Raw genomic sequence first — 72,089 nt, forward strand, 5'->3', positions numbered from 1 at the left:
AGTATATCTGTTTCCTCATTTTGCATATCAATAATTGCATCATTTATAACCGGAAAACTGTATTTCATATTTTAATTTGGAAGTCAATATATAACGCTCAGATAGATGAAGCTGATTGTAGCTTTTGTTGTTTTTTGTTTGTACTCAGTGACAAACATGACCACGCTGTTATCTTTTTATTTCATAAAGCCCATTGAGACAGGCATTGTCACACTGGTCTCCTTTAACCGACCTTAGTTCACCAGTGATTTGTCCTCTCTGTGTTAATGAATATGAGCCCAGATGTAAAACATCTGCTTGGATTCCTATGTTAGTGGTCACATTCAGTCCCACTACAATATCTGACTGGCTGTATTTGATGTCTTAAAGGGTCATTCCAGTTTCTTTCAGCCTGGCCTCTGTCCCATAAAAGTTGGTTTTGTGGCTTGTGCTAACTTTTCCCTTGCCGCCTCCACTGTTGAGATTCATTGAAATGAGGTTTTTGGTTTTTACATGAATATTTTCAGACACTTTTCTCTGAGTCTGACGGAAAGTAAACACAGAAAGAACTTGTTTAGACGTGTGAGGCTGTCAATAGCTTTCCGTTTAGCGTGTGTTCGTGCGAGACAAGTAGTAGCAAATGACTGCCTGCAAGTTTCCGAATGGCAAGAATAGAATGAGAGAACACACCATGCAGCTTTCATTGACAAATCCTGTGGCATGATAGCGACTCCAGTTGTGGCTACTTTTCCGTTAAGTTAATCCAAATACTATTCAGAGACATCACATTCTTTTTATTTTGCTTTTGGATCAGAGTGGCCTGAGATACGAGTGTTTACTGCTGGTGAGTCACACTTACTGTAATCTCTCACATGGCATTTTATGTCTAGTAAAGGCTTTTTCTTACCGTATTTAGCGCTGACTGTTTGGTCCGGCCTCTGTCTTTCCTTTCCGTTGATTTTGGGAAGATGAAGCAAAGTGTGCAGGGTGAAAATGTTGATAAGCACTGAGAATTTATGTTTCGTACTTACACAGCTGGGATCGCTCCCATCCGTGGACGCATCTATTTTCCAAGTCTGGCATCAACAGGTCCAACTCTTTGCAGCAGAGGTTTTCCTTCTGTTGCCTTCTCACCCTCTACCTAAATTCTTTGCGTCTCTGTTCAAAAAATACAAAGTGAAAGGATTCACAATCGACCTGCCATTGCATTGCATTGCAGTGAAAGTTGGCCTCACAAGTGTAAATGCATGTGCAGAATATACAGGGTCTAACAGCAAGTTGCCCCTGTTATTGACCCCTATACATTAAGCCATAATGGCTGTTCCAGGCAGCTAGTTTCAATGAAAAGATGAATGTAAAAAACATGTTTATTTGGAAAGCTGTCAGAGACTTGTGCAGCTTGCCCTTATATGCACTGTTTTGTGCTGCTCATCATTTCCCTGAATCTCTACAACGGAGGCAGCAAGTGCAAAGTTAACACAAATCATAATAACCACAATTATGGGAAATACATACACCAGATTGAAATAAACCAGAATTTTTCTTTAAGATGTATGTCTCTGTAGTGATCAGCAGAGAATTCAACAGAAATCTGTCTGTCCACCCGATAATTCTGTTGAACAAGACGCAGACAACCTCTAACCTGACCATATACAGTACATGAAATCAGTCTCTGAACATTTCTCCGGGACTTCTGCCAGATTGCAATCACACTGACTGCCAATCACACCAAAGACCCCTGGGGTCTGCCCTTTCAAAGGAGTGTTTGTTAGCGATGTTTGTGTTATCTTCAAATACATTTTCTTCGGACACACTGACACAGAACAGCTTACTTTATCAGTTTGAAGTTTTACAATAGCCAAAATCCTTGTAATATGTTTATGTAGCTCATACAACGGCCTATTGGAAGCACTACAGCCACAGTTATCTTTTGTCCCACACAGGGGTATAATTTTCTTACCTCATTCTCCTGAATCCCAGCAGTGAACTGAAGGATAATGAAAATCACAATCGGCATCCCCACTGGCTTATTAAGACATGCACGCAAGAATGTTTATGTTGTAGCCACATTAAATAGGTTTGGGGTGTTGTAAAAGTTTAGAGGGACCTAAGGGCCCATGTCTAGGGGCTCAGCCTTCACAAGCAACCATTAAAGATTGAAATAAAATTATCTTTGTCATCCTCTACAGGTACAATAAAGACATTAATGGTATTGTTAAAGACATGTACTGAGAGTGAGAGCTGTGTGGAGTTCCCCACAGAGGGCCTGTGTTGGTGTGTGATCTTGACAACCTAGCAGGGGATCCTGGTGGATCTGCTGCAAGCAGTGTACGCCTCTGTGGACATGGGGCCCTGCTGGAAATTAAATTACCTCTTTTTCATAGGAGCATGGTGGTCACATTTGAAAAAAACGCACAGAATAATATTACTTTTTAGATAGCTAAAGATAATGTTGATGAATAGAGACATGCTCCCTTTGGCTGTGGCAAACACTAGTTGCATTACATGCTCACTTAAACAAAACTGAAGGGATATTTTGTCTGTTATGATACAGAACAGAGCACATGTTTTTCACAGATGTTAGTCTAACTTCATGCCTATTGCACAGCGGCGACTGCGTGACCCCGTAAATTGAAGAACTCCGCTCTTTTCCCAAGTATCATAGATATGCAGTCATGCGTCAAGTTTGTATTCTGGAGCTTAATTTGCATTGTCAAAACAGATTTCAGATTTCTTTTTTTAAATCTTAAATTGGTGGTTTGTTGTGATGGAAAATCTTTAGTGTCAGTTTTCATATTTTTATCCACACGAGCAGCGTGGCTCCGGGGATGGAAATGTCGGTCAGTCTGTTGGTACACCACTTTGGTCCAGACTAAAATGCGTCAACAACTATCAGATAGCTTTTCATGACATTTCATACAGATATTTATGGGGCCCAGATGGTGAATTGTACTGACTTGGGTGATTTTTCCTAGTGCCACCATGACGTTGATTTTCATGGTTTAGAGTGCAACATCTCAATAACTACTTGACTGGTTGATGGGAAATCCCCTGACTTCTCTTTGCACCAGTGTTTGGTTTCATGTGTGATAATCTTGACAACTGTTAACTGCCAAAGAGCCTACAGAGATGGTGAGTCTGGTAAATATTTACCTGCTAAACATCAGCATGTTGGCAGTATCACTGCAAGCATGTTAGCATGCCAATGTTAGCCTTTAGCTCAAAGCAATGCTGTGTTTGAGTACAGCCTCATAGAACTGCTAGCATCGCTGGGTAATCTTAGTCTTCTTTCCAAGCAGTTGGCACCAAAAATCAACCTTTTCATTTGAGGATTCCTATTCAGTACCAATGCGCCATTTTGTTGCACGTTATTTAGTCTGACATTTTTATCATATTCACAATCATATTCATGTTTTTTGCCTTTTGTAGGCTATGTCAGTTTTCTGTAACTGCATTTCTGAAAGATGATGCTCTCCCCTCTCTTAATCTTGCTAACAAAGCTAGAAACAAAACTAATTGGCGGTTGGTCCAGAGAAACAGCAGCCTATAAGCACCACAACTGACCTATTTGAATCACTGAAGAAACTGGAGCTCGGAGCAGCAATTTAGAGGTCTGGAACCAGGCTAGCCTTCGGATAAACACTGTAAAATCTTCAATCAAAACAACAGTGCAGTCCCTTTCTTTAGAAATCCAACCACCTCCTAGAAAATTGCCTTGTAAAACAAACATTGGAGGCAGAAGATTCTAGTTCAATATATATTTGATCCAACACAACTAAGTTGCATTTGTCTTAAACTGACTCATACCTTGTCTTAACTTAAAAGCATTTTCTCTGAAATCCATTTATTTTGATTTACTCTTCACACACAGCTCTTGGAAGGTCTCTGCTGTCTGTGCTTTCAGTAGTCAGGAAGTATTACAAATGGAATGAGCGATATCCTGATCTCCTGGCCAGGAAGCATTAGTACAGTCATTTGCTTTCATTATTGCGGAGTCATTCGGGGATGTCGAAACCACATCAAGGCAGCTCATGTAGTTACCCTGAAGCTACAAGGAGATTTCAATTTTTATGTCCAGACATTCAAGCCAGTTAAATTGTGAACACAACCGGATAATGTTTGACTTGCCCTGTTTGGAGCTAATTTACCATTTTTCTGTGAGTTTTGGTACGTTTTCCTGCCTCTCCATTAACCTTACTAATTGTTCCGCTGGGAAGTGCCGGAAAGCAAGTCGACGCTGTGTGTGAAAAAGAAGCCGCAAACTGAACAGGATGCCACATAAGTCACGTCTTGAGCAGAATGAGAAAAATGTCCTTTCATGTTGTTCCTTGACTGCGTCAGAAGCACTGCCGTGGAGTTTTTCATCTGTTTGTTTGTGTTGCTTAGGGGTCCCGAGTCCACTTTGGCTGAAGACTTTTGACAATGACATATATGAAGAGGATTCTTCAAAGTCGCCCCTCTCTTCTGACTTTGTGCTCTCCATGCCTTTCATTCTTTTCCTCTCAAATATCCTTGTACAAATGACAGAGAGGATGGATGACCCTTAACCAGTGGAGCTACTGAGGTATCCAGTTGTTCTCCTGCTCTGTCTGTTTATCAACACATCACAACGAATCCAGACACAACATGATGGAATATAATCCACATCCCCAAATTCTTTGCCAAAATAATGAATAAAATGAGGAAACCTAAGGGAACATCTCAAATGACAGTATTTTTTTGACCAAGAAATAAATGATTTACCTTCAGTCTGAGCTGCAGAGGTCATGAATTCTCTGGCGCAGCACACTATGAAAAGTTTTCTTAACCCATATACTACACAGCATATTGTAGTTTTCAACAATGTCTGGCTGGCTGCCTCTCGGCGATTCTGCCCACACTGTATTTATTTCCTGTCAGATGCTCGTCCTAATAATTCTGTCATTCCCTGTGGTCCCACCACCCAGACAGCAGAGACCCCCATCTCTCTTACCTCTGGCCCCCTGCCTCACCCCTGAAGGCAGTGACAGCCTCTTTCCCCTCCTTATTCACCCCACTATCCATCCCCCACTGCTCCACTCTTTCTTTATTTTCTAGACTATTTTTCCCAGCTCGTTGCTGCACCTACTTCATCCACACCCTCTTCTCTCTGCTGATTCGCACATCTGGGAAAGGTTAAAAGTGTACAGATGCTGGCTTTGTGGTCATTTAGGTTGAGATGCTTCATAAAGTGACTTCAAGAACTCTATTTTCATGCTTGCTCTTAATATGCAGGAAGATGCGTTAACCTGGAAAATATTACCTCTCGGAAAATGTCTCTTCAAGCTCAGGAGTAGCCACAACTTCACTGTTGATCACATTTCAGGAATTTTTCACTGGAGTCTGGTCAATTTGTCAAATATTCCCCACCATTAAACTTCTTATATAAATAACTGTATTTGTCAGTTTTTCTGTGCTCTATGACGTGTAACCACCAGGTTACACTGTAAAACGTCATAGAGGAATTTAGTGTACTCACTGAATCATTTCTCATTAGCTTACAGACAACTTTTCCACCCCCCTACTGTTTCCAGGTAGTATAACTGTTGGAACTGCTGTTGCAAAGCTGCTGTTCCTCAGAGCCTAACTACCAATTTTTTTTATTATTATTATTTTTAAATAGCCATGAAAAAATGATCAGCATCACTTTGGAAATCAAAGAAAAGAAAGAAGCGTGTTCGCTGAAGAGATAAAGTGGAATGGTCATAATTTCTACCAATCTAAACATCAGTGGTGTCATTATTCAGTAGCCATTATATTGTTCAATCAACATTTACTTCATAATGATACGTTAAAGCAAAATGCTTGTCTATTGCTCATTTCACATAAATATATAAATTTATATATTAGTATTTTCACATATAATGATGAGTTGAATTGATGAGAGTTCACTCAAATCATTAAGTTTCTAAAGAAACTTGGTCAGCTTATTAGACTTCCCAGCATGCTTTGTTTGAGAGGTAAAATTCTTCAGAGACCCTTCTTTTTTGTTGTTTGAAGACAACATATTTGCCAGAAACCTGCTGTATGACTTGAACCCTTGTTGAATATAAGTTAAGATTGTTTCTCTTCATAAGGTGGAGTAAAGGTGGGGCAAAACCCATCACCCCATCTGCTTTACGCTGCCTCCTCCATCTCTTCTCCAAGATTTCTACATCAATCTTCAATAGACATTTTGGGTAATTTGCTTATTTGCTTTCTTGCCAAGAGTTTGATATCAGTTTTACAGCTGTGGAAACCAGGAAGTCGGTGCACTCAGCCAAGAATTAATACAGCGTATAATCCCTTGTAAAAACCAAACCTGGTTTCTTTCACACCTTGTTTTCTTTACAGATTAATGAAATGAGGTATACATGCTAATTAATGGGCATTAGAGGTATGCAGATAATGTTATGTTTGCACAGAGCCAGTCCAGCTCTGCTTTACCCCTAGTCTTTTCAGGTCTTCATGCTAAGATAACCTGTCTGTCTCCCAGCTACATATTTAACATACAACTATGAGTGCTAACAAACATAGTTCCCAAAGTGTTGAAATGTTCCTTTAATACAAGTTGTTTCAGGTGGAATAGAAATACTGGGCTGCTGCAATTAAACTGCAATACTGATAGTGTAAGCTGGGGACTTGAAGCAGTTGTTTTAAGTTATAAAGAAGGCTTTAAGGTGTTTGGATTGGAAGATTACCAGCACATTGTGAGCTGTTGGGTTGAGTTTTAAGGTTTGAGTTTTCAGGGAGGATGAGCTGTGGAGATAAGAGATTGTAGAGGATCAGATGGAGCGTGAAGCTATGCTACCATAAGTAAATGAAAGTGGAAAAAAATGGAAATGGAAAGTTATGGTTAATGAAGAGGCGTGACAAGAACCTCCAGGTGAGCCTTACCTGGTCGAAAAAGGAGGACCACCTTAGACGAAATGAAGACAAAGTGTTACTTAGCAGTCTGTCCCGAGGCTGCTGAGCACATCTGGCCAAAGGAACCTGTTAAATCCATTATCATCGCAGAGTAGCTTAAGTTACAGCCAGAGAACAAGAAAAAGCAGCTGTGAGAGTGATAACCTGTGAGAAAACTCCCACTAACACACACCGACACAGACCGGCAGGTTTACAGGGTGAGAGATTGACTACCAGTTGTAAAATAAAATCAGGGAGAGTGTGTTGTGATGTCGGTCAGAGTGTAATGCAATCCTAATGTCACAAGACATGAGGGGGGAAGTGGGCGTTGTCCTTCTGCAGGCACCTTTCGAAGAAGAACTTTGCGCTAATGAAAGCAAAATCAGCAGAGTGTGTTTGGGTTTACTTCTGGATGCAAGGCTGCTTACAGAAAACGTGAAGAGAAGAAAATCTCTGAGCTTGCACTGAGTAAAGTTTCCCTCCTTGGGGACGTGCTTTCCAGTTGGCCTCATGACTGGAGGCCAGCGCTGAGACTATGCTCTTAAGGGGGCCCTTTGGTATTTGAAGGATGGAGTGATGACAGTGGGACGTTGTTTGTGTATAAAAAGGAAACAAAGTGAAACAGCTCTGAACATGTCAGTCCCTCCGCTTGTCACTTCAGAAAGAAATGTGTGTTGACCCGGCACAGCCACAAGCCTGGTAACCCCCAAACAACACTGCTGTAGTGTGCTGAGGTTTGTGTGTGCACGCACAGCTAATTAGCTGCCTTCAGTCTGGGTTTTTCTTGCTTGGGGTTGTTTATTTTCATTTTGCATTGTTAGATTCAACACAGACAGGATTTAAATTACAATTATACGCCTATATGAGCTATAAAGGATCATCTTAATGTGGCTATACTGTTCTAAGTGCTTTGTTTTATTACCACCTTGATAAAAGTTGGGACTCTGCGTAAAACATGAATAAAAACAGAATACAATCATTTGCAAATGAACTCTGTATACTGTAAACGGTTTTACAACGTGCCTGAGCCCATGTAATAATATCCTTTTTTTACAATCATGTGTTCACAAAGTGGTGAACCCCTCTCCATCCCTGCTTCTGAATGACTGAGCCTTTCTAGGATGATCCTTTCATACCAATCCTGATACTATCAGCTGTTACCAATGAAACTGTTTACCTGTGGAATGTTCCAAACAGGTGTTTTTGGATCGATCCATAACTTTCCCTGTCTGTTGTTTAGAATTTCCTATTTATAACAATACAACAGGAAAAAAATCTGAGCATTTATGATGTACAAATACAGTTTAGGAAGTCAGTGTGTATGCTTCTGTGTGTTTAAAAGACAATGTGACACATTTGGAGTAACATTGCCATTCATGTTGATAAAATCAAATGTCCCACTGTGGTCATGAAGTATGTATGCATCATGTCCTGCACTGGGTTATACCACGCACCGTAGCAGGAATCTTCTGTCCCAGCACCCTCATGGTGCCATAAATGCATAAACATTCACCCTGCAGTGTCCGTGCAGTGGTCCCATGACTCATCTTTTGACCACACATCCACAGTGTTTATTATGATGACCGTGTGACGGCATGCTTGTCATTTGTCTCAGAAGGTTAGGACAGTGTGACCATGCAGGTTTTGGCAGATACACCGTGTCGAGAGGCACGGAAATGTCACAACACTTGAACAGCACTATTAATGAAAACTACTTGTGGCCTCCATCAGCCATTCGTGCCCCTCATGCCTGACGGGTACACACCGTGCACGGACACACACATGCACACACTCAAAGAAATACTGTACAGAAGCCAATCTCAGTTACAGTGTGAGTTCTGGTGTTGATGGCAGTCACCTGTGTGGTGAGGGTGCTGGCCAGGTGGGGCAGACAGCTGCACGACTCTATTTTAGTTTGATGTCAAGTAGGATCACCTAATATAGGCAGGAAGGCAAGGTTTGCCACTGCTGCTGAATGTGTTTCTCATATCGAAGTAGTTGCTGATTGTTATTAATCGACTGGAGGTCACAGAACAACACATATTTCTCACCACTGGTCAAAAAAAGGAGGTCAAGTGTTGATAAATTCAAATGAACTTCTGACTGAAGCACACATTCAGATCACACACACACACACACACACACACACACACACACACACACACACACACACACATTACAGAGCATGGTCACCGTGTACTTGTTCAACTCTCTAGTGTTTCATCTCGTACCTGCTGGCTTATCTGCCTGACAGACTGGAGTTGAGCTTGACTGAGCAAGGGCTTCCCCCAACATACTCACCCACCACAGCATCAAAAGGATGTCTGTGTGGGGGGGGGTATCATGAACTTACATGCAGAGCTTTCCAAAATACTTTACCCGCTATTTTTCCAAATGAAGTGTCATTTAACCTCCTTATGCTTGTAATGTACCCACCTTCGCTGGCATGGGAACATGCCCCTCCTCCTCCCTCCAGAGTTGGAGCTGCATTTGTTTCGTACTAATCCTCCTTACGAGAGGGACGGCTCTTATAGCAGGAGCCAGCTTTGATCCTCAACAGAAGAAGAAAAAACACTTAAGCTACATTGACAGCTCCCTTTTCTTTCACTTCCTTCTTCGTCTCTTGGCTCATCTCTCGCCTCGCTGCCCCAAAGATGTGTAATGTCAGAGGATGAGGTCAATGAGGTTGTGCACGGCAGCAGGCTGCAGATGTGAAAATCTGATTTAGCACGCTTGTGCTCTAAATTAGGGTGCAGCTTTTTTTTTTTTAAATCTTACTTGTTAATTCACTGTGTGTTAAGATGCACATGATTCTTATATACAAAACACAGACATATACAGAACATGTCAGACCTCTTGCAGTAGTCGGACACTTGATGTGTTTGTGTCTTTCGTGTACCAAATGAAGCTTAAAGCTAAATAAAAAACAGCTGTGTTGAAACTAGTGTCAACACACATCTGCGTGTCGGGTTCAATGTGTGAGGTCAGGCGACTTGTTTCTTTCAGACCTTGTTTGCTGTTATAAATATCAGAAAACACAGTTCGAATCCAAGTATGCAATTATTGTGTATTCTTGTATGAATTTGCGTAACCACACGGGTTGGGCGGACTCTGTGTAATCCTTAAGGAAGTTTATACGTTCTATGTGTCGCAGCATGCAGTAATGATAATGAACCCAGTCATGTGACCAGCGCCAGAACCTGCTGATGAGAAAATGATCGCGCATGTGTGTGTCTGTTGATGTGTTTGTTTTCCAACTGCGATGACATGAAGGACCTTTGCAGCGACCCTTGAACTGAAAAGTATACGGATGCAGACATCCTAAACACTGTTCAAGCTCCAGGTGTCCAACACACACACACACACACGCACACACACAAAGAGAGATAAATTTTGCAGTCAACCAGGCAATATACATCCACCGAGGTCTGGAAATACATGCCCATGCCCATTCATTTCTTAACCATTTTTTACTCACACAACAATTTCTCATTTTTCCTATTTGCAGTCTCACGTTCTCTCACAAACACCAACACACACATACACACACGCACACTGTTTGAAGGTTAAGGAGTACAGCTGCCGCCAGACGCCCCTCCTCTGTCACTCTCAGTAATCAATCTGTCAGTATGGTAATTAACCTACAGAGTAAAGTAAGCATAACTACTGAACTGCTCTACTCCATCCAACATTCCTCTCCTCCTCCCTCTGTCTCTCGCTCCTACTCCCACTCATTTGGTGGCAGGCGGAGGTCGCTCATTTGCTGATTGGGAGGGTCTGTGATGTCTTTAAGGGTAAGTGTAAAATGAGGTTTCTTGTTTAACACAGATGCACAGAGCTCTATTGAGTTCTGGTCACCAGTTACTTCCCATCTAACTTTCTATAGAATAATTCCAGCTCGTCACAGCTTGTATATTATTTTTGGGACATAGTTCTGCCAAAATACTTCTGCCAAAACAGAGCTAAGAAGAAACATGAATTACTGCAAATGTTGGTTGCTTATACAGGGATAATTGGCAACTGTTCGCTAACATGCTCATCATATCAGCTTCATAAGGTGATACTATATACATGTACAGTGTCTGAGATGTGACATCAACCGATACTATGACAAAGAACAGATGGTCCAAAGATGTTTCACTTCTTGACCAGGGAATGAGTTGAAAGACTTTAATTCTGAAAGACAGGTTACGAAAAACGAGGGATCAAAGCTTGAAGGTTGCAGGCTTCTGACAGGATTTATTTCAAATCTCCAGACAAGGTTGGCAGTTCTGGTCAGGGAGCATTTAATAAGAACCACTCTTTCTCAAAAACAGCTGTTGAGTTGTCCTTGAACAAGGAGTTAGATCTAGCACAGCTGTCCTCTCAAAGCTGCTGCCTGCTAAAGATGAGTACCACACATGTAGATTTGTGGATTGAAATGTACTACCCAGAACCAAACCAGTCTATTACTGGAAAGCTGGGACCCAGACCCACGCAGAACCGAGAAACGTCCGACCCAAACCATCAGCACAGATTTCACAGCTGATGACTTTTAACAAGTACAAGTTTACAAGACAAACGTTGTGTCTTGCCTAATGTAATGTTAGTAGCCTCCTCTCCTGTGCCTGGCCATGACATATAGTCCATCCTCCTTGCCAAAAAAGCTGGTAAATACATCCAGGTTTTGTGTTATTCCACTCTTGCTGATTGAAACAGCAAGGCTAATCCATTCCTTATTTCGGCTTTAAAGCCCATTTGCTGTCACAGTGATGGATGATAAACACGGTTTGTTTAGAATCAGCTTTGCAGTTCTGTTGCATCAAGCACAATAAAGGTAACTTCAGCTGTTTGCCATTTTGAGTGTGAAACGATGGCTCGTTCACTGCTAACGTTAGCATTGCTAATTAGCTATCATCTTTGTTTTCTGAGATGAGTCTGTTGAGTCTTTCACCTTGTTTGCCGCCCTGTACTTTCTCATACTACTGTTACACACACACACAAACAGCTGTCTGATCATGGCTGGTTCCTCTTGGATCCACTTGGGTATTACACATAATGTTAAACACACCCAGGACGTGCGGCAATAGAACGGGACCTGATCCAGACCTGATTGATTGTATAAAACGTGGATCCGAACACGCACAGGTCTCAGGTCCTTAGGTTCAAATCTCCCCGTGAAGATCTCCAGTGTGCATTCTGTTTGATTCATGTCACAGGTCTTTCCAGGCCAGCCAGACTGGATGATTGCATTAGTGTACTAGAAATACCATATAAATGTAGAAATTATGTGTCTTTGGCTGATACAAAAGCCCATAACCCTGAATTTGATTGCATTAGAACGCTCCAAAACTCCCTTCTGTCTTCTTGTGCTTGACTTCAATCCAAGAGGCAGTGGTGGCTCCTTGCCAGTGCCACACGGGTACTCGACAAGAGTGATGACAGCTAATTGGAAAATGGCTTTTGCTGGTGTTTCCTGAGGACCCGTCAGTAACCGCAGCTTGTGGAGTATCTCCCTCTGTGGGGATCCTGTTTGTGAGTTAACCATGGAAACTGATCAAATATTTCTAATCTGATGCCTTCCCTTGTTTGATTTTGGCTTTTGGTAATGCTGCTGCCTCACACAGATGGTGGCGATGTGGAGAGGAGCAGGAAGTCCACATGCAGATTTGAGAGGAGGATTGATGAGGCCGATTCTTTAATAAACAGTCGCATTCATTCATTTGTGCGCGCGAGCATCCATGTGCAGCCTTGAACTTGTGCTGTGTTTAGGTTCATTGGCTGCTCAGAATAAACCCCCACTACTGTTTATAAACCATTATCTGTCCTGCCTCCTGCAGACTATTAGAGCAGGGGGGTGTCTTTGAACCGTCCTTCGTGATCCCTACTGACCTGAGTTTCACAAGTTACACTCTTCAGATCCTCAGCCAGGCTCAAACAGGCAAGCAGATTATCCATAAACTCCCACTACACAGTGGTGGAAAAAGCTTCCAGATGCCATAAAAGTAAACCTTTATGAGATACCAGTGAAGGAAAACTTATATTTCTTATCAGATTTTTAATGGAAGAAAGTATTAAGGCCATACTTGGAGGAAAGATTTTGTTGGAGTGAAAGCTGATTTTTTGCCTGTGTTTAGACCAACATTAGCATCCTATGTCAGCTGAACCTCCTCATTACATCCTCCTCATTACTACACATGAGTGTGCCACCACCCATGAACAAACCACATGCACATCCTGTCCATATCTATCCCTTTACTCATGCTTCTCACAGCAGAGTGGATGGTGACGGCATGCCCCTCTATTGAATCATACAGAGCTTGCATCACACTCAATGAGGACTCTCCTTCAAATCCAGTGAAAGTAAGCAATTTCTTTATTTCCAGTTGTTCCATTGTTGGATCCTGCAGATTTTCACATTCATCCACCACTTCCTCTTGACGGGAGCAGCACAGCTGTGTTGGTTCACTGTTACAGTGGACTGGCCTTGTTGTAGGCTACACTGATGCAAGCCAGAATCAAAATAGTGTGCAAGTAGAACAAGCAAGCAAAGTCCATGTCTACGCAGGTACAGTGATAAAGTGTTGCTACTTTATTTGCTTCCTAACACTCCTTCCTGCTGCCTTCTGGAAGCGTCACATTCTCACATGTGTTTGTTGATACTGTAGAATACACACAGATACATCCTCACACTCCCACGCAAACCAGACTGCACCTGCGATGCTTCTGTAAAGCCACCTGGAGATGAGTTCACATACGAACAGCCTTCTGATGTGACTTTGAGTCTAGACTGGTGACTTATGAGCGTTCTTCATCTGTAAAATAACAGCAGTGTCTGAAAACGTTTCTTTTTGTGTGTGTTCAGATCACACAGCTTTACAGTGGTGTAGCTAATGTATGACTTGAACCTGAACCAGCTGCTGAGCGATGTCATAATCCATTTTGTGAGTTTAATTTGCAGATTGACTCCAGTGAGGGACATTTAATTAGCAGTTATGCAAGTATTTATTTCTAGCAGTGCAGCAGTCAGCTCACTGACAGAAGGAGAAACATCTGTATACAGAGAGATTCAGACACAGACAAAGTCTATTTGGACTTAAAACGATTTAACTTTGAGAAATTTACATTAAAAGCTATAAAAAAAAACAAAAAACCCAAAAACTAAGTGTATTTAAGTTGTTTGTAATTAGTTTTTATTGCATAAAAATGTATACTTAAAATGTGTTTTGACATAAAACTAAATGCACTAAATCATTTCTTCCTGGGAGCAACTTCAACACGTCAGAAGGTGAAAAATCTGCGTATTCGTTTGCCGTCTGAAAGCTGTTTCTGACGCATCTTGCAATACATCTACGGTACTGTTTTTTTGACTGTCATTTGCTTCATTTGGTAACAACCAGTTGCTCCTTCTCAAAATTTCCATCTGGTCTCCTCTCGTTCAACAAACATCCTTCCAGCGGGCCCTGGTCCAGTCAGCCCTCTGATATCCATTTGTCTTTCTTGCAAAAAGCACCCAAAGCTTTTAAACAAATCCTCCAAGGCAGAGGCAAAAGAAATATTTCATTAGCTTTGAACATTTTCTGTGAAAAAAAAAAAAAAGGACTGAAGGAAGAGACCACTGAAGTCTGGGAGTCTGTGAAACACTGTTTTCAGCCTGTTCTGCACTGCAAACCTCCAGAGAAAATAAAAAAAAAACCCTGTTAACACACAAGGTGAGTGACCGCATCATTCACGTATGACATCATTATTGCTCCACCCCCACTGCATGTTGACTTCTACTTCTGTGTGTGTGTGTGTGTATGTGCCTGATACAGTGTATGAGGTTACAGGGGACAAGTTGCCAAATCATAGATGAATATTTATGGGTTGCGACACTCACCTCGTGTCTCTGAGTGTTTAATAGCTGCAACAGGTGCTGGTTGTCAATATTGATGTCAGGCAAAGGTGTCAGAGACGTGCAAGCAATATGCAAGTCAATGGACTGTATGTAACATATGCATAACTGCAACATTTACTGCTGGATAACATTTCAGGAAACACGAGGCAAATGACTCAACTGTCTCCTGGAATGAAACTTTCAGATTTATTTGCTGTTCGGTGATGTTCGTTTGCTTCTTATAAAGGAAAATGGAGGGAAATTATGATGGAATTTACACAAGGCTGAGTTCCTCTGTAGGCCTGTTGTAACTACGAAAGCAAGAGCTAGAATTACAAGTCTCTTCTAATTCATTTTACTGTATACTACCCTTACAGTAATGGAGTTATTTTTGGAAGAGTTTCTCACTTGCAAGTTGGCCTCCTTTCAGACGACTCCCACTTTCCACTCACCCGGAGTGAACGGAAGACGAGGGCGTCCAAGACAACCTCACGGTTTTGCTACTGTTCCTTAAAACATAGCAAACAGAGCGAGGAGACATATGGGAGTAATGGTGGTTCTCTGTTTGTGTTACCAGGCCACCGTCCCCCTCGAACTGTTTTTGTAGGTGACTTGGTCATTTTAATTGTTCCATATTCAAAACTTCACACAACACAAACAGGGAGCATGAATTGTTGTGGTCCCTCTAAGCAAACATTGCTAAATGCGAAGGGTTGAAGTGTGGGCATGAATGTGACTTTCCCACAAGGGAAAGTGCTGACAGTTAGGAGTAATTCGTCTCTGCACTAAATGGTTAGGGAGGAAAATATGCCTTATTCATTATTTTTATCTCTAAAAGCATAAGGTTGACGGCGTGGGAGGCCTCATCGCCAGTGTGGCCGACCACATCTGCAAACTGTCACTGACGATAATTCTTAACTAATCTTCAAAGTCTTAAGGCACTAACTTGACTCAAAAGGCAATATTACAAAAAGAGACACAAAAATGCAAAGCCAGGGGAACAAGTTTGCAATAGCTGTGATCACATACGTGCACAAATGCAGCGCTCATGCATTCACACACACACACACAACCTCACAAACGCTTGACCTCCATGGCAAATTTCAGCCTTATACAGCAGTTGCTATAGGGTGGGCACAGCCTTGTGGATCCATGAACAGATGTATTTTATTCAATTCACTGAGTCCAATGACACTGTGTGACATGCAGTTTATGAGATATGAAAGGGGCATGGCCAAAGTGTGGTGGGCCGGGGCTAACACACCAATGAAAACGGCTGCTTATTCCAGCGACTGAGTTATGCAAGAGTAAGTGTCAAAATGGTGTGTGTGTGCATCTGTATGTCTGTATTTGTCTGTGTGTGTACGCGTGACTTTCTACAAAGTTTGGTCATGTCACATGAATCCTTTTTGGAAATTATACAGATTTTTGTTATAGGCCACACCCAATGCCAAACCAGCTTTTAGCCAACTGGCAAGAACACAAACACGCCTTCATACACACACGCACACACACTTGACCTATATGTTAATTTTCAGCTTCCTGGGGCGAAAACTGTGGCCCCTAAAGGGTGACGAGTTTTATGTGGACAGACCGACCGACCGACCGACAGAGAGAGCTGCTGTACTGAGCTGCTGGTCGAAGCTAAAAAGCATGTCAGGTGCAGACACATGTGGATGAGAGCAACAGAGACAGAGAGAGAAAGAGAGAGCTTCATCCACTTCACCCAGCTTTGATCTCCTTAATGGGGTGCTGGCCTCGCTCCAGGTGGGATGTGTCGCCAGGGGCAACAGGACAAGAGGAGGCTGATGAGGAAGGCCAGCTCCCGGCTTTGGGGGCCGCTCAGACAAAACACACTCCACACTGGCCTCCTTTTACTGTACAGGGCTCACCGCACTTAAGAAATGATGGCGAGAAAGGTTGAGTGCAAAGACTGAAATAATTCCAGGTGTTTATTTGGAACACTAGGACGATAAATGTACGTGTGATGCTGGCATGCGTGCATTAAAATGACCTTTAAGACTATAAGAAGCCCTCTGTGAATCTGAAAGGTCTTACAGAGCTTTGACTGATGTCGGAGATCCAGCGAGTGATGGCTAACCTGTGATTGGCCAATGGGCAAGTAGCAGATTACAAAGGGTTTTATTCTCTTAATTTTACACTTGAACTCTCTTAACTTTCTCCCAGACCCTCCTTTTCTTTTTCTCCATCTCCTCTTTGAACTCCCCTGCCTATTTCCTGACCTCTCTCCCTCATCTGTCTGTCTCTCTTCCGCGGTCACTCCCTCAGGCTCTCCCAGGAGTGCGGACTCTCTTTGATATTCTGCAGGATTAGCTCAGAGCTGTCTGTCTGGGTGTCTGGGTGTGTCTGATATAAGGCCTTTTGCATTGAATCTAACCACTGCCTGTTCACACAGAGACATACTCATAGACACACACTGTTAAGACCTCACTGGATTCGTCATTTATGCTTTGGGGAAGATATTCCGACTTCCTGCTGGAGGGGGGAGTCATGTCTTCCCATCAGTTACGAGACTATTAATATTTCAGGAATGTTTAATTATGAGGTTGCGTGTCAGCGGAATGTGGTTCTGGGATATTAAATGTCGGATTTGTGACAATCCACCTGGCAAAACTGTTATTTACTCTGTATCTTATTAAATAGTTAATCCAAAATCTTTACTCAAACATGACACCACAGAAACAAAATCCAAAGAGGATAAACATGTGCATTCATACATTTTGATGACAGAAGATAATCCCAGGTTCACAGATTTGACTTGTCACAGCAGACAAAGCACAGGTGTTAGTAATAACATTAAGATGGCTCTGTTGTGTTCAAGTGTTCCTGTAAGCCATGACAGTGAGCCAGCATGCACAATACCAGGACCCTAAAACTGACACAGCTAAATGGAATTCAGCCATCATTCATTTTATTATTCGCACCTGTGCTTTTCCTAATGTGACATGTCAAAATGGGTCCTGTGAAAAAGGCAGAAGCTTTGTCTGAAATCACCCCATTAGCAGCATTAGCTTCAGCGCTGCATAGCATGCATAAAAGCAAAGACATTACGCAGCCTGTGTATTGATTACAATAGAAGCACGTCTTCGGCAGGGACAGACGACACAGTTGAAACACCTCATGTGCAGGCACACTGTAAGAAATAACGTATTGCATTGTAGGATTGTTAAAAATAAGTAGTGTACATGGCAATCACACTACTTTCTTTGTTCCCTTTAGAGATTTTTGGAGGACACCAGTGCATAAATTTGACACTCACAAATGACAAGGTGGAGGGTAAATATATTGTACTAAATTGTAAATAGACATGGGATGTGAGACACAGGTCACTTCAGTGTTTACTCTGGCTTTAACGTTTATCACTGACAACCTGTTAAAAAGTAACAAGAAAAAGAGTCTACAAACCAAATTGTGAAATGGGTAAGTTGAGGCCCAAAGGCTGTTTTTTAACCTTGCCAGTCAGAGTAAAAGTAAAAATGATAGTGTTCCTCATGTTAACATGCTCAAAATGTTGTTCTAGCCAGGAATGATAGAGTGTTGGCATGCAAACATTTGCTGACATTCAAAATAGAATTAAACACAAAATATAGATGAGGCTGATGGGAACAACGTCATGTATTATTAGGTATTTGGCCATAAATCAAAGTAGTAAACACATGTTGACACCAGATGAAAAGTCACTGGATCACCAAGGTCAAAGGTAAATTATTTCCTGGAAATCCATTAAAATGAGCCAAAGGACTTTTGTTAATATTGGGTGATTCTACACCTCAAGATTTATATCCAGTGCTGACATTCAGTGCCACAGCAGGAAGTTATTGTCCTTTTAGCTCTAGGCAGTGGAGGTGATGGACAGTCGTCTTGTGTGTAAGACTTAAATGCATTTCATCATGCATCTTTTTACAAACTAGCCAGGATGTCTCTAATCCTAGTTTAAGTTGCCTGACACTAACTATAACTTACCATGCTTTATTTGCCCTGACAATGACATTTTCTTAACATTGATACCATTGATCGTTATCAGGACTTTTGCAGAATTGTCCAATATTGACGTTTGTGTTTGGTGATAGACCATCGACCATCATCCTCCTCCCCGCAGCCACCACTTCCTGTTCTATTGTTCCATCTTAATCACCCTCGCCTACCCGAAAATGTTATTCTGTCATCTGCTAAATATTATTTTGTTTTCCATGAAGATTCCACAGAACACAGAATAATAACAGCGCAGGACATTACAGAGAAGGGTTAATGGGCCGCATGTTAAAGCTCATGGGAAACGCGTCGCCGGCACGCCGGGAGGCTTTCCTCACATTGATGGAGAGGGGGGATGAGAAGAGGAGGTGCGGGGGGTAGAGCAAGGTTCACTGGTTCCCAAACTCCTGCAGAGCTTCAGTGGTCTTCACTGCCACCCTGAAACTCCTCTCACCCCTCCTGTCTCCCCTCTTTCTTCCCCTTCACTGCCCTCCAGCACCGCTCTCAAGCTTTTGCCTTTCTTTTGTCTGTCCCCCCGCTAAACGCTCTCACCTACTGGCCTTTAACACCTCCTCCAGGCCTCTCGGCTGTGTTGTCATCCTCCTCCCAACCCTCTTCTTCTTCTCATCTGCCTTCCTCCTCCCTCCCCTCACATCTTTTCCATTACACAGCTTTTGTCGTAACACATCCAAGAAGCAAAATAATCTTCCACACATCTTCATGTGTCTGTTTGTGTGCGTGGCGGCTGTCTCCCTTACATCTCTGGGTTTTACTGCATGCTGTAAAATACATTAGATCTGAGACCCTGCTTTATGGCTGAAGGTCAATATTGACTTTCTGCAAAACCAGCAAGGTGGAAGAGAGACAGAAAGAGGCAGAGAGAGAGATGTCAATATGTTCTTTGAGGCTTTCTGCTCGACTTTTTGTTTGCGTGCCCCACGCCTTTACATTATTGAAACTGGCATTTGCTCAAAGTCAACATCATTAGAGATTTTCCTCCCTTCAGAAGAAGGTTTTTGCTGCCATCTGGTTATGCACAGACCAAAAAAGAATTGAAAAGTGCCCCAGCTACAGTAGATCATCCATTACAGAAAACATGAAGCCTAAATAGAGCCCTCCAGTTGGTCCACAGTCTATGTGAGGGTGGATGAATAAGGCTGCAGGTACTTTGCTCATCATTCAGCATATTATCTCACTGCCTTCTTATCTGGATCATCTCTGTTCCCGAGAGCCACAATTCATTTTCAGATAAGTTTTTCTTTCAAAATTAGGAAAAATGAGTTAGTGTTGACATATCCGGTGCTGATTATAAGCTGATGAATTGCAAACATAAACCAGAAACAAGACAGTCACAAATGGACTGTACTTCTACATGTATTCTGCTTTAAGCTGCTGGAGGAGGGGAGCTCCGGCCTGAGAAAGAAAACTAATCAAATGGAGAAATCTGTCTCTTGAGGCCCACTTCGCACTGTCCACGCACAAATCGCGCACATGAAAAACACACGAACAGACACGTGCGCGCACACACACTCCAGCCATATGCTCTCGATGTTGTCAGGCCTGTCGTTTGTCGAGATCACGTACGAGTTTTGGCATGCAGCCTTCCTGCGGGTGACAAAAAGCGCAGTCTTCTGTGTGTCGACAACTATTCGTCATATCCCTACCTGGCCCCAGCAGGCCTGTTTAGAAGTGCAGGCAAGCAAAACCACACACACACACACACACACACACACACACACACACACACACGCACACGCACGCACACACACAAACACCCCTGGAAGCGTTCCCCTGCCAATGTTTTCTCTTGCAGTTCCTCCTCTCCTCGCTCACATTGTGTAAATCGATTCTTCTCTCTTGTCCACTGACATATTTCTGTTTCTGACATTTCTGTCAGAAGTTGCTAAAGTCTCCCTTTTGTTTGACCTGCAAAGTCCCTAAGAGACTAAAGTAACCTAATGGTAATTTCTAAAAGCCCCGACCACCGTGAGGGGCACTAATTTACATAGTCGGACTGCTTTGTTAACCTTATTTTCCAGTTAACAGACTTTGCAACTTTTATTTTTGCAGTTTCTTGTAATTCACTTCAATAATACCATCACACATTTTGTCAATCACCCTTTTATCCCTTAAATCATATTAAAATTGTCAATTTCTAAACTTTCAGAGGAAGACTGTGATTTTGAAAAAAATAAATTGTGGCGCTGTTTAACGTCTTTATCATTGTCCCTCAGTGTTTGGCTCAAGTCATCTGCTTCTCTAGATATAGAAATAGCATCTCAAAAACTGCCAGAGCCAAATTTTCTCATATTAAAAATACACTCTGCAGGGACTGTCGGTCACTGTTTGTAAGCCAATGTGTCTGCCATTTGTGTGGTTTAAGGTCTGGCATATGTCACTTCCTTTTTAGAAAGTCCTGTCCTCACCTGCAAGCTGTTATTGGCTGGAGGCTACACACCCACTGCCCAAAGGTTTCAGCCCAGGAAAGCTCTGACCACAGTAAAAGAAGAAAATAAGAAAATACAGGTGGAGAGCAGGGTCTCTGCAGATAAATACATCTATACATTGTTTTTTTGGAAAGTCCTGCGTGTCTGTCTTAAGGCTGCAGTTTATAGTGAGTTTAACTGTTTGCAATAAAAGCAGGGAAGTCATTCAGGTAGATGTAGGCGATCAATAGTTATATGTAATGGCATTGTTTTGCTCATGGCTAGCTGGTGTAATGGTGGTGATCTCACCATGGTCGGCTGTTTATCATTTTGTTAAGAGTGAGAGCTCCCTGTGGTGGTTTAGGTTTACTCAGTATTTTACAGGAAACCGTGGCCTGAAAACCCAGCCTGGCATTTCACACACACTCGCGTGGTTACACTTAAAGAGGTCAAGAGGAGAGGAACGTTTGAGGCTTACCTCAGATGTTTACCATGATGGTACAAAATCATGTGTTTCTCGAAGCGTGTGTGTGTGTGCTGTAGGTGGTAAAGTTAACATCCTCGTGTGCTGAACTGCCGCTGGAGAGGGAAAACAGGCATCCATCAAGCTGCCCGGGCTGCCTGTTGGTTTGGTTGTGTTTGAGTACTTCCTAAACCACCAGCGGTTTGCTGGAATATTTGAGGTCTGAGGTTAAAGTGACCGCTGTTTCCGCCTGCATTGTTTACCTGCCCAAAAGATGTTTTCTCACTCCAAACAGAATGATCTAATCATGGCAATAAGTGGAGCATTTTTAAATAAAGTTGATGGAAATAGCTAAGCCACAGGAAGTTCTGGGTGCTTTTTGGATAAGACAGAGAGACGGGATATCAGTTAGAATCACCAAATCAAGGTCAGGTGATGATGTTTGGGCCCAGCTCTTAGCTAGAAAACATGTATTGTACCTTTGTTTCACGCTGCCTTTGTTCATGAACCACCTTTCTGATTGGTGAAAGCTGACACGTCAATGGTCAGTGTTTTGGTTGATGGTGTTCACTGAAGGGATCCCTATCTTACTTGAGCAGAGGTCGTCCGCAGGTCAGCGTAGCGCAGGGTCAGAAAGTAGTCCTTCCTCCCGCTGTGTCCTCAGCCATGTGTAGAATGTGGGTCATCTTCAAAGAAGCTGAAGTATTAGCCTTCGACAGGAAGCATCAGCAGCTTCCACGGTAGGGTGAGCTCCAACTTCAGTTGGGGAAGTAACGTGGGAAGCTGAGGCTAAAAAAGGTCAGTGGTTTATAACTACAACTTCAAAACTCCAAGCTTACTACACAGGTCAGAAAGAGGTGGGCCGTGTGTGTGTGTGTGTGTGTGTGTGTGTGTGTGAGAGTGTGTGTATTTTATTACACCTAACGCTGATTTTGTGTTTTGAGCATGAATTCTGTGCATGTTTTCATTCAAGTTTACCATCTGGGATTCAGCTAAAATATACTGAATCTCTCCCATAGATACTTAACAATACGCTTTCCCATCACCCAAAGCTATGAATGGCTTTATTAGGGTAATAAATAAGATTTTCATTGCATCATAGCACATGATGACCATATGTGTGGGGAGTTGCAGGTGTTTAAACTCACTTTCCAGTCCAAACATTACACATGCAGTACATTTCTAACTGGTGGAGTTACTGACATGGCAATATGTTTCAGTGACAAACTGCTGATCAGAGGTGGGACCAAGCCATTGTTGTTTCAAGTCTTTGCATTCAACTGTCTTTGATATCACTTTTTTTCCAACTGGATCCCAGTGCTATGATTGTAATTCTTCCTGGTTCTCTCGAGAAACTTGATTGGATGCTGTTGGGTTGGTTCAAACAAAGTGGGTATGGGGAATTATGTGTCAACTTGCGTGCGTTGCGAGTGAATAGCGTTAATGTTCGCTGAAGGAAACTGAAATGAAGGAAATGAAATGCACAGAAATTAAGCTAAGCTAGCCACCATCCCTCTACCTCCAGCCCGTGCACCAAGCCTACGCATTCATAGTTTCTGAATCCCCATGACTACAAAGGTCTGCTCATCATCTGCCCAAGTCCACAAAGATCCACATGGACCCCTGTGCAGACATCCCCGTGCAGCCCAAAATTTATGATCGTGCAGACAGTACATGCACCTACTGTGCATGCACTAGAAAAGCAAACAGGATGCCTGTTTCGAGCTCTGTATGTATGTACTGTATCCCCCATTCACCAAAGGAGCTCCTCTTCCTGCTGGCAGGCAGGCGCCATTATGTTCTTTCTCATGCATGTGTGGAACGTGTCTATGTATGCAGCCAGATGTAGTATGGAACACACATGCATGTACACTGTCCTCGTACAAGTTGACAGCTGTCCGCGTCACCACTATGAAACTGTTGTCAACCAACCCAACTAAGTCCAAACATAGCAAACTGACTGACATTTAATGGAGTTTTAATAGAATTAGTACAGGCCTGATCAGGCCCTAGCTGTAGTGTCATTCCTGTATTTTACATTGTAATAACTATTACTGATAAAAGTAACCACACCACTGTTAACATGTTCCTAAGTAATTACTGCCCAGTACTGGTCTTGGATGGGAACAGGCCACTTCCTCTCATCATACAGTGACTAAAAATGGACAAATAACTTTGCCAGTTTCATGGTTTCCTGAGCTAGTGATATCATTCCTAATTATATCCTTTAATAAAACCACAGTTTGGGTCATACTGTGCTGAATGCATTTGGAGCTTATATCTCCCCGTTTCCAAGAAGTGTCTCCAGCCCAGGTGTTTGGCTAACAGATCCAAATCATCCTTCACAGCAAATTTTATTTTGTAATACTGGCTCCAGGACTTCATGCCTGTTAAGAAAGTGAGGGTTTGTCAAGGTGATTGCTTTTCCCTCTTTCCAGTTTTGCAATGAGAGTGGGTTCACTTGTTACTGCTGCTTTATCTGACTCATACATATGCGTCATAATGTTAGCACAAGCCAGTTAGCATCTACTCCAAACTGTCTCCCGGGCACTGCAGCTAGCCGATCATGTGGCCTCCCGAGGTTTATAGAGTGCAGTGTTATATCGTTAAGTCTGCAAGCAGACCACACAGAGCAAGCGAGGGTGTCTGTGTCCTCATTAAAACTCTGCCTGGGCAAACCAGAGACGGCCAATATACACAGCAGATAAGACAGTTAGCAGCTCACTCAGATTTACAGCCGCTAGCCTCGGGGAGCGAGAGGATGAGGGGCGAGAGAGAACATGAGTTCATATATCGTTTAATGTCTGGCAGCCAGATGAACAAACTGAGGACAATCTGTGATTTAAAAGGGCTATAGAGAGAAAGAATTGGTGCGTAGACAGGGTGTTTGACTGACAGCGGTACACAGATGGTGAAAGGCCAGGGGTGATACAGGGAGGACGGTAAAGGAGATGGATGAGTGGAAGAGATGTAAGATGAGGAAAATGGGACAGGTAGATAATCTGAAAATGAGATTTTAAATTAGGAAAAATGTGTTTTATCAAAGGAGATGTTATGTCAAAATCATGCCAATGTGTTGCTAAACGTAAAATCTATGTTCCGCATCATCAGTTAAGCACATCGTCAAAGCAGCTGAGAAAAGCACTCGGGAAACCACAACCTTTTGAAATACTACAACTCTCCGTCATTAGTAAAGTCCAGTTTTATGTCAAAGTTTCTTGTCAACACCAGAAATCAGCCTCCTCATAACCCCAACTTGATCTCTCACCTTGTTCACATAAATAACCCTCCCTCAGGAACAGGGGTCAGCCTTGTCCGATCCACTCCACTTTCCCTCCACATCTCTTTTCCCCCTTTGATTTACATCTACCGTATTAAAACCCGGGCATCCTGCTCTAGAAAAACACAACCTCTTAATTTCTTTGGGTAAATTTTAAGCGGCGTGGACTCGTTCAGTGTCAGGTTTTGCAGACTCCCCAGCGTGCAGGCCCACCTAGTGTGACACTGCACCTCGTAAAGAAATCAACTTTTGGGAAAGGCTTTTCTCCCCGAGTGAGTGTTGGGTTTCACTACCAGTCTGTGGATTCAGTCACAGCGAAACAAGCCGCGCTAACAAAGACAAGGCGATTTAGACACCTGAAAGAGGATACACACACATACATACTGCAAAGTTCCTCTGCTTTCAATCACACATTATCCCTGCACACTAGTCTCTCTCCCATTTTGTTTTCTTTAGGTTAACATCTGCCTCATCAAAAGGGCATGTTTTTTTTAGCTCAATCTGACAGTTTTTGAGGTTGAAAAAGTTTGATGGGGAACATGAAAGTCGTGACCTTCCCTGAACTGGATTTTGAGCAGACTTTTCTTGGAACTTTTCCAGTTAAACACAGCGAGCCCGTCATAATGCACACATTGTCTTTTCCTTGGCTCAATCTCTTACGTACAAATATGCACACAAATATATTAACACATATTTGTTTACCCACACAGACGCTTCCCAGCAATTTGTCCCAGATGACTGTTCTCCACCAAGTTACTGGCACTGGTGAAAAACCCCCAAATGTCATAAACATGGACGCAGACCACATCAGTTTTCTGGAATATATTTGTTAAACCCTGAGTAGCAGCGCCAAAGGACATGCGTTTTCTATACTGTCAGGTTGAATGACTGCACAAGCGAGGCGGAATTATCTTGTCCCTCGAGCAGCGCACCGATCCCAAAAGGACATACTGAGGAAAATCACATCTTCACTTTGATCTCTTTTTTCTTTGAGAAGCCAAAAACAAGACAATATTTCACCCAGTGTGTCCTTTCCTCGGGGCATCAGAAGAGGTGTGAGTGGTGATGATGTTTCTTAAGTTTCCTCTCTCAGCAGGCATTTGCTCCATTGAAGTGGCCTCGAGCAATCCCTTCCAGCACCAGCGGCACTTTTCTGTAGGTGATCCTGACCGCTGACCCGAGCAGGGCCAAAACATGCTTCAACGCTGCATCCTTTTTTTTTTGTGCACTTCACAAGTAGGTTCATATATATACAAGAAAATGTGTGTTATTGTGTAATATGATTGCTATGAATTTCATCATTAACTTAGAAGATTTCCATGAGGTCTTAACCTGCAGTAGGTAGCTGAGTAGACCAACATAGGACAGACTCTGGTGTAATCCGAGAACAAAACTGGTAAAATGTGGAATATAAAGACAGAAAGAAATGGGACAGAGAAGCTAAGACCAAGATATACCTTAGGATGGCTGTGTGTAATGATGGAGTTGATATTATAAGGGAATTGTAATGTTTATGCACTGTTAAAAAGGTAGAATGGGGTAAAAGCATGCATTCCATTAGCCACAGTACTACTATATGATACACTGTTTATATACAGTATAGCAAAAATGCTTTATCTTTGAATTTGAGAACAAACAATGAGATTTTTAAGATTGTTTCTTAAGTTTGATGATGGGGTGTTTCGACCAGTCTCTTTACAAACTCATGTAAATTCAGAGCTCCAACAGTGACTCATGTAACACTGTCAATGGGAAAAACAAATGGGACTTTCACTTCTATTTATCAAGAAATATATAATGGCGTAAATGCAGCCCTGTTCCTGTATTAGATCAAAAATAACAGGATGATTAACCATCCTTTCAGTTTCAGTTTTAGGTTGAAACAGATGCTTCAGCTGAAAACTTTTATTGCATGTTTTGTTTTTATATCTTAAGCTTACGTCATCATCTTCCTGGATTTTGGTTTTAAGTTCTTTCCAGCAATTAGTCAGTGAATTGTCTTTATTACTCACTCAGCTCAGGGGAAATCAGCAGATTTTAGTCAATGAAATCAGTTTAATTAGATTACTGAACACTGTATTGCTAATGTGTCTTAGGGGAAATTAATTTTTTCATATTGTTGATTATAATCATTAATGATGGAAGGGGCAGATTTACAGGAATCAACCCAGTGATCTGAAAGAGCTTTTAAGTAACCAAAGCTGTCATTGTTGTAAAATGGATGTTGAACAAGAAACGCCCCTGGATTCCCAGCTTCATTTTCTCATCCCTGACCCACCCACTGGGTGGGTCCCTTATTCCCGCTGGGGTCACAGGGGCAGACGTGCCATCCATGAAGAGAACACAGGCTTCTGGAGCAAAAGTGTGTGTGTGTGCTCATAGAAAAGTCTCATTAGAAGGGGAGATGAGCACAGAAAATGAAATTACCCCCACAACCCCTCTACTGTAACTGTGAATCTTGCCTCTCTAACTGAGGTCATCTGCTGTGTGTAGGGAAAAATCATTTGAATGATGCCACATGTCCAGTTTGCATTTCGCAGGAATGAGCTTCATTGTTGTGGAAAAAAATGCATTTTTTTTTTTTTTTTTTTTCCCCACTGTGTGATTGATTAGGGCATGTAGCAACAAGGAATTCTTTGGCAGCGTTTTGGTTTTGGAAGATTTTCACTTACACATATTTCAGTAAACACTCACACAGTTGATACACATGTCACCAGTAAATTATTTTCTTTTGCAACTTATCTTGATCACTGTCTTTTACTATGAATGCCTGTGGGCATGTGAGAACATTTATATGTTACGTAACATCAGCATTAGCTCCTTTACAGACCATTAAAATAACATCCTGATGTCCTATTTGAGTGACAGCACTTCACGCTGTTGTAGGGATGATCCTGCTCTGCTTTTGTAAACTTGCTCGTCTATGCCTACTGAGGAGGAAGACCTTTTAAAAATGGATTAATTCCTTTATTAGGTGTGCGTGTGTGTGTGGCTGCAAGCATGAATGTGTGAAGCTTCCCATGACCAGAAAGCCACCACACCAGTCAGTGAGCGTTCGATCAGGTTGAATGTTACTTCCCAAAGTGACTCATTACTTTCAGCCTTTACAACCACTTGTAAGAGGTCACATATTCTCCCAGTGTCACTTTCCAAACAAACACAATTGGTCACATGGCAGAGAGCGTGTGACTGGCAGACAAATAGCGTTATGACATGAACATTGCTAATTGCAGGGTTGTCCATGGCGAAAGAACATATGCAGTCTTACAACAGGATGTCTTGTGCAGTGATTATGGTTAAGGGCTGAACCTCTTGCTGGGAGGGAGATGTATAAAGTGTGTCTGTCACAGTGTGTAACTCAGGTGATCATATTGTCTTCAGCTTTGCCCTTTGGACTGTGGTTTTGGATTGGTGCCCATGTGTGTGTGTGTGTGTGTGTGTGCGTATATGGGTGCGCACGTGAACGTCTGGGTCCTTACATTGAATCTGTGTGTTTTAATCTCACACTCTTGTGCTCAGGAATGCAGTGAATAGCTTTCTCCAGGGGGAGGAGTGGGGTGGCAGTGTACTCTACCTGCCTCTTTTACCTTGCGGGTTAATTTCCATGCTTTTGATTGCTTGGAATTCCAACTCACACAGCGAAGCAAAAACACACACCTATTGAAATCAGGGCAGAATGCAGTGTAAACATGTTTCAACAACATACGCAGTTTGGCATTAATGCCACAATTGGTTCGCAATCAAAAAAAAGAGTGCTTTAGGTGGGGCATCAAAACAGTGTGAAGTTTACAGAGCCAGTTTATGAATCAAGAGGTTTATGATGCAATTGTGGACCTAGTTGCATTTTATGGGTAAGGCCCTTTTGATGTCAGGGGAGTAAATACTTGTGGAGTGAGTTCGTTGAGTGCGTGCCTTACAGCACTCTTCATGTGGTTTCAGCAGGATAATGTAATAGCTAAAAATTCAGATTGAGGGTATCATTACAAGATGAAATGAATCTAAAATTGTAACGAAATGAATAAAAACGGCACATATTTTCAGACAGGAATCACCACGCAACTGAAATATGGAGGAAGCATTTGCACACGTCAACTCATTTTCTACATTAATGATTACTTGTGAGGAGAAAGAAAAGGCAACAATGGTCATTTGGCCACGCTACATTTGCTTTTTCTATAGATAAAATAGGGTCAGTAGAAACATAATTAAAGGGTCGGTTCAGCAGAAAATACAAATAAATAAATCCACAATTACCTCTGGTGATATTTGCTCATGCAGGTAAGACATTTATTGCCCAGGTCTTGAGCACCAAAGACCGTTTGGCAGTATATCTCCAGTAAAATTGCCTTTTTTTGCAGCCAGATATTACGTTATACAAGCGTTTAATAAGTTGTATGGCACAATAGCCAAGTCTCCTCAGCTCTGTAGATAACAATAACAAAACACGTACTACTGATTCTGAGGGTGGGGCAGATTGCATCCCAGATGTCCTTCCTCTTGATCTCATCGTTCTAAAGACTGTTTTATTAAACAGGGGTGCGTTCTTTCTCTCTCACGAGGACATCTGCCGTGTTCAACGTGAGGGCCTGTGAATACGGATGGATTTTGATTGGCTGTCAGTGATTCCAATGATACCGTTCATCACTGTATTTGTGGTAGTTGTGGTGTGGACTCCACTGTCCACTTGAGTCACAACGATTTATAAACCGATATATCTATAGTTATTGTATTGGACAGACCTGAGGAGTCTAGAGTAGTGTTTTGAGCTAAATGCTTAAGCCAGCATGCTAACATGCTCACAATGACAGTGCTAACACCCTGATGTTTAGCAGGTACACAGTTGAGGCTGATGAGAATGGGTTTTGTGGGTATTCAGTCATATAAATCAAACAAATTTGATCTGATGATGGGGCTAGTTGGAAAGTCAGAGGATCTCTAAAGTCATTGCAATTCATCCTTTGGGGACCATGAATATCTGGACCAAATTTCAAAGCAATCCATCCAATACTTGTTGAGACATTTAGCTCAAAACCAAAAATGTCAACTTGCTTGTAGCATTAGATGAAATGTCAGGGAATTACAAGAGTCATCGGGAGTATCTATCTGTAAAACATCAAGGCAGTCCATCTGATGGCTGTTGAGATATTTCAGTCTAGACCAAAGTGGTGGACTGAGAGATCAGATGAAACTGCCTTCCCCAGGGCCGTGCCACTAGCATGACTGAAAAATCAAAAGCCACATCTCTTTCTAGAAACTGCGTCCCCTCTACTCGTGATAATCCATAGCACACACTGTCAACTGTTTTCACAGGGACTGTTTGTTTGGTGGAAAGTATCCAGTGACAGTGTAGTCTTTGATGTGCTAAATTTAGTGGCTCGAGGTGGTCCAGGCAGATCTAGGTTGTTAAATCAGCTGGTATTCATCTCAGCCTCACAATGCATGAACCACGGGTCAAAACCTGAGGTCAGAGGTTAGTGTTTGTGAGGAGCAGTGCATTCGGATAAGTAAGTGGTTGTGTGTTTGTGTTTGTGCTTGTGAGGAGTCGTGTGTGGCCATCAACAGGCAGGGGTGGGAGAGTTGTGACAGGTCCACAATGAAAGACACACACAGATAAGACAGTGTGTGTGTAAGGAAAGTGACTTTAACTTCCCAAACACACCTGGGAGATGTTCAGATAAAAGCTGAAACGTCTACAGCAAACACCATTCATTAAATGGCTGGACAGCTTGGATTGGATAAGATGTTACTTTGTATTCTGGAGGAATTTGACTTCTCTGGGTACTATTTATACAGAATTAAATTAAACAATGAGATTAGCTTTGCTCAGTTCAACAAACAGAGACCAAGGTTTGTGTCCTGTCTCCTACCAAAAGTCAACACTGGTTCTCTTTATCCATGAGCAATCTCTCCTTCACCTTAAAGCTGCAGTCATCAATATATTCACAATGGAAAAAATGACTGTCAATGTGTAAAACGTAGATGAAAAGAGAAAGCAGTCATTTGCATCAAGTGTTCCTGAGTCCACGTAATAATCTCCTTCATACAATCATGTGTTCACAAAGTGATGAACCTTCCTCCATGCTTGCTTGTGAATGACTGAGCCTCTCGAGGATGCCCCTTTCATACCCAATCATGATACTATCACCTGTTACCAATGAGCCTGATTACCTGTGGAATGTTCCAGGCAGGTGTTTTTGGAGCGTTCCAGTCTTCCCAGTCTTTTGCTGCTCCTGTCCCTGCCCCTTTACAAAAATCAATGAACTCCAAATAAAGGCCATTGATGCTCTATGTCTGCTGAATGCAAGAACAGGCAACTGTTTGCCAAAACATTCACCGCAGTGGTTTTTAAAAGGTTAAAATATGTCAATTTTCCATTTAAAGCATGTTGTACTGATATAAAGTGGCCAGAAATCTTTGAGTTTGGCCAAAAGTCCGTTTACAGGTCATGAGGACTACTGTATATGTGGAAAAAAAAAGTAGAATAAATCCTTTTGTGGCTGTGAACTACCTAAAGTCATGTCACTTTGGATGGAACTGAAGACTACAAGTGTAAAATCTGCAAAAAATCTTTGACAGATTAGCACTTAAAATAAGAAAAACAGAAGTCACAGAGCATCTGAAGTGAGTAGTTATAGGTGGATTTCGAAGAAGACTGACCTGAGCCCATACTGCTCCGGTCTTCTTCTCTTCTAGTTCCAGAAACTCCCACATTTGATTGTTTCTGCAGTGTGACTTCCTGAACATGTGGTCCTTCAGGGCTAGTCCCAACATATTGGAATATGATCAATGTTGACAGGTCTAGCCTTTGGTCCAGTTGAAGTACAGTATATTCTGCTCTCTCTCGCTCTTTCCTTCCATTTTTCTTCTTCACTGACCAAAGAGGCTTATGAACTCTTTGAACTGCTTGACTGAGAGAACACAAAAACCATCTCACTTACTGGAACTGGCCGAAGGAGATAAACTGAAGAGGAAGAGAGTAAAGCGATGAGGGGGTGGAATATCCCGCTTTCTGACGAGACGGAAGAACATGCAAGAGAAGAGGAGGGGAAGCCATTTTTCTCGCTTGTTTAAGCACTTGAACTTTAGCTCTTACTTCATCTTAAAGCTTCTGCTTATCTGCTCATCCTAATAAGAGAGCAGGACGGAGGAGGGTAATGAAGGTCGGGTGGACGTGTGCTGCCTCTGCACGGCACGCTCCTCACAGCTGGGCAGGGTCAGTGGTCGCTGCACTGATTGGCTGATGATTTATACAGCCGCTATCAGGAGTGAGTGAAGCCGTCTGTGCCGCATCCAGCCCAAGTGGCCGTTTTCTGTGAGGAATGGAATGATATTTGGCAAACGTTCACTAACACAGAAAGAGCTGCTTTGTCCCTGGAATGTGATAAGGATGTGATTTCTGAAGAAGTCATCTTTTCCAGTCACTTTCAATGGAATTGTACACATCCCCATTCCTGAAAGTTCTAACAATGGAGGTTTTATGTTTAAAACCCTGTTCAGGGAGACATGTGCATCACGGGCCCTCTGCTAGGCCCAGAACAGCCTGCCTGACACAGGTCACACACACGCCTGACCTCATTAATGTTTCAGGTATGCTCGTATATGTAAATGTGCGCACACGAATGCAGCTCAGTCACATGGTGTTTGACAGTGAATGTTATCAGAGCACATTATCGGGGCACGCGGTGAAGGTTAATTCCTGGATAATTTATATAAGATTGGTGAAGAGGTTTACTCCGATAACTCGGTCAGAAGCACTTTACTGTGCAAATCACCCCCTGACCAGCAGCTTACGCTCTCACGAACACACACCAAGAGACGAAGACTCACTTTTTGCGAAAGGGAGTGTATAAAGTGAAAAGGAGGAGAGGGAACAGAGAGGAAGAATGTGACATTTGGTGCCAGGTGATAAAAGAGTGTGGCAGTGAGCCATTAGGCTGATTCGGTAATGGAATGCGTCTGTTACATTATACATTTAAACAATGTGACTTTCATCCTCACATGCTCTCTCTCTCTCTCTCTCTCTCTCTCTCACACACACACACACACACACACACACACACACACAGTTTCTTCTGGGGAAAATGATTCATTGATTGTTTAAGCACAATGAAGCATAAAAATTCAGTTTCTGTATGTGTGAATGCGTGTAAAAAAATTAAAAAAAAATGTGATCACTGTTTAAAGAATAAAAGCATGAGGTCAAACCCATGACATTTTTTAGCAATTGCATTTTAACGTATGCAATGAAAATATCTCTCTATATAGAAGTTTTCATTGTTAGTGGCAGGGTTTGCCTTTTCTGCACGAGCTCCAAGCTGCTTACCTGTATGCAAGGAATGCAGAGTAAATAATGCACATATGTAATCCAGTGTTAGTGTTTGTAAGTGTATCTCACTGATATCAATGTTCATTCTCCACTCTTTGATATCCATATCAGAGCTGTATGAAATTACTGACAATACTAACCGAATATGTCTCACTTCTCCTACAGTCCCATTAAAAGCTTTCAACGGGGTGGCTTTCATTGTGAAGCAGTCACAGGAAATGCATTGTGTGTAGTCATAGAGGTTAGCTCTGAAAATGCATCTTCAAAACAAGACATAATCGTTGTCTCCGTCCACTTAGAACAGACAGGAATCACCCTGATTTCCTGGTAGCATGACGACAAACGTGCGTCAATGTGCGGATCGATGCAGGGGAGGCTGTTTGCTGTACTTTTAGGAAAGGGCCGCTTCATTAAAGCGTGTGTGTTTACATATCTGTATGTACGTAGTCAGCATTAAGTGGGATGACACTCACACATGTACTGCATCCACTGTAACCTTGGCCACATGAGAGCATACACACATAGACAAGCACACACACACACACACACACACACACACACACTGAGTCAGCAGAAACAGGAGCTTGGTGACACCATTAATGAACCCAAGTGTTATTCTTCAATTAAACTACGGACGGGTACCAAGCCAAGGAACTCCTCTCAGCACTGCTCCGGTTACATGACAGACGAATCCTTCTCGTCCTGAAAGCTCTCTTTCTCCTTATCTGCCGCTCACTCTGCCCCTCTGCTTTCTTGCTCCATCATGCCTCAGTTCTCTCCACTGTGAAGTCTCATTGTGTCTCTCTTTTTTTCCTCCCTCATTCCTTTTATATGCACGGTAAGGTATGAGTTGTAGCAAGCAAGCCTTAATATGTCAGGCACATAGCTGAAAACTTATGTCATTACATACTTATCAGCTCTTTCCTCTATTAAGGTGTCTGTCAATCTGTCAGTGTGCTGCAGGCAGACACATTGGTAATCCTGCAGTGGCATGTTGGCCCAGCAGAGGGCAGCCCTACTATGTGGAGCTATCACCAGCACAAATTATCATCTAGAAATATTAGAAACAAAACAACTCAATCAGTCTTTGAATCAGCTAGTTGAGCATTTAATATCAGATTGTTTCAGACAGTCAGTGGTACTGGACGTGTTACACACCCTTTTGTTTTTAGTTACAATTTTTAAGGCTAAAATATAAACCAGATGAACAAAGTAATCAATTTAAAACCTTTCAACCCTTAAGACTTTAGGCTTTTCACCAATAAGAAGCAGAGAGAAAAAATGAAACACTCATTTCCCATCATTAAGCCAAATAAAGTAAACATATGACAGTATGCAAGTACATTCATCCCAGTAATATACTTAAATCCACTTTAGAGAAACTTGTACTTGAGTAAATCTACTTTATATTACTTGTGTCCTCCTCTACATTGTTTGAGATGTTGCTATGGAATACACAGTTTAAGGCAGGTAAAATGAGCTCCATGTCAACTAGCCACATAAAGTAATTAATATTAATAATAATAACCCAACAATATAACACTGACAGGGGCCATTCTGCATAGTGTCTAATTTAACTTCTGATACTTTATGTACTTTTTTTTTGACAATACTTAAGTATTTTTACTTTTTTATGATCTGAGATTGCTACTTTTACACATTATAGCTCTCCACCACTGCCATGCCCACGTTCAATCACCCAGTGTTGGAGAGAAGAAAGAAGAGGCTCTCTATCTGTGTATGTTGTTCTTAATAACATCATCTTCATCATCATTATCAACTGCAGTAACAGCAGTCGTGATAAAGGAGCTTTTGTCACTGTATAATCCCTTCCTTTATCAACCACGGGCAGTCCCTCTTCTCTCTCTCTGACTCCTTTTGCTCCTTCTTCCCTCCTCTTCCTCGTCGTGATGTCTCAGCTGCTGTCCGCCGGGAAAGGGGGGGAAAAAAGAGCCTGACCAGCGGTCAGCCTCGACCACCTGACCGGGACATCACACAGAAAACCCATTCTCCGTCCGTGAGGTGACAGGGAGGAAGTCACGACGCGCATAGACCTACTTTCCGTGAGTGTGTGCGTGCTGGCGCGCACTGACCGGCGCGATGCGGCGACGACTCATGCCGTCACACACGGCAACGCTGCCAGGCGCACGCACACTCAGACACAGACGTATAGGCTGCTACGTGTCCGGACACACACGCTCTCCAACAACCCCGAACAGCCTCAAGACTGGAAAATATTTTTCCTAATATTACCAGAGCAACTGGAAATGAGACGGTGTGCCACTCACCTTACCTCTGCCAGAGTATTTGACCTCTTTATAGAGTATTTTATAACAGTCCTCGCCAGGTTCATTGATTTTTGAGCTAAAAAATCACACAGGCTGAGCATCCAAGGTCATACTGTCTATGGGATTTGTGCGCTAAAATGTGTTCACCAGCCATTTCCTCACAGAGAATGGTCTTCTTGATTTCCACGAGATCTCTAACTATAAACAGCAATAACAATCCATAATACGGTTGCTGTATATTATTAGATGGTGCGTCTTTCATGGGGCTTTTAAAGCTGCGCAAAAGCTGCAGCCGGTACACGACATGTGGGGATGATGAGGATTAAAGCATGGAAACAGTGGATGATATTTCAACCGGTGACTCAAGTATAAAATATCACAACCACAACATCAGGATGCCCTCATTCCCTTTTTTCTCAAATGAAAAAATAAAAATAGACCGGCACGTCTGAACTCAGCTCTGCGTTTTTAATAGCTTGCTGCTGATGCGGTCACATGAGTCGACGTTCAAACGCTGAAACTTTTGAAAAAAAGCCTTGAGACGAGCGAGCAGCGCTGTATATCAGCCCATAGAGGACACACCTACCCTGTTTTAATGATCCACCAATCATCCACGTCCCCGAACCGCGGCTGCAAGTAGTCGCCACTACACAGCCACAGTATGGAGAGACCGAGACAGAGGTGGACGCGTTCTGTCTTCAGAGAGCGAGCCGAGCCGCTTAGTGTGCAGTGACAGAGGAATAAAAAAAAACCCAGAGCGCATAGACAAAGTTTTGTGGGACGAGTATCTCTCAGCGCGGTTTTCTTTTTCATTGAACGTCATCCTGGTCCATGGGTTCAAATTGCACATAGGAGTAGGTTACTAGTTTCCAATGGAGAGACACTTGGAGACGGCTGGCGCAACAAGCATGGGATTATTTTTGTAATGTGGATTGCTATTCCCTTGCAAGAAAATAAAGGTCTGCTGCGGAACAATGTGAGACGTTATGCGTCTTGGATTCTCGTGTTTCTGGATATCTTGAAAATCATTGGCAACAGTTGAGAAGCAAGAAGTTATGCGCAAAGGATTGTAAGCTCCGACCCCGGGACCAACATGGATTTGCCATTACAACCCCCTGCCCCTTGTTTAGAGAAGTTTTAGCCGGTCCACTTGTGTTGTTTATTGAGGACAAATCGCCACATTGGCCTCTTGGATTTTAAAACGTCGCCTGCCTTTGGATTGGATTTCCAACACCATGAACTTTATTGACAGTTTGACACTATTATTTTTGACGCTGTCAGCTGTCAAGGTGAGTTGCAGAAAGCAAAGTGGGCGAAAAGAGAGAGAGAAACATCAATCGACCTCTATTTGTGAAATGTAGCCACTGGTCATTAATGTGTAGCTCGTCCTTGCCTTTCCTCTGGCTAGGTCATCGCTCATGTTTAAACAAGCTGAAATGTTTAGTGGCTTTGGGGAGATTTAAACAGCCATTACGCAAAGCCGACTCTATATAAACCTAACCCACACACTCGTGGGTGGTGCGCTTTTTGTGTTGCAAATGCGGCATATGTGATGATTTTTAAATAATGTTGTGAAGTTTGACGCTGGGTGATTGCAGGCCTGCTGAAACCACCTTGGAGATATTATTACGCTTTAAAGGCGCAGCGGCTCCATTCTGAATTAGGACATGTGAGCAGGTTCACTCCTGGCACCGCGACTCTCAACGGTTAGCCTGCTTCAATAAGAAGAAACACAGCCTCTCACTCTGAAACTTAACACTCACTCTCAGAACGAAACGAGCATTACTTCACAGATTATTCAGGTTGGCTCGAGAATTTTAATGGCTGTTTGACAAATCGTTTTCCATATAATCATTAATCAAGTGCAGTGTGCCCAGAGAGGCTTTGAGCAAAGGTTTCAAGGTGAAAAAAAAAACATACCCCTGCAATAGGAGGCTGCAGATTTTCCAGTGACATGCTTGAACTTTCAAGGATTATTTCTAATAAGTCTTTGGCACCTTAAAGGAAGCATTGATGTTTTAGGGCTCAGCATCTCTCGAGCATCTAAGTTAATGAAATACTCCCCTTCCAGAGTCCAGTAAAGTGTTTATTTAACTAACTGGTTAATTTAATGAAAGCTAAGCCACCAAATCAGCGCCGAACAGTATCAGGATGCTGCCCCATCTACAAATAATCAGTCGGCCTATCATCACTCGGTTTAGGGGCCGGTGTTCGCAGCTTGACACCCAACCATTAATAATACAGTATATCGTGTCTTGGAGGGCTGGGGTCTCTCTCGGCCCACAAGACCCTCTCACGCCACCAGAAGGGGTGGAGACTGCGGAACATACACAACCACATCTTTTTTTTTTCTCTCTCTCTTTCTCTTTCTTTTCTTTTTTTCACTTTTCATTAAGGACTGGGGAAAAGTTTCTCACAGTACAATCACAGTACAAGCCGGTGCTACGGGACTAGGTCTCACGCAATATTGGCGAGATATTACGCGAGATGCGCGCGCTTTTATGTTAGAAAAGGGGAGTGAGAGCGCGCCGTTGCGTGCGTGCGTGCGTGCGTGCGTGCGTGTGTGTGTGTGTGTGTGTGTGTGTGTGAAAGTGGTTGTGCGTAGTTGTGCGTAATGCGCGCACCGGAAGAAAGTTGCCAGAAACCTTTTGTGGTCCGACTGGTGCGGTGACAGCTACCCCCTGTGAGGGAAAGTAGCAGGCTGAAATTCTTACCGGTTTTAATGGCTGCTGTTATTAATCCGCGTTGCCAAGAGGCAGTGGAGGCACACATTAAAAAAAAGAAAAAAAAAAAAAAAACAACACAGTGATTCAACACTTCCAGTTTTGTCACGTAGCTGATGTGCTAGATTTTAGCTCAGCTTGTTTTACACATTGTACCTCTGGTTAAATACTTGGCCACATAAAGTCTTATGCAGCACATGTAACACACTATATGATAACAATCATACAGGCAACTTCATCAAGTTACCAAATTCAATGTTGATACACGTATTCATAACTTGGCTGAACTCTTTTTGCTTCAAAATGTAACAACATACTTCCAGATGTGGTGCAGAATAAGAACCCTGCTCTTAAAACCTATGTTATTTTTTCAATGCTTATGTATAGAAGACATAGTATGAACATTTGACTCTCATTTGCCCTTTATATTGTGTATAGGCTAGCCCAAGATAAGATAAATACTATGCTTTTCATATTCTGGCCGTGGCCAACAGAAATGTCAAAATGTAAATACATTTTTTTGCGCAACTGTGGATAAGTAAAAGGCAGGGGCAGCGTTTTGTTTTTTTTTCTGAGCTCTTGCACAATCTACTGTAACTAACAGCTTGCTTTTTTCTCCTTGCAGAGTGCCCACATACCGAAGGAAACAGAAAGAGGTCCACATGACGGTAGGTGTCCCACGGGGCACCGTGGGAATACAGTGTGCGCTGGGCTCCCTCACTGGCACACAGCCAAAGAGAAAAGGGCTGGTTTGAGGTTCACCTTGACATTAAAGGAAAATTAGCGCCTCCTGGTGGACAACTGCGTATTTGGACCCTGTCAGATTCATCCCCCCAAACTCTCCCTTGTAGCAAATGAGAGCAGTTTCACCCCTAAATCTTAACACTTGGCTGTTTCCATTCTGTACAGCATTCCATCTTGTTTGAGGTTAAGCTGAGGAAATGTTATGGTGACCAGACTCATTTATAGAATGGAATTTCACCCTCTTGGCCCACAATTTCATTTTGCACAATCCCAGCAGTTGCCCAATCTAATTTGGACAATCACGACGCTGAAATTCATGATATTGTTCAGGCTCTGTATATTTGGTTTGGCTTCCCAAAGGGCTGTCAGCCTGGGGTTGTTTTAGCCTCTGAGTGATATTTTGGAGGTGTTGCCTGTCTGTGTGCTAATATCTTTCTCAAGAGCAGAACTCCTGCAAAGACCGAGAGAGCGGGAAGTAGACTGAAGGTGAAAAAACAGCTATTATTGTGCAGCTGTAGGTGAACTGAATCACAATGGGGCAGAGTACATATATATATATATATATATATAGAGAGAGAGAGAGAGAGAGAGAGAGAGAGAGAGAGGGCGGTTGTTAATTCCAATGGGAAGTTGCGTGAGTGTCCATTAAAGTACTTGTATAAACCAAGTCCTTCTCAATGGAATAATAGGAAGTGAAACATGTGTATGCACGTATGTGTGTTTCATCCCTTTCAATGTGACTCCCTTGTGAGCCTGCCAGCGTTTTTTAAATTCCCATCTCCTTTTAGGTGTGTGTTATTGTTACAGTGCTGTAGTATTCAAGAGCTAATAGTTTAGACTAGAGCTCTGCTGCCATTTCATAATCCCATCCACTGTGATTCTTGTCTTCCAGTGATCCCTTTAATGGAGGTGTACAACAAGAGTTTGTGTCAGCCTCGGGAGCTGCTGGTGGAGATTCTGCAGGAGTATCCGGAGGAGGTGGAGCACATCTTCATCCCGTCCTGCGTGGTGTTGACGCGCTGCGCCGGCTGCTGCAATGATGAGATGTTGCAGTGCATGCCCACATCCAGCTATAACATTACAATGGAGGTCAGCAGCAATATTTAGGCTGCAACAGCAATGCTTTGGGTGTTTTGGGGGTTTTCTCCTCAAGTACCTTCATTTTCCATAGGATATGTCAGTACCCCTAATGGACAGTTGAATACTTTATTTTTGCCCAAATGTCACATCAGAGGGGCACATATGCTCCTCTGATTGGCCCAGAGCCCTCTTACTGCCCTTCTGGTTGGCATATTTCCCCCTGTGCACCCGCTGCTTGCTCAGAGGCTGCTCATGTGTGACCTTTGAGTAAAAATAAACCCCATACTTGCCCCTTCTCTCATTTTCAGTCTGTCCTCTGGATTGCATCTCTTATTTATGGTTTCTCTTCCCTTTTTTTTTGTCAAGTTTCCATCCAGATGCATTACAAATTTTATTGAGAATTTCCAAAAAACTTGCAACGGGAAATGCAGATGAATACACGTTTCCTTCCACCGCTGCTGCGAGTAGTCAGAAATGGGCACATTTGAGATAAACAGCTTGTGGAGCTAATTTTCCTGCCAAACCAATAGAGAAGAAGAGGGCACAGAAAGATGACGCCGTTAAAGGAGGGCTGGTCAAACCTCAGACAGTGGAACATATGAAGCAAACATGGTATTCATGTTTGTTTCATGTATTCATTCGTATTAAATCAATCTCCTCATCACTCCACACATATATGATGTTTTCTCTTCAGTTTGAATGCAGAACAGCGATAGACTTTGAGATGAGAAACTTAATCATTTCATCCTAAACTTAATATATGTAGATCCTCTTTCTCTTGGGCTGTTGATCCTTGACTGTCTATCTCTGTCTTTGTCCGTTGTCTATTTCTTAAATGCTATGATTGTGACACTGAGAGCAAAAAGTGTCCGAGTACTGCAGATCAACGTAAATGTCTGACAATTTAAACCTCTGACAATTTCTCTTTCTTCCTTTTTTCTTTTTACAGATTAAAAGAATAAAACCCCAAAGGCAACAAAATGATATTTTCATGAGTTTTACAGAACACAGCGCATGTGAGTGTAGGTAAGAATCCCCGAACACACACTGCAACACACACACACACCATGTGACTGAATTACTAACCACTGTGCCACTGTGTGGCAGAGCAGAGGTCAATCAAACACGCCATGGAACATGCCATGCCATCTGACACATTTAACAGATGCATATCAGGTGGAGTCACACCTTATCTTTGCTTCTCACCTCACTGGTCTAAAAAAGGCCTGATCGGGTTAAAGCACATCCTGGGAGACATCCTCCTTATTACTTCACTTTGTCCTCTGCCCCTCATGTTGCTCAAGTGACGGAGATGCATTTGTGCAAGTACAATGCTACCCAATCCTGTGTTTTCCTGTGGCACGTAGAGGTCAGTACCTGGAACTACGCAGGTGTGATAGCTTTAGTTATTGATCTCTGAGATAAGCCCTGTGTCCTCTTTGTGGCCTCTCGTCACCGTGCGGTGACTTCTCCTGGTTAGAAGTGAGTTCAGTGAGTTCTGATTCTTACACATTAATGAATCACATACTGCTTAGTATTCTCTCTTATGTTTTGACAGGCAGCCAGCGAATATAATCTGTTAAGTAAAGTCAGAAATAAGTGTTGCAACTGCATCTGGATTGACTTAGTGACACGTTCACGTGCTGGCGTTTACGCCGACTGGATGGTTCCCAAAAGTGAAACAAAGCAAAAAGTCAACATTTCATCTTGACTCCCCATGATCTTGTCACCATTCCAGCCAGTCATTAGCAAATGTGTCACCTTTAATGTTTCTTGGACCTCTGCTGGAAGCTGTCGCGGAGAGACACATCACTTCCTGATGTATTGTCACAATCAGATCATTGAGGCGGCTGAAATTTGAGCTGTGTGACATGAATTAGTTAAATGTGACACAGCAACACAGAGGGGGGACATGCATCATCCTCCCACATTTATGGGAGATCTAAAGCGCGAACAGACATCGTAGGGAGGGTAACTGGCCGAGGACCAAGCTCTGTCGCGCTTTGTGCCTCTTTTTCGGAGCGATCAAATCTGACGTTTGTTCGTCTTGCTGGTCTCAATGAGGCCCTGCTATAAAGAAATGTCATTGAACTTCATGCTGTCTGTGATGACACAATACTTTACTGTAAAACCATTCAGATAGCTATAAATGTTAAACCCGCTTTATAACATTTTAGAACTCAATCTATTTAGCGCTGTGTTAAATTTGTAGATTAAGTGCTGTTAACAGATCCCTAAGTCACTGCCAAAATGTCAGATGATTGGTAATAGTGAATAATATTGTGTTTAATATTACCATTTCCATTTTATGCTAATACTGCAATTAGCAGTAACTTAATACAGCTCAAATAGAGCTGCAGGAGAGGGATCACAGGCTGATATCAGTGATATTATAAATGGTAATGCTGGACATTTTCTGAGGATGTCTTGGCACAGGAAGGCGATTTGAATCCAGTGCGTGAATGGCGGATTCCGCCGCTAACAATGAAAGCTACTAGTATCAAACAAGGGGTTCGATTTCATGAAAATTTTAAGGATTGTACATTTGACCATCTGCATTTAAGTGCAGTGTAATGCAATTTAACATTCTTTAAAGGGTCATTATACCTATTTAGCACTTTTACCTTTGATGCTTGGGTTCATTTTGTCGTTCAAGCTGCTCTTTTGCTTGTAATTGAGCCATTTTTACAAATTTTACTAAAGGATCTGAGTCCTTCTTTCACCTCTGCATTTACCTAAACAGATTTCAGTGCAGGCGATCTACAGTCGCACATACAGCCAACAGCTTTCAGCCATCTTCAGACACTGTACATGCATGCACACACACACACGTAAACCTTCATGCTTTATTCAGTACATTCATATAGAGTTATTGTGCCAGACATTCAAACAGAAACTTGGCCCTGTATCTGTGACCTTTTTGAATGAAACAGTTTCCTAACACATTTGGATAACCGTTGCCAGAACATTTATTGCTCCACACTCTTTTATCGGCAAGAGCTGTCACATGGACGAGAAGTGAAACAAACCCGACAACCTGCTATTGTAGTCATATTTGTGTGTGTGCGTGCGTGTGTGCGTGTGTTTGTGTGCCTTTCTATTGTGGGGTCTACACTCAATTATTTCCCAACAACTCTGGTTAATTTGCAAAGCCAAGCATTTGAAAGTGAAAGCCAGGTTTATCACAGTTTCTGGTAAGACATGATGATATAATATGATTTGAAAAGATTGATGGGAGTCTGTACATGCTCATAATGAGCCTCTGGTCTCTGGTGATCTTGATATGTATCTGTTTACCAGGCAACAACAGCATGCTGTGACCTAATGCCATGTTGTTTTGTTCCTGCTTTTCAGATTAAAGAAAGAAGTGAAAGAACAGAAAGAAAAGTGAGTACAGCACTCTTTCTGCATGGAGAATGGGGTTTTCAGGGGGAAACAATGAGGACTTGAGATGTGATCTCTTTCCTGTTTTGCTCTGCAAACAAACTGTCACTCTCTGTCGCCTGCAACTCTCGGGCTTTCTGACATTACACCACACCTCTTACTTACTTAATTCACCTGCCTGGTATTTTCTCACTCCCTCGTTGTCCGTCTCTCCTTTTTTTTTGTCACGTAGACAAACACACCAAAGACTCCACAATGCTATTTCATGAAAACCCCAGCAGACAAGCTATATATGAGATTAGCATGCAGCTCCCAGTTGATAAACATGGGAATACCATCTTAATCCATTCAGGTGAATGAGTGACACTTGATGAGGTCATTGCCCTCTCTTTAACTGTCGTTTACACCTTCCCTCCCTTTTCTATCTCATCTTTACATTCTTCTTCTCTCCTCTTTGCTGTTTACATCCCACTTAACTCTTGTTCCTGACCGCTGTGATATAGATAGCAGTGTTTTTGAAGACCTGTTAAACTTTTGTCTTTATGGTTCTTGCTCAAGCGTGTTTCCCTTCCCATGCAACAGAAGACAGTGGGCTGAGGGTCATTAAAACTCTTTAATCCTCCTTCTGCGTTAATATCTTTCTATTGCAGAGTGGTTGTTCGTTGTATTTTGGTTTTATGTCAGGTCGTCTGTCATATAGATAAGGGCTAGTTTTGAGACCTCCCCTTTAACCTTGTCTTAACTGTTTATGAGTCCGGCTCTGGTGGTGTGAGTCTACAAAGTGATGGTCTTAAGGTCGTTCAACTGCTGTTTCTGACACTTTCCTGTTTTCACGTTAGTTTTAACGTTGGCCACTGACCTCTCAGTGGCGTCAGGTCTGTTGGTGGTGGTCTTCCTACTGAGGTTGTGAAACCTGTCAATGCCAACAGTGAAACTGGAAGTCTGAAGACTTAAAAGAGGAAGTTACATTTACGACACATCAGCTTCACCCGGTTCCTTGGATATCCTTATTAAATGATATCATGTGTCATCCACTCCCGGCTGGGTCTGACCGTTAATGACCTCAGCTATTGGACGGGTTGTCATGACAGGTGGTAAACACATTCATGGCCTGCAGAGGATGAATTTTAATAACTGACCTCCTGACTTTTCATATAGCTCCGTCACAAAGTCAAAAGTCAGTTCCTTGCTTTATGACGAAATGCCTGCAAAACTAATGACATTCCAGTCGGCCTCTGCTGTCGTTTGTGTTTATTGCTAATCAGCAAACGTTAACATGCTAACGTGCTGAACTAAAACAGTGAATGTGGTAGATATTATATTTGCAAAACATCAAAATGCTAGCATTGTTATTCCACTGTGTCTAAGTACAGCCTCACAGAGATTCTACATGGCTCTTAGATCAATTCAATATCTCCACAGACTAAGCCGGCCATGTCCACGGCCTGCACAGCAAACTTTATCTGGTTAACATATTAGCACATGGATTGCTGGGGTCACAAATGCTAGGTCTGACTCTCTGTGTGTCCTGCACATATAATAATTACAGAGCATACTGCTCCTGCAGTTCCAGTCCACTCCATACGGGTTTTTTTTAAAGACACAGCATTGATGTACTGCATTCAGTAGACACCAGTGTCCATAGACATATATCATGACATTGTTTTGCATTTCTATTTCAGTATCACAAAAGTTTTCTGTACAGTTGTATACATCTTAGACAGCAAAAGCTTGTGCCGTCCATCTTGTATCTGACTGATATTTTAATCCTGCCTGCACCTGTGAAACTGCAGGTGTGTGCTATACAAACTTGCTCTCATTGTGCTGTGGTCTAAAACAAGTTGAATCAGCCATAAAGACTTGACCCAGATAGACTGAAAGATGCAGTTTTGGTGAAGTCCAAGTTCATTGTCCTCAATCCATCTGGGAAATTACAGAACAGCCGGCCGAGCCAAACCTCCAGCGCTAACAGTCTGCGAAGTCATTGTACTGTTTTTTTTTTGTTTTTTTTTTACCCAAGTTGGACAATAAAGCGGGTTTCTACATGGAACATTTGATATTCATCACATTCTCGAACTACATGATGTGCGGAAACCACCTGCAGTAAGCTCCATGGCTGTGGGTGGGTCCTTAAAGCTTTAAGTCGAGATACATTTAATTTAATTTCTTGTTCATTTCAACATTTCAACAAACTGTCAACTGGTTCCATTTTTTTGTGCCGCAGCCTTGGAATTCATGTCATCCCTCACTGAAAAACATGGGATATTGTCCCTTTTAGATGTATTACATCATATAAACACTGCCTGATGTTTTTCTCATTATATGATCATCGAAGTTATTGTCCAATCACCCACAATAATCAAATTAAACAATAAGCTCTTTTGAATGACTGATTGTTTGGCTCTTTGATTTAGAGAAATTCAAAAAGATTGCTCTTAATTAGTGTTAGTGTTAGTTTCAGCAGCCTTCAGTTTGGGACTTCCTCACGCATGAGTTCACGCCTCAGTCTCTCAGGCATCTCTCTGCCTTGTTGTCCTCTTTCTCTTGCAGAAAATCCCGGACAGGCAAGGGTAAAGGCCAAAAGAGAAAACGAAAGAAAAACCGTGACAAAACAATTCACGATGCGTATGTCAGCTCCGCCTTCTCCACCTACCTGCACCTGAGTGTTGCGCTTCTCATAATTAAGCTCATTTGGGAGGAGCTCATTTGCCCCTTCTAATTTGCACCATTTAATTTGCCCATTAGCCGCAGCAATTAGCATGTTGCCTTCGTGTATTGTCCTAACTTTGTCATCGTCATCGTCAGCCATGTTCCACATACTCAGAATACCAGTGTCTAAGCTACCTTTGCTAACGTGTTTTGCTAACATAGCTTGAGCAAAACTTTACGTAACAGCGATAACCAGGAAAGTACAGCAGACATGCTAGCCATATCCCACCTCATGAGAAATGAACTGTAACCCATCTCCACCCGTCAAAATACCCATCTAATCTCCCCCCAACCTGACCAGCTGCCTGTTTGCAAGAATATCTCTCTCTATGGATGAGACTGGGCCGATGTTTGGGATGAGATAGGCTACAGCAGCGTATCATGAAAGGCAGTCGAAAATTGAGCTACAAGTCGCCCCAAACATCTTGTCAGATAGCTAGTTTTATGACTGATAATGGATATGTTTAAAGAAGCTGGAATAAACGGATCGGCTGTTAGCTGTAACTTGAACCCTCTACTGAAACAGATCACAGGTCCACCAGCATGGCTTTGCAGACTGGCTCATACTGTCCTGGTATCTGTGTTGGGATCACCAGGATTGTAATCACAGTCCTGTGTTCAGTGTTGAGTCTGTGCTGCTTTGCTGTGTCTCGTACCCGTCTCCTTTCCACTCTTTGTTCTTTTCATCTTTACAAACGTGCATAATGCTGGTACTTTTTATGTAACATAAAGATATGAGTGATGGCTATCTATTGCTTTTTTTTTCTTCTTTTTGGCTAGGGGGGATTTGTAAACCAGCAAATTGTTTAGCAAGTACTGTTTTGTGTCTTTCTTTGCACGCTTTTGTCTCTGAAACTAGACAAAAGCACGTATATTTTATTCAAAAATAATATAAATATAATCTCATGTTTCTTCAGTGCTCATACTGTGAAAGAATACATGTCTTTGTGTTAATTTGTAATTTGTATATTGAGATGTCAATGGAGTATCTGAGCCTTCATCTGTCCATTTCTTCCCCCCTGCTGAGAAATGTCATGCAAACCACTTTCAGCCTCTGTTCTGATTCTAATGTCTCTCTGTGGGAAACAGTCTTCAGTTTTCACTCAATAAAATAAAATCTTTCTTAACGGTGCACCAAGCAGACCCTTGAGTCTTCTTTATCAAGAGCTGAACGTTTGTAAGAGTGAGAGCGAGAAGTGTGCTGTCATTGACCTGCAATTCAAAGCCAATATATGTAATTTCGTGTTGCATGAACCGAACCAGAGTCTAGCTTACTGCATGTCTAACACACAAGGCATTTGTGAGAGGTCCAACCAATGAAGGAGGGTTTGAGGGGTGTGGGGGAGGGTAATTTTTACTGCTTGAATGTTCGCCTGCTCTGTGGGAACCTGTGTGCAATACTACCCAACTGTCACATGCAGTACAGCTTGTCGTGCCGTGGCTTGAAAGAGCAGACTGGAGCATACGAAAGGGTTGACCCAACGGTGGCCTTTCATATGGGTGGTAATTGTACACTGTGATAATCTGCCTCTCTCCCTCTTCCTCTCCACCTCTGTCTGTCTCTTTCTGTCCAGTGTTTGTGAGCCATGTTGTGATCACTGCTCAGAGAGGAGAAAGCGCTTGTTCGTGCAGGATCCTGCAACCTGCCGGTGCTCCTGCAAACACACAGATGAATACTGTAAAGAACGCCAGCTAGAGCTCAACGAGAGGACCTGCAAGTAAGTGCTGTGGAACCATAACTGTCAAGTTCTGATCAGAAGTAAGAAAATCTCTTTCAAAATCACAGTCATGAAGTGTAAATTACTAAGAATCCAGCTTGGGGGTCTAAGGCCTTCTCTAAGTTCCTGTCCCAATCTGCTCTGATCTGCTCTCATTACAAACCTACATACAGTCCTTTACTGTTGTGGTTGACTCATAACACTCTAATCAGTGTTCACTAAAATAGCTCTGATAAACCTACTGTGTGCAACCTGCCCGGAACCAAAAGCACGACTAAGTCAAAGGTGCAACGTGAAAGATGTGGCTAGAATTTTGGGTTAAAACGCTCAAAAATTTTGAAAAACAAGATGTCTGTGTGTTGTGTTGCATAGATATCTACTAAAGTTCACTAGCTAGCTGGAGCTGTGTTCACAGGGGGGCTGCTGAGCCTGGTTCCATTGCCCACCATGTAAACGCCCCAGTGCTCCAAACTCTTGGTTGAGGCAGACTCCAGTCAGCATTAGGGCCACGAGCTGCATGGTTAACTGTGGTAACTACTGCACGGCAGCTAGTAGCTACAGCCACAGAAAAGAGTACAGTGGGCAGCAGTTAGCGGTTAGTCTGGTGACTCTGTCCCCTATTTGTTTGGAGCAACCTTCAACAGGTGGCCAATTGTTCCACATTTACCTTTAACGACTAGTTGGTGCGCACAACACAGAGCAGCATTTCTTGGCTAAAGAGCCAAATATTGCCCGCAGGAGTTGGTGGAGACCAAAATAGAGCTAAAAGGAGAGTGAATGATTGACTGACATTCATCACATGAACACAAACAACTACAGCTTTTTTTTCCTGCTGTAACCTTCCTTGTCCTTATAACCGTTTATTCTTCTCTTCTGGTTTAGATGTGACAAGCCAAGAAGATGAGATAGGTGGGGGCACCAGATGTACAAGATGAAGGAATAGGAGATATTTCACAGCACAGCACTTTGACCTATGAACCGTAAGCTCTTCTTTTCTGTGGAAAGCATTCCCCTTGGACTGACTGAGACAGAACAAAAAGAAAGACAGAACTGAAGTTTCCTCCCACTGTATATCTGTGTGTATATAGACCATGACAAAAGAAAAAAAGAGTACAGAATTGTTATGCTGCTACAGAAACAAATAACTAAACCCGTCATTTGACACAAAGCAAATAGCCGCCATGTGGTTTTGCGTTTCTAACAGGCTTGTGATGCAGGTGTAGTCTTGTTGTCAATTCATTGTATGCAATTACTTCACTGGATATGAGTCTACTGTGGTCGTGTGTCAATCATAAATTGCAAAACCTCTCAATCTAAGATATATTTAACTGCTAAAACAGCGGGTGAGGCTGAAGAGGACATGGGAGCGCTCTCATTTCATGACTGATGGATGGATTTTTGTCGGTCAATGTCTGCTTTTGCTTTTGGAGTTTAAAAAGCAGGACTACCGGGACAGCTCATGGAAATCTTGAATCAGTCTGATATTGCTTCCTTTCCTGTGAGGACATTGCAGGACTGACATGGACTTACTCTCAAGTCACTATTGTGATCAGCTTGCAGGAGAAGAGACTCTGGAGTGCCATATACTTTTAAAGGGATACTGGTTATCAATATAGCATCTAATGTTTTGCTATGCCCGACATGAAAACCACTGAAAACATCCTATACTGTAGTTTGATTCCATTTGAAAAACTGTGCGTCACGAAATGTACTGAGAAATCTTTCGAGTGCTTTTTAAATTATTTTTGTTCCTTTTTCAGGAGAGGGGATTGTCAAAGTAGTTTTGTTAGTTGTTGAACTCAATACAGAATCCATTGATTACATATCTTCTTCTCTGAACTTGTACATACTTAATATGCCTTTATGCCATAGTCCATTCTAGATAATTTATAATGTTATAGAGTATTTTTCAGTATTCAGTCTTCTACCCATATTTAATTTGGTCTATTTATATATGCAGTGTTATGTACCTGTAGCTGTCCTATCTCCCCCCATGTGTAAGGTCACTGATGGCTACCCTCAGCATGGAGACTCTGTGCTTTTCTAAGACACAAAAAGAAAAAAAAAAAATCAAAAATGATTTGTTAACATTCCCTAAATGGATCATTTGTACTGGTGTGCTGATGACATCTCTTCTGGATTTTTCAACCCCTCTTATCTAAGGGTGTGGGTGCTGTGTAGAATTTTAACAGGTGTGTATCCGTGTGTTTGTGTACGTGTGTGTGTATGAGTGTGTGTTCACGTGCATTTGCCGATGCACACATCTGCGTGTAGGTGTTAGTAAGTTGTATTTAAAGTATTTAAGTAAATAGCGGACCTGTGTTTTGTCCGTCCTGCAAGATGCAAATACAAATAAAGTACCGCTAGCAGCTCAGCATACACTACCACAACACCACCACCGTTTTAAATTTGGTTAACAACCTTCATCCTTTTCTGCCATCAGTTTTAGAGCCCTCTTTATTAGTCCTCTTTGTCTCTCCTTCACTATTAACATGTTTTCTGTGTCTATGTAAAACACTAAAGCATATTTATTTTCAAATTATATTGTTTTTATATAAAATAAGGAAAAGGTTGCTGTGTTGTGAATGCTGTGTTTTCAAGAGATTTCATTAGGCAAGATGAGTTTTCCATGTTTTTGTGCGGCAAGTTGATGCTCACACGTCCAGTAAGAATCCCTGCAGAATGTAATCTGAAAGGACATAGATCAGAGAAATAAGAAATTCCTGCACGCTTTTCATGACAAACAGGCAGATATTCAGCCTTATGAATAAAATGGCACTTTGAAGCAGTGTGCAATAATTTCATCTGTTAAATCCAACTGTAGACAACCATTTAGGAGCGCTGGAGGAAACGACAGCAGTTTCTGAGGACTGCTGTGGATTCTAGGAAGGTGAAGACAATATTTTTCATTTGCCAAAGAGGTGTGTGACAATAGCAAAATAATCTGTCAAGGGAAAAGTGAAACTAATAAGTAGACTTACACAAGAGAAGCAGTCTGGTTTTCTAGGTCTTTGGGGAGATGTTTTGGTAATGGTTAAGTAAGAAAAGCATGCATGAAAACAAAGTTTCACAAATTTTCTTAATTTCTTCAGACGTTTTCCTGCATAGTTATGGTGTATAGCACCTATGATTGCCCCCAAACACACAGTCACACATTGGAAGGCTTGGTAAAAACAAAACAAAACAAAAAAAGGTATTTATAGATATAATCCTTACGATCAAGTTGAATTGAAAACAGTTATGCTGTTGTTAAGTTAAGACATAGTTGGACTTAAGTAACGGCTTGGTAAAGCTAGGTTGAGAATATGGGTAGGGCCATCTCTGCCCATAATTGCTCAAAAACACATAATTCTGTCCACATTGAATGCTCATTAACCTGAGGGTAAATTTGGCATTACAGCACGTTACATTACCAACATTTGCACTGTCAGGAACAAATGCAATCCCCTCATTCAGTTCAATGAAGCCGCTGCATCGATGCAGAGGAGGTGCTGATGCAGAGGGCTTGAGCAAAACAAAACAAAACACATATTTGCTACAGCAAAAAGGTTGAACCTGGCTCAGGTTTTGCTGCAACACGATGCAACGTCATTTAGGAAAACATTGTGTTATAGTCGTTACTTTGAAGCATCAGTAGGGTGATTCTACTGTTTACTGAGGAGCTGTCAACACGGCGATGAAAGTCATGGATCTTTTGCTCAAACCAGCATTCCTGGATCGTTATTCATCAACTCACCGGTACCTGAATCAACACTGCATCCCTCCTATTCTGCTCTTTGCATTTGTTCATCATTATACAAACATCCTGAATGACATCTCTTAAACTGGTGAGTCACTTAAAAGGTTTGTCTAACTGCTGGAGGTGAATGGGGAGATATCCACTTGCACCAAGAAACAATGCAGCTTAGCTGAGAGTGAATGGAATTAAAAGCCTGGATTGACTGCAGCAATTGGCTACCATCTCTATTGGCTTTTTCCCCCACACAAGAACTTTTCCAGGAACACAAAAATCTTTTCAGGAAGTCAGAACCATTACCTGGAACAAAGGTTCCTGGAACATGTTTCCAATTTTGGTACATGGGCTGCACTGCCAGCCATTTCACCAGACCTCTTTTTTCCACAGTCCCTCTTTTCTGGGGAGTAAGTTCTCGCGTTTTGGACATGCTGCTGGAATCTGACACTTTGTGCATGTATTTTGTGACAAACTTGATATGTGTGCCCTCCTACCTGCAACCTGCTCTATCAGACAATCACATCAGGTGTTCCCTTTTAGTACAATGGGGAGGACAAAAAGCAGTTTTAGCTAATTGAGAATGGGATTAGTGACTTGCTCAGTGACACTGTAGCAGTAGCTGATCTTGAGGCTCCTGGACCACATCTAACCCCTATGAATGTAGATTAGGTGGAGGTTTTTGGATCTTTGGCCATGTTTGTTTTGAAACTCGCTCCCTCTTATCCCCATTGCTCGCTGCTTCCCACTAGATTAGCTCCTACATGGCGCTAATGCTCTGCTCTGCTCTCCCTGACTCATGCTCTTTATGTGCATACCTAAATATAAAGCACACCATATAATCCTTGTAAATTGTGGGGCCCCCTTCACTGGCTAAAACACCCCAAAGAATGTTATAAACCATCTAATCTGTGATTTACCAAGAAACCAGAACCCAGCGAGCAAGCTAGCTGGCTGTCTAGCCTGTTAGCTAAACTGTGTTGATTTAACATCAGTTTTGAACTGTTTAGGATGTTTTAATCTGACATGTAAAAAAAGCATCAAAGGAATTACTTATCGTTTGTGTGACTGTGAGTGTGATGCAATCAAAACAGTATATTTTGCCAGAGAGGCTTTAAAACACACATAATCCATCCTTTTGGTTAATTAACGGTTAAAGGAAATTTAACATCAATCCAGTCTTTAAAGAGATTGTTATTCCTCTAATGTATAAACATATAATGTGATTCTTCAAGCCCAGTGAACAGTTGAGTGTTATTATGGGAAAAAAAAAAAAGAAGTGCATTAATCCTTACTTTATAAAACCTTTAAAACATATTCTGATCCTTTAAGAGGGAAGAGAAAATCCTTCATCATTGAAGGCTACTTCCTTTTCCTTTCAGTTCCAATTTAAAAGAGCCTTGTCACTCCTAAACTCACATTTGGACGTTGGACACTGTATTGCATCACGCTGAACAGCCACCAATCCAGCGATTTTCGACACAAAGGCTGCCCCGAGAACAGCTGCTAATGAGACCAAGGACACGCAAATAAAAGACCTGTTTGTTTTGGGTTTTTTTTCCACGCTGCTTTATTTAGACCACAACTCCTCATTCTGCATGACACAATTGTGCAGAGGTAGTTCATCAATCAATTCTAATCATTTTTTATTGGTGTCAATCCTTTAACTCCTTTTACTTAGACCACAAAACACCTGCTTTTCATATTGACTTGTGTTAAATTTGAACTCAAAAGCTGCCTGAGGCTCATATTTATTTGGCCTCCTAAAACTGTTTCCAGCAAAGTGCTGCATCAGCATGGACAATCGCCTGAAGTAGACTCAAAACAATTTAAAAAAAAATTGAACCAGATTGTGAAAAATAAAACATTTGCACCTGATTTTTTCTTTGTTTTTCTTTTTTCTTTTTGGCCACTTGGAGGCAGCTGAAAGTTGAGATGGTGAACCTTAACATTTGCCAATTTACACTACGCCATTAGCATTTATTTGGAGTCACGTCACTTCCATCTGTATTTTTAGCTCTGTTTTTCTCTCCAACAATTCTTATCCTGCTCTTTAGCTGTGAGTTTTAGAGCTTTAAATCTTAAACTAGACGTGTTTAGTTTGCATGCTGTAAGACCAAAACAGTGAGCTGAAAGATGCTAAAGACTCTGTAAAACTGAGGGAAATGCTGGCCGATAATTCCCTGTGGGTTTGGCACTACGAGCAACATTTTTCACTAGACAAAGGCAGAGTCATTTAATCTATTGTTAATATAAAAATATTGATTAAAGCAGCTTTAAAACAGAAAAAAATACCATAAACTGGAGACCGTAATGTTTTTTCCATGAGCCCTTCTTTATTTGCGCTGCACATTACTCATATCAGTTAGCATGTTGCTTCCAGTGCCATAAGACAATTAAAGGTTTACATAAATTGCTTTGCCATTAAAGGTTTTGTTGTGTTTTTGTAACAAACAAAAGTCGCAGTGCCTAATTCACAGGCATTTCTTCTAATGACACACTCAAATCTGGACTGAGAAATATAATAGAGACTTGAGTTCCAAGCTGACACAGGACGAGATCAGATTTAAGAGCACTCTAAGAGCAGGAGGATTGAGTGGAAACGCAGAACAATGGAGGTGTGATTAAAGGTCCAACCAGCTTTAAGACCTGGGGCAGGGAACGTGCTCCCAGGCAGGTAAATCACCTCACACTGCGGTGTAAACCGAGAGAAATGACGACTCGGCAAAAACCCCTCCCTGATTGGTGACCGCAGTGTCAGCAGGTATGTGCTCACTCACACGTACTACGTCTTTAAGGCTTCTGATCTATATTTACCCAACTTTCCGACTGATTGTAACACTGAGAAATATCCTCCGTGAGTCATGAGGCAGGGAACCGGAGAGGGAAGGAGGAAGGGAATGGGAATAAGACTGAAATCAGTTTAAAGAGGGATCAGTGGAGCAGGGTGGAAAAGAGTCTAATTGAGCTGAGGGGGGGAGAAGAAAAGAGGATAAAAATGGGACGGAGGAGAGCATGATTGAGATGGAATAAGGTGGAGGAAGGGAGAACTGAGGGGAGATCGCATCGTGCCTCCTCATTCATCTACGTGTGCGTTTGTGTGTGAATGAAAGAAAGAGGAGTGATAGAGAAACTGAGGTAAGGGCAAAGAGAGACTGATACGAGAGTGTGTGTGACTCCTTCGTCTCATTCAAACCAGCAGTAAAACACACTGCAGAAGCAAAATATTTAACAGCAGACGTGCATCAATGTAAAATACCTTCAGACAAACTACATCTGTACAGCATATCTGCAGCACATCGTCGGCTGGTCGGCTGTGGTTTTGCCAGCCTGGCTGCACCCATTCACCCGTCACATGGGAAAAGTCCAGCTTACGCTCATTACCACAGCATTACCATTCACCAGGATGAGTGTGTGCTGGTGCGTCGTTTTTGTGTGTATGTTCTCGTCTACTTGCCAGTGGTAGAGTTTATTGATCAGCTGGACTACATAAAAGACCTAGTAAATCTCCCCTCTGTTTGTTTCTCTTTCTTTGTGGCCTACTTTCAAGTCTTACTCTCATCTTCAATGCACAATGCAAATCTGTGCACCTCAAAGCTCACTAATTAACACCTCATATCTCCTTTTCTCTTGGCCGGGGACTCTTTAAGCCTATTTCCCAAAATGTCAACTATTGCTTTAGGACTTTAGAGCACAGAACATTCTCTAATGATTGTGATATTTAATCAATCTCCTTATGAAAATGCTCTTTTCACTTAAATTGAGTACAGGATCTGGGATTCGGTGTCCTCACAAACACTGGTTTTAAATCATCCAGTTGTTTGGCGCTTGCAATGCCACTTTTCAGCTGTTTTGTAGAGTAATTTTAAGTTATGGGGTGTACAATACTTTCTCATGTGCAGGATCTGCAAGTGCGGAAGTGATGTGAGCTGGGGGAATTACTACAGATCAGGCAGAAAGGAGGGTTAGGAGCTGGATTTGTGTTGTGTTTTTGTATTAGACAGGCCCGGCCTTGTTAGAGAATCCACAAGGGCTCAGTGTTAAAATTTGGCAGAACTATTCAACTCCTGATCAACCACAAATCACTCAGAAAACAGGCGAGGAAGCTCACTTGAAAAAGCACGAAATTTAAGGATTAAGGTAAAGAACAACACTGATTTACTCTTTCATCCAGCCAAAAGAAAATCAGTGACTAAAGGGTCAGGGATGCTGGCAGCTCTTGCTGAAGGTGGGTAAAGGAATGCTCTCACAGTGAAACTTGATTCTTATAATCCCAAAGTCCAAAAGGGAGTTCTGACTGCATCCCTGTGCATGTGCGCGCTTGCAAGTTATTGTTTGACTTTTTATCTTGCTCAGTGTTAATTTATTATGTTGCAAAACACCTTTAAAGACCATTTATCAGAATCCTATAATATGAAAACTGACATCCATCCTCTTTCAGTCTGCAGCTGAATTTAAGAAGCAGAGCACTTTGCTGCATTTTGGTTTCATTAAATGCACTGCTGTAACATTCTACAGTACAGACACACACACACACACACACACACACACATATGTATGTATGTATCTTGGAAAATCCTTCCCCTGGTTTTTAGTGCAAGTTGCCCATTTCTGAATAAGTATGTGTGACTCTACTATAAATAACAGTTTGCTTGACTTTGGTTTAAATAAGAAAATGTACATCACAGCACTATATAAATACACTCCTGGTCTGTGCTGCAGAGTCCTCCGCAATGTAAACATTTCCCTCTTTCTCCCACATGAACTATAAATCCATCATCTCGGCCCTCCATACCATTTGACCAAGCAGTCGACTCCTTCACAAGGTGCTTCATAGAAACATAGAGATAAGAAATGATGAGGTGTGCATTTCTTATTCTTAATATCTAACCAATAACTGTGCCATCTTTTTCAAAGGTACTGTTTAAAAGAGGTTCCACGTTTGACCGTTCGGTCTTGTGGTTCCACGTCGTGACACTGCCACGTCACAGGAGCTGAGCTCTTGCTGCAGTCATTCGGTCAGAGTTGATGCCTTCTATTTGTCAACCTCTCCCTCCTTTTATACTTTTTTTCACTCCACTTCTTGCCATTTCTCTCCCTCCTCCATGACTCAGTTCTCTGATCTCACCCCCTCAGGGCAGACACAGGGTTCTTTTTTTTTCCTCTTCTGACTGACCACAACAAACTTTGACCAGAACATTTCACTGGCATCAGCTGCCCAAAACAATAAACATGCTGTGCAGCGTCTCCTTGACTTTTCCCATAATGAACCAAACTCTGTCCCTCTGGCACACTGCTCTGACGTTTAACGTTTCACCAGCAGCGGCAGCTCACTCACTGCGCTGGTATGTAGTTCACTGTTGGGTTAACACACCCGACTACACCAGTGGGTACTCATGCAGTTGGCAGAGTACATGGAAAGATTGTGGAATAGCTCAGCTGATTTTAAAAAAGATAATACAAGGTTGAAATAATTTAACTAAACATAACAGATAAACAGTTGAAATAACGTTAACTAAATGTAGGGGATAAACAGTTGAAATTTTAAACTCAGGTGAAATATTACATAGACATAATGGTAAAAACAATTGAAACAGCTAAACATATTGTAGGCTAATAGATAAACAGTTGAAATAGCTAAAAGTAATGAAAAATGGCTAAAGTGTCACTGCAAGTACTAGTAGTATGAATGCAAAGTTGACGATTCAAAAAATTATGAGAATATCCACTTTTATGTGAGTGGCAGACTTAAATAACATCCACTTGGAACTCAGTTGAAACACACCTTGAACCCAATAAAAGTTGAGGGGGGCTTGAGCTCACCTGAGAGGGCTGAGACAAAAAGGTGGGGAACCACTGGGTTAACAAATTAGAAAGTCATTGAAAAATTAGGAAAAATCATTGTGCATTATCCTGTGATTGTTATGAACTTTGATTAATCACATATATGTTGACATTTGGGGTGAAATTTCCACAGTTTAGTGAAAAGGGGGCCTGTGTCTATGTTGCGGACACACACACACACATACAGGATTTTGTAACATGATATGAGTAATAAAGTCAGTGATCTGCTAGTACACTAGTTACCCATGATTAATGTCTGCTTTTACAACTGTGAGACATCGTAATGTGTAGAACAGCATGAAGACACACTCAGCCATGACTCATTGTTTTATTGCACACTGAGTAGTGGCGCCGCTAATTAGCCATGGCTAATTGCTGGTAGCGTGTAGCACAGAGACGAGGTCTCCAGGAGCCGCAGATGTTTCTGAAAGATTAGCAGTGTGAGGGGCCAGTAAAAGGTGAGATTAAGACATTCCCTGCATGTTCATGTGAAATCGGCCTATTCCTGACCACTTAAATCATTTACATGTGATTACCTTCGCTTCGCTGAGGCTGGCTGGTTGATCGAATTGCATCTGAGAGCAAGAGGAAACAGCGAGTTCAAGTTACGTCATGAAAAAGGGAAACATTGTATTCTCATTAATGCTCCATCATAAGATCTGGTCCAAGTCTCTTTTTTAAGTGTGACCCCAACAGTCAATAATTTGAAGCCTCTTTTTGTATATATCTTTGCAATGGATTTCTAATTTTGCCAATCCAGATCGTCTATATTGTAATTTTACTAAATCCTACGAGGGATTCCTCCTCTCTTGTTCTTTCAGAAGCTTCTTCCATTTTTCTGATTTATGATATTGGGCTCTATAAATAAAACTGACTCAAGGTGACTTGTGTGAGTGTATGCTGAACTTTGCTTTGTTGGGTGTTCGTTGTCAGCTTTTTGGGCGTGTACCTGTGTGTTGAAATGGATACACTCAGCTCTAGAGATTGGTTTGTTTGTTTGATTGATTGTGTAGCCATCCTTCACCTCTCACCTCAGGCTTGTCTCTCATTTCCTATGTCCCCACAAAACCCATCACACCAAAGCTAATACAAATCTTTGCCTACCGCTTGTATTGAAATGCATTACACAGCAGATGAATACCACCACAAATGTCATGTTCACATTCACAAATAAACACGAGCTATGTTGGTCCTTATATCGACTGACATAATGTGTGACCTTGTCGCATTACGCCTCATACTGATGATACAGTATATTGCCTATATATTAGGGTAATAATCTAAAACCCTAAGTGGATTAGGTGTAATCTTCTTACTGTGCCATACTTAAGCATTTTCACATACATGGATCGATAGCTACTGCCAAATCCATTCAGGAAATCCAGCACTGCTGCCTGAGAAAACATACACCTGCATCACAGGGACTGCTGCTGCATGAGAGGACCCAAGGACCCAGCACAGCACTACAGCTGTCTCACAGGTCCAACTGCTGTGCTGCATGGTCAAGTGAACTGTTGCAGCATGCGACTGTGCAACTGTTACATCACAGGGGGAATTGGCTGTATCACAGAGTAAACTATTGCATCACAGGACTTGGACTCAGTTTATCCCTCGATTTGATCTGTTTCACCACTGAGAGTTAACATGAACCCAAGCATGCAGAGGAAGCTCTGCCCCGATTTAAACTGAAAACTTTAATACCTGCCAGCCAATGAGAAACAAGTATTTTCTGTGGCCTTGGTACAGTATCATAGATTTAATAGAGAAGATCTCTATGTACGCAGTCATGTTCAGGAACACTAACAGGTAGGTCAACTGGTCTCCCTGAAGAGGATGCATTTGTTAACTGATTTAGGAGAGACTGAACATAAAAGCTAAGTTTCCATCTAATCTAACTGCAGAATTGAAACTAATGCATCAGAAAATTGGCGAATGCAAGTTAAAGGTCCGTATTCAGTCGGATGCAATCTGCAACCTCACCACTAGATGCCACTAAATCCTACACATTGGTCCTTTAATGCACATTTCCATCCACTATTGGTATGTGAACATTAGGAGTTGGTTCATAGAGATAAACAGCTGGTGGCGCTAATTCTTCAGTCAGGTGCCAATAAACTGTTGTAGAAGAAGAGGGTACAGTGAGATGGGGAAATCACACGCCTCATGTATGTGGGGAATTATTCTCTGTTTCCATTGCACTCTGTCACATTTTCGAACACGTCAACTTTTCCACCTCAGCTAAATGTAAGTGCTTTTTTACAATACTTCCATTTTTTTTATATAATTTCTATAATTTCCAGGTTCCTTCTGCACAACAAAAATGTGCTTTGAAACAAATGCTTGGAAAAACACTTGTGTTATGATTCAATGAATTCTTGAAACATGAGATGTGTTTTCGGAAGGGAGCCTATTTGTGGCATTATTTATTTGTAGAGCTTGAGAGAAAGAAGGAGTTCTGTTGTAATGTAAGCGATGCAGTCTTTTTGGTGCCTTTTAAGTCTATGTGTCCATCTAAACATGACACAAATAAGCAACTATTACTGAGACTGTCCTCCCAAGAAAAAGGAAAGCATCAGTTGTTTCAGCAAATGCCCAAAAACATATGTTTAGGCTGAAGTGACAAAGCCCTTTCGCAGCCACAGTGATTATGACTCTTGTCCATCTGGAGCAAAGGAGGAAGCAATGTGGCATTGTGACAGAGCCATAAGTCCACAGGGGGAGGCAGCCTGGGTGACTGGACGGATTCTTTTCCCGCTTCCTACCAACAGTGACTACTGGTTTCTTCTACCCATTACCCTGGTCATGTGGTCATTTCATAACCTTAACCGAGTGGCTATTATTGTAACCATGACGATGAAGGTCAAAGCCTTATTGAAGTCATTTTAACCCAAGCCACGGTCTTTCCCTAACCGAGTTGTTTTTGTGCCTGAACCTAACCGAACCTTAAAATGTAGGGCTGTAAGACGAGAAGAAAACAGTGTTTTGAACCACTTTGAAACATTTCATTGTGAAAGCCTGATAAATTTGGTTCAGCACAGTGAAACATCTGTTCAATCTTGACATATAGACGAGCGATATACGCAAGAAATACTACACACTTCCTACTTTGGAAAAACATGACTGCTTCTATACTCGCTGTTTACAGGCTTACTCAGGTTCGTCTGGCAGGCTCAAGCTCAAGGACAGACAGATAAGAGGACAGACACACACACACGCACACACAGAGAACATACATAGACACACACTCACACAAGTTTCCAAGACTAAATCAAATATTTATCAAATTCAGGGAAAAGTTAGAGAGGAATGAAACACTGCCTGAAGTATAAACTCCATGCAGTATTCATTAAAACGAATGTTCTGTGTCCAGCATGTCAGCTCCTCCTCACTTCAACCAAAGGGAGTATACGCACAGTAACGATGCTTTACCCTTGGAAAATGAGGTGCACCTATATGAACTTCACAAGGCATTTTCAGTGATAACAAGCTCCCATGAAGAATGCATGTCAGGTACTGTGAATGTAACCAACCAATCAACGATGAGGCGAAGCCCTAATGGGATTTCACTTTCAGCAGTGTGTACACAGACTGTATAAACAAGGTTAAATCAAGTGGAGATGAAAGCCAGGAGCTCAATCTTAACTCTTTGTATACCAGCGAGATGCTATAGAAAAGTGAACAGTGTGTTGGATTCAGTGAAGCAACAACCCTGCTTACTTAATTCTTGGGTGAAGTAAGGAGGGATAAACATGAACTCATTGGCACGTGGTCAGCGCAGCCCCATGTTATACTCCTCTTTTCCCTATTCCCTCTCCTTCTCATACCTCCCGTTCCTCCCACACTCCCCTTCTCCTGCTTCAACCCCCCCTTCCACTTGCCTGCCCCTAAGTGTATCTCATTTTAGCATCGACTATCTGTAAGCCAAGAGCCGCTGTCACCAGATCCCCCAGTCCCGCAGAGTTCTTAGGAATGGCATGTGTTCCCAATTGGCAGCTTAACGGACGCTGACCACACAACTACAAACCAGGGGCTTTCTGGAGGCCAAGGTGGCGGAGCTACAGGTTGTGGGCTGTAGCTTCTCAATCACACCATGAAGGAAAAGGCTAGCATTCATAGGAAGCCAGTTCCCCAAGATTTTTGTGACAGCATGAGAAGGAGTTGGAACATCTAGCAAGCGATTGGATCAAACAGGTCATCTGCAGTCTTGTGATGGACAGGTGTTAGTGCTTTGGTTTTTCAGCAGACCCCTATCACTCCTTTCCAACACTTCTGCACATAGATAATGTCAATACTGCTGCTCAGGTTTCAGAAGAAAGCGGCACAGCGAGAAGCAGAAGTTTCTTGGCAGCGACGACAGCCTCAACTCTCCCATCTGCAGCCTCTGTGCATGCTACTATATGTGGGTGAGATCATGTGCATGTCTGCAATATATGTTTGAGTGCAAAACAAGTATGGGTACAGCATACTCACTGTGCATTTACGTGCGACAAATTGAAAGCACGTTTTTCGTGCAGTACCACTTGCAAAGGCACACATTTTCATTCACATTTTTACCCTGGCACACACTTCAAGATTTAAAACAATTTATAGCTCTGGCTCCATCAGTGTGTACAGAATGTCACTGGGAGTGGCCACATTAACAGGGGATATACAGTAAAAGGTCAAGGTGAACAAGAGCAGGAACAGTCACCATTAGTCTGGTTCCTTCTTGTTTAATTTTTCTTCCTTTTCCTCCAGATGATACACTGAAAGGCCTTCTTTGTTTTTCCCTTTAACCCATTTCCTGCAAGAACTTCCCCTTTGTGTCTCTTTTGCCTTGTCATTGTCCACCATTCTTCTCTTTATCGATTCATTAATCGCATAGTGTCTCCACCCCACGAGCACTCATTGAGCAATAATTCAATTTCTGCATCCTTCTCTTGCCCTCTGTGTTCACTTTCTCCATTACTGTTCCACCTGCAACCTTTTATTTTGAGATCACCTCATTCTGGATAATGAAACTCTGAGTGCAATGTCAATCTAGCCCCAAAGTCACAAAGTTTATTACTTTTAGTCACACTAACAACATGGCTGGAGACATGGCAATGTCAGTCTGTCCACAATGTTGATTGGTCCACAGCTTTGAAAGATCTAAACAGTGATTGGATGGAGTGCCACTCATTTTTTGAACGGACACTGATGGTCATGAAGCCTATGGACCTCAGTGATCCCCTGACTTTTCCTCTTGCGCCACCAAGAGGTTGACTTTTGTGATGGTTTTGAGTTAAAAACTTTTGAATGAACTGTCATTAAATTTGGCACAAACAGCCATGTCCCCCACATGACAAACTGCAATAACTTTGGTGATCCCCTAACTATCTAGCGCCAACCATCATGTCAAAATTAAAATTTGTTTATGGCCAAATACAAGCAAAACCAATGGCATTCCCATTAGCTTCAGCTGTATTCTGTCTTAGTGCTCATTGTTAGCATGCAAAACTAAGATGAAAATCATTTTGCCTGCTAAACAACAACACATTGGGAAATGCAGCCACACATAGCTGCTAGCATAGACTCTTGATTCTCTCACAATCCATAGGCAGGAGGAAAAGGCCGGTTATAAAGAAAGGCAGAGCAGAGCAACACAGGCCAAATATAACTCTGGCAGTGAAAATGGAGTGAGAGCATGAAGCTATTTCTTAGAAAGAGGGCTACAGCAAGCTATATAACATTTCTAAACCCTGCTAATCTCTGTTGTGTCATTTTCTCACCTTGTATTGATTTTTCACTTCCGCTCTCAGAATGTGTCTCCATCTCTTTCTATTTGTATGCACCAGCATATATACTATTTTTGAGCCATTCTGGTTAAAATACTTTTGAGAACCATGCAGTAATGCAGTTGAGGGATTCCACCTACCCCCACCCACATCCTCAGCACTCTTTCTCCAGCAGACACTGGCATGGCCAGGCAGAAACACAGATATGTGCACTCACACGCATAGGCCGACACACATACATACACGGAGGTAACCCAGTAATTAGGGGTACTGTAATTGTGACTTAGCATTGTAAACTGGCGGGGCAGTGTTGCCAGGGAAGGTTTGTTGACTGTAGGATTATGACAGGGAACTTAAATTGGTATGTGTTTATCTACATTCTGCAGTGGTGAGAGCTGCCGTTTAAAATATCCTCCAGGTTCTCAGTAAAGGAGCTGGCTCAGGCTGTAGGGTTCAGTGGTTCTCATCATCATCATCAGCACTGTAACTGGCATCGTCACTGCTGTGTTACTGCCTCAGTAGGAGGATGTTGGACCTAAATATTAAATTATGTCACGCACGCGAGTTACTTTTGATTATGTAATGTTTGTTTGTGTTCCATCAATGTAGCCTCAGCTTCTGTCTACAGTAATGGCAGGTTTTGTGTGGAAAGTGCAAATTCTTATAAGACCAGTCCACAGAAGGGGACGTGACAAATCAAGACGACATTATGGGGACTCACATCCCCGTCTGGGACTGGTCCCCACAGGGGAAACCATTAAATGCTGATGTTGTAGACTTAGGCAAGGTGTGAGGTTTGGTGTGGAGTGGTTATGTCTACGTTAATGTTTGGAAGGCAACTGTACTGAAACCATTCGCCTCCTGCTTGATGAAGTGTTATTTTAACTATTCAGTTAGTTCATTGTACTGGACCCTTAAAAAAGCTTTGAAACAGAAACTCTCAAGTGGCACAAAACAAACGGGTGAGAGTCATGTTGGCAGTGTCAGCTCTTACAGAGTCACTGGATTACAGTGCAAGACCAGACCAAGTTCTTCATATTTCACTGAACTTTGTTTTTAGGATTATACATGGAAGTACTGCCAGATACTTCTACAGTAATTTCAAGAATGTAGGGGAAGCCCACAGCCTTAACATCAGACTCAGTGTAGTCTGTTTACATCTTTATAGGTTACATGGACTTTCTGTATACTGTGCATGGAATGACTTCAAGCTACCTCCTTCACATTAGGAAGATGTCAATCACTACAAGATCCCCATTACAGAATACGGTGATCTAGATATGTTTCCTATAATCTACCTTCTACTGCTTTATCTTAAACTTGTTTCTCAACTATTGTCTTTTTTGTGTAATTTTGATATATAAACATTAACCTTATCTGTTTACTATCAGACAATGAACACCTTACTCCGTCTTGATGCATGTTGTTGAAATGTTTAAACTGCAGGAACAACGATGCAAATAAATCCAAGACTTTATCCTTCTGTCCCTGACAAAGTGTCATATGTTGTATTTTTTGGAAAAAATACTTCAATGCTGGCAATAAACCAAAGTCTCCAGGGAATTAATTTCACTTGATGGAGTGTCCTCCTACGTGACAAAAACAAGCTATTGTGTGTGTGTGTGTGTGTGTGTGTGTGTGTGTGTGTGTGTGTGTGTGAGGGACTGTGAGAGACAGGTGGTTGAAATGACAAAGTCAAATATTTGACACAGGCTAATTACAAAAGAGGTCTTGTGACTTTATGTGGTCATATTTCCATAGGTGTTGAAAACAAAGCTCCTGTTCTATCCAGCTTCTTGAAGCTAAAGTGTACACTCTAAGCATACGTGTGTGTGCGTGCGTGCATGCGTGAGAATACACAGTGAGCACACCATAACAGCAAGAAACTCCAGATAAAAAAAGAAATCCATCATATTTTCTCTTTCTCTCAGGCCCCCGTTTTTAAATTCCCACACACAGCCACAATCAATCCTCCCACAACAATATTTCCATTCATGCCGCCGCAAATCACACTCATGTAAGTCGCGCATTTCCGAGCTATTATTCCTTTCCGTGGCATTCTCAAACTCAAATTCCCATGTCCCAAATTTCCATATCGTTCACATGAGTGGCAGATCAGCAGATTTTTTTTCCCGCCCCGCTCTGAAATAAACAATGGCTGCTTTTCAGGACTTCAAAGGGCTGGAGGGGGTGAGAATGGGGTGCTGGGTGGCATAAATATCAAGGTGAGAGATTAGGGCTTATCAGAGATTTCCTTTGAGAAAAAATGTTTCTCCCTGTGGCCACTGCTGGACTGAACACCAGCAGTGAAAGGTGTACATGTGTTGCAACAGGGTCAGAAGGTCAACCACAGGTGATTTATGGATTCCTGCGACTATGATCTGCACGTTGTCCTCCAGTTTTTCCAAATCTCTTCTGTCTCGCATTTCATTTGTGTACCTTGCCGCTCTTTTCCTCTTTCCCTCTTTGACCTAATGTACTCTCTGAGCGGAAAAGCCAAATTACAGGAGAGTGTTGACTTTCCAGGAAACAATCATTTCACACACCACGACTGTACATGTGTGATGACTGCAGCTTTTGCAACAGTATGGCCGAGGAAAATAACAAGACTAAATGACCTCAAAACAGTGTTATTGTTGTACAGTGGATTGAGTTTCCAGTGTGAATCATGAGTGCAGGGCATTGGAGACAAGGTCAGCTAAAACTGACGTGACTCCAGATGCCAATCATTCATGGAGGTCTGGGGCTTTCAGTCAGCAGGCCTGAAGCGCTGCGGGTGCTGAGCGGAAAGCACCTGAGTTATTGGGGATCAGATGCCCCGTCACGGGTCAGGCAATACCCTACCGCCCCCCAGTGGTCATGGGCCAAATGCAAATGACCTTGGAGGTCATATCAATGTAAACACCCAGTTGAATTTACATGATAAAACAAGCAAAGTATATTTTGATTAAAAAAGGTTCAGCCTGAAATCTCTTAAAACTTTAATGCACGACTCTTCTGTTTTATTTGCTACAGAAGGCTGAGACATTCCACTGTAATATCAGTTCCAGATAAGTCACACATGGCCACTATTTCTTACATAGCTTGGCCTCAAATTGTTGTTTTGATCTGAGGTTGCTGGCAAGTTAAGAAAACAACTGAACAGCGTACCAGAGTGCAATTACCTTAATAAAATGTTACAATCTTGCAAATTACTCATCAGTGCTTCCACTTCTTCTGGCAAGCAGTTGTCAATGAACAAGCATGAGCGGGATCAAGATAAAGCTAGCGTGATCGTATACCTGTCTGACATAGTGTAACCATGAGTCATTTATAATGCCCTACGTGACAGCATTCACACATAACCACGAGCCGAGCCAAAAAAACTCCACTGTGACAGAGCAGGGGACTTTTGCGTCACAGTTTTGACAAGTAAGTCTTTTCTTCACCACGCACAAAGCCTCAACTGTGCTCATAATGGACTGAAAGAACAGCTGCTCACATGTCAGCTCCAAGACTGTGAACCACGCTGACTGGTGAAAAAGGTCCAGTGCTGCAGGTGGCAGCGAGGTCCCACTGGGGATGTAAGCTTCACAGCACAGGTGGGCACCCTGGTGCAGGTGCACATCGGCCCCAGCGGTGCCAGAAGGACTCTGGTCGGGCTGTGCTAGCACAGCAGGTGTCTGCTGCACCCTGAACTCACCAACACTACAAGTGAGTGATTATGATGATTACAGAGATTGTGGATTTCAGGCAGCAACACTTTCTTCTTTCTGCCTCTTTTCACTCTCCTAAACATTAAAATTCAAAGATATCATTCTTTATATCTTTACAGATGTCCTCGTATAGACTTACACAACAGGCCACTAAGTAATGTATACGCACGTACACACACCACACACACTCTGGCCGGTTCCATTAGACTAAACTGTGCCCGGTCCCCAGAGTTAATGTTTAGACGCACTATGCCTGCAGAGATATACGCAGCAGGCAGCGGGGACGCTGGGCTGAAGGTCAGCCCTACATGTGCTGTTTGATCTTTTCCAGCCAACAGCGAGCCAAATGGATTTAAGAACCTGGGGTGGGGGGTGGTGTTGGCGAGGCAGCACAGTCTTCACAAGCTTTGACTGACCCACCTGACACCAAGTTTTTACGTAAAAGAGACACAATCACCTCAGTAGAAGTAGGTCGATGAGAGAGAGCGAGAGAGAAAGAGCGTGTGTGTGTTTGTGTGTGTGTGTGAGAGAGAGACATAGAGGGAGGCTAACTGGTTGATAAACCGTTTAAGACAGAATGGGAAGTGGCCAAAAAGCATGGTGTGTTCAGGATACTTGTTTAATAGAAGTGTGTGAAATAAAGTAACAAAGTCAACATTATGGCTATAAAGAGAAGGTTTCAACTAGATGGACAACAACACTTCATTGTTTCCAGTCCAGTTCGCATTAACACAGTGTTCCAGCTTTAGGAATATTTTGTCCTCTTGACTAAAAAATGCAGTGAAAAGTTTATTGAGATTCACAAAGGCTCATTAAACTGTGGAACATTTTAGTCTATTCTAATGAAAATAATAATATTTGAGACTGCATTTTATCAAGTCGCCTTATAGTCAATGCAATTGCTGCAACAACTATAAAAAAAAAAAAATTAATGGCATAATAAATGAATGAACAAGACAAAAAGTCTACAGCCGTACTTAGGCAGTGGAGCTTTAAGCTAAATGCTAGCATTAGTAATGAGTAAAGTGATAACACTAACAAGCTGATGTTTAGGAGATATAATGTTTACTCCAATCTTAGTTTAGCGTGTCAGCATGCTAATACTTGTTAATGAGCTTAATACAAAATGCTGCAAAAAAAAGAGTGTCTGTATGAAATGTTAGCCTGCTAAATGCTAACATTTACAATGAAAGAGCCGCTGTGGTTTAGCGTCTGCTAAATGGAGCATAAATCACGCCATGGAGGTTTCATTGGTGTCAATGAAATTATCATTGGCAAGCTATGACCTCTGCAGGAGACCATTACTTAGAGACAGACACAGTAAGTCAAAGTTAATCACAGTGAGGCGGACAAGCGGCAGACTGACAGGCAGGCAGGCAAAAGTGGTCTCTGTGACAGGCAAGCTGAAGAGATGATGAAAAAAGAGAACGTCTAAATGATGATAGACGCAAACAAAAATAGCACAGAAAATCATGCACATGTGTGTTCGTGGCTCGGGCTGAAGGTTATGAGAAGCATTGTTGACCGATCACGTCTCTATTTTTATTGGCCACCCCCACCCACCCACCATCCGACATGAAACCTTTTTGCCAACTAATCTTGTCAGTCAAAGTTGCAGCATCATGCTGTGTTTCATTATGGGGCCTTACCCAAAAATAGGTGCATTATCAGCAGCAGCTCAAATGGCATCAGGTTACCGACCAAACTGTTGCTGTGTGAATGCATATCAAACATCTACTGGAGATCTGTCAAGTTTCTATTAGTGTGACCCTCACCACATGCACACACACACACACACAAGCATGCATACCGGCAAAACACACTTGCCAAAGAACTCCACCTGCTCTTTCCAGTCCTGTCCAACCATTCTCCTTGCAGCCGATTGGAGCCAAATCCTGCTGCTGTGTTGGCTGTGCTCTGCTCCAGCCAGTGAAAGAGAAGATGGGGTTTTGTTCTGCTGCCCAGAAAGGCTTCGGGATCTGACACAGAAACCTCAGACAGGGAATACGGTGGAACAGAGGAATACAGTGAGGGAATGGGGTGACCACACACACTGTCACAGATGTACAGTATGTCGGCAGGAAGGTAAGTGTGGTCACAGAACCCCATGGGATCCAGAATATAGAGGATTTGTCTGTACAGGAGAGGAGAGGGTGAAATGCAACGAAGAGAGAGGAAATGAGACCAGGTTGTGTGTGTGTGTGTGTGTGTGTGTGTGTGTGTGTGTGTGTGTGTGTGTGTGTGTGTGTGTGTGTGCGTGCGTGTGCGTGTGCATGCAAAGTTAAGTGTCAGTGTGTTTGAGAAGGAGAGAGGGAGAGAGAGAGAGAGAGAGAGCAGTATTGGCTGGCTGATTTTGACCCACACAGGCTGCCAGTAAGCAGGCAGCTGACAGCCTGGCCAGGTGCCATGTGAACCCAACGCCTCAGCAACGTGCAGGCTGCCTCGTACACAGCGGCGTCGTGGAAACAGCTCGCCTAGCAGGCGTGCCTGTTTTACTGAGTCAACAGCAGCCACTGGTGGACAAATCCAGACATTCATTCATAAAAATCACGACCACAGAAGTTCACATGATGTTTAGTGGTCACAGACATGGAGGTTAAAAACCACTAGTTCGTGAAAAGATTCTGCATTGACATCATGTAAATGTTAATCCCTGATGAGACATAGGTGAATCAGTAACTGTCCACAGTTGCAGACGTAACACAGTTTTTCCATTATGCACACAATTTTCCACAATTCCCTGACTATACAGTTCATGCGTTGCTAATGCGCCAGTAGATATATCCACAGATCCTCTCCCAGCTGAAACAACAGCGTCTCCATACAACCAGCAGGACATCCTCTGCTGTAACAGCTCATAGGGCAGGACAGGACAGAGTAACCTCCACCACCAGGCATCCAGAGTCCAGACCCAAATCAATTTAATGCCCCAGTACTTTTGGATTAAAGGTGAGATTACACAGTGAGTCTGCATCAATGACTGGTAACAGGTGATAGTATCATGACCGGGCATGAAAGGGGCATCCGGGAAAGGCTCAGTCATTCACAAGCAAGGATGGAGCGAGGTTCACCACTTTATGAACACATGGTTGTATAAAAGATTTTACTACATGGACTAAGGAACACTTCATAAAACCATTGTTGGTAATCACAGATCATTTGCAAATGATTGTTTCCTGTTTTTGTCTATGTTTTACATGGCATCCCAACTTTTTGGGAATTGAGATCTGTTACACAGTTTGGCTAAAAGCTCTCAAACTTCAAATCCTTTTATTCGGCTTTATTGTCTCTGTAGTTACTGCTCCTTTGTTCAGTGTTTCCTATAAACAGAATCTCCAATGAATCACTGTAGAATATTTAATGGTATTTGATTGAAGATTTGAATGGTTATGGGCATCAATCATAAAGATAACATCAGAGCGGGATGGTTTAATAGTGCATAACACCTTTTCAACCTTGGATCAGACCTTTTTATATCATGACTCAGCGACCAGCAGACTGGCGGTATTGGTGGGACAGATGATGTCACCAGGATGAGCTGAAGAGCACGGTGCCAGTGTTTGTGTGTGTCTGAAGAAAATCCGGCTGCTGACATTCTCACAAACGTCAAGACTCAAATGTGTCTACATTTTTCTTCCAAACTGCAGGTTTTGTGACGATGCACAAGTTAGATACCGAGGAAGACACGAAAGAGACACAGCTCATGTTCTTGTCTTTTTCTGTGGCAGCATCACAGGGACTTTGAGCGTGTGTGGTTGTCCTTTGAGAGCATGCATATATCCTGACCTATATGCAAAGCCCTGTGTGGATCCTATCCGCCCTTGTGCTGTCGTGACTGTTTGATGCCCCCTCCCCTCATCTGGGTTGGATTTTAGAGGCGCGAGGCAGAGAGTGTGACCAGCAGCGTGACAACAACCGCGTGTGCTGGCGGAAGGAGGGGGGATCAACCCCTGATTTGAATCAGGGGTGCTGGTGTTGGTGCTGAGGGGTACAAAGACGAGAGTGGCAACTGCGCCTCTCTGCAGCTGTGGGCCTACGTGAGCATCGGCAGGAACACTCTTGCTCCTCGTCTCACCCCCCTCCCTTACTGATTCTCTCTCATCTCTCTCTGTCTGTCCTTCCTTTGCTCATTTGCAGCTTCTAATAGACTTTTGACAGCACCCCCCCCCCCCTCCTCCTTTGAACAAATCCATCTTGTACTAGTCTCCCTTTTTCTCTATCATAACTCTCTCCCACATCATGTTCCCAAGCGGCGGGGACCTTGACAGTGAGAGATGTGTCGTGTTTGGCCAGCCAACGGATATCTGAGACGACTAAAAGGGAAAGAAAGGAAGGCAAAGATCCTCTTTCCCACACACACACAGACGTACACACTGCCAATCTGTCCTGAAATGACCTAGAAGGGATATGTGTGTTTGTGTGTGTGTCAAGCAAAGCAAGTTTACTCATGTCATACGTACGCACATGCTGTAGCATGCACGCCAACGCACACACTCATGTGACTCCTCCAGTATCTTGAGACTGCGTGCAAACATGGGGCTTTAAGGCCAAGGTCAGAGGTGATACTAGGCACAAGATTGAGCAAATGAGACGAGGAGGAGGAGGAGATGGGAGGAAAGAAGAGGCAGAGCGAATGTCACGAAAAATTAATAGATGATGGATAAAGGAGAGGAGATGAGAGGAATGAAGGACAAAATTAAGTCTAAAAATCGAAAATTATTGTTGTGCATGTGTGAAAATGGGTGAGGGTGAGTAAATCATAACAGAGAGATAAAGGACTGAGCCGAACGGGCTGACTGTCCTTGTACTCTCCAGCAGGTGCACTTTTTTGGCAGTGGATGGGGCTGGACGGCCTGTGCGGTCACGTCCAAACAGCCTGAAGAGCAGCGCTGACCTCTGCTGGCTCAGTATAGATGTGTGCCTGTATTCACGTTGGCTGAATGATTCAGTTTTCCTCCCTCTGTCCTCATTTTCTGTACATTATACAAACTAATGCATGAGCTAAGTATTATGTGCCATTGCCTGAAAAATACATGATCAGAGACTCCTTAAATGGCCTCATGCTTGTTAGGCATTAGAAGCTGCTTGAATGAATACTGATTAAAGCAGTTTTCATTTTCATCTCCATTAATCTACAATAAATTTGACTGTTATTGATGGTCAAAAGCCACTTTATTCTTGAGTTACACTAAA

At 42.4% G+C, this 72,089-nt stretch overlaps 1 protein-coding gene across 3 annotated transcripts; it reads left to right on the forward strand.

Annotated features, from left to right (window-relative positions):
- The first annotated feature begins 35,158 nt into the window (after window positions 1-35,158).
- Window positions 35,159-49,923, forward strand: vegfab (vascular endothelial growth factor Ab). Of its 3 annotated transcripts, XM_076756397.1 has the most exons (8): window positions 35,159-36,802; window positions 38,862-38,904; window positions 39,873-40,069; window positions 41,010-41,086; window positions 43,415-43,447; window positions 45,995-46,069; window positions 47,728-47,871; window positions 48,754-49,923. In XM_076756397.1, exons 1-8 carry the CDS (start codon window positions 36,749-36,751, stop codon window positions 48,773-48,775), a joined length of 645 nt encoding a protein of 214 aa, XP_076612512.1. In that variant the 5' UTR covers window positions 35,159-36,748; the 3' UTR covers window positions 48,776-49,923. The 3 variants fall into 3 exon arrangements, with proteins under 3 accessions (XP_076612512.1, XP_076612514.1, XP_076612513.1); XM_076756399.1 differs by lacking the exon at window positions 45,995-46,069; XM_076756398.1 differs by lacking the exons at window positions 47,728-47,871; window positions 48,754-49,923 and having other exon boundaries at window positions 45,995-47,285.
- The last annotated feature ends 22,166 nt before the right edge of the window (window positions 49,924-72,089 follow it).

This window comes from Chaetodon auriga, chromosome 18 (genome assembly GCF_051107435.1).
Source record: "Chaetodon auriga isolate fChaAug3 chromosome 18, fChaAug3.hap1, whole genome shotgun sequence".
In the NCBI taxonomy this organism is placed as follows: domain Eukaryota; kingdom Metazoa; phylum Chordata; class Actinopteri; order Chaetodontiformes; family Chaetodontidae; genus Chaetodon; species Chaetodon auriga.

What these genes read in the sequence shown, in the direction of transcription:
- vegfab (XM_076756397.1), top strand. Translation starts at nt 36,749, where the DNA reads ATGAACTTTATTGACAGTTTGACACTATTATTTTTGACGCTGTCAGCT. An exon ending in TGACGCTGTCAGCTGTCAAG is followed by an intron (nt 36,803 to 38,861) that starts GTGAGTTGCAGA and finishes TTCTCCTTGCAG; the next exon opens with AGTGCCCACATACCGAAGGA. An exon ending in CACAGCGCATGTGAGTGTAG is followed by an intron (nt 41,087 to 43,414) that starts GTAAGAATCCCC and finishes CCTGCTTTTCAG; the next exon opens with ATTAAAGAAAGAAGTGAAAG.